General features: G+C 32.7%; 7 protein-coding genes across 9 annotated transcripts; 2 read left to right on the plus strand and 5 right to left on the minus strand.

Annotated features, from left to right (window-relative positions):
* Nucleotides 1-1,446: 1,446 nt before the first annotated feature.
* LOC8284137 (small polypeptide DEVIL 13) lies at nt 1,447-2,334 on the plus strand. Its single transcript, XM_015720013.3, has one exon. The coding sequence runs from the start codon at nt 1,616-1,618 to the stop codon at nt 1,925-1,927; it is 312 nt and encodes a 103-aa protein (XP_015575499.1). The 5' UTR covers nt 1,447-1,615; the 3' UTR covers nt 1,928-2,334.
* A 20,001-nt stretch (nt 2,335-22,335) lies between these two features.
* On the plus strand, nt 22,336-25,171 carry LOC8284136. The gene is made up of 3 exons (XM_002520496.4): nt 22,336-22,511; nt 23,055-23,203; nt 24,809-25,171. The coding sequence occupies exons 1-3, from the start codon at nt 22,397-22,399 to the stop codon at nt 24,887-24,889; spliced, it is 345 nt and encodes a 114-aa protein (XP_002520542.1). The 5' UTR covers nt 22,336-22,396; the 3' UTR covers nt 24,890-25,171.
* Nucleotides 25,172-25,668: 497 nt separating this feature from the next.
* LOC8284135 (laccase-2) lies at nt 25,669-28,695 on the minus strand. The gene is made up of 6 exons (XM_002520495.4): nt 28,514-28,695; nt 28,256-28,407; nt 27,771-28,015; nt 27,499-27,627; nt 26,434-27,396; nt 25,669-26,115 (listed from the first exon to the last, which is right to left on the minus strand). The coding sequence occupies exons 1-6, from the start codon at nt 28,631-28,633 to the stop codon at nt 25,985-25,987; spliced, it is 1,740 nt and encodes a 579-aa protein (XP_002520541.2). The 5' UTR covers nt 28,634-28,695; the 3' UTR covers nt 25,669-25,984.
* Nucleotides 28,696-29,842: 1,147 nt separating this feature from the next.
* On the minus strand, nt 29,843-31,530 carry LOC8284134 (zinc transporter 1). Its single transcript, XM_002520494.4, has 2 exons — nt 30,794-31,530; nt 29,843-30,324 (listed from the first exon to the last, which is right to left on the minus strand). The coding sequence occupies exons 1-2, from the start codon at nt 31,407-31,409 to the stop codon at nt 29,933-29,935; spliced, it is 1,008 nt and encodes a 335-aa protein (XP_002520540.1). The 5' UTR covers nt 31,410-31,530; the 3' UTR covers nt 29,843-29,932.
* Nucleotides 31,531-37,111: 5,581 nt separating this feature from the next.
* LOC125370687 lies at nt 37,112-41,025 on the minus strand. The gene is made up of 2 exons (XM_048377154.1): nt 37,603-41,025; nt 37,112-37,291 (listed from the first exon to the last, which is right to left on the minus strand). Exons 1-2 carry the CDS (start codon nt 38,846-38,848, stop codon nt 37,272-37,274), a joined length of 1,266 nt encoding a protein of 421 aa, XP_048233111.1. The 5' UTR covers nt 38,849-41,025; the 3' UTR covers nt 37,112-37,271.
* Nucleotides 41,026-41,178: 153 nt separating this feature from the next.
* LOC8284133 (E3 ubiquitin-protein ligase SDIR1) lies at nt 41,179-46,194 on the minus strand. Of its 3 annotated transcripts, none has more exons than XM_015720026.3 (9): nt 45,841-46,194; nt 43,883-43,969; nt 43,724-43,778; nt 43,584-43,639; nt 43,280-43,496; nt 43,059-43,173; nt 42,917-42,965; nt 41,780-41,905; nt 41,179-41,440 (listed from the first exon to the last, which is right to left on the minus strand). In XM_015720026.3, exons 2-9 carry the CDS (start codon nt 43,958-43,960, stop codon nt 41,315-41,317), a joined length of 822 nt encoding a protein of 273 aa, XP_015575512.2. In that variant the 5' UTR covers nt 43,961-43,969; nt 45,841-46,194; the 3' UTR covers nt 41,179-41,314. The 3 variants fall into 3 exon arrangements, with proteins under 3 accessions (XP_015575512.2, XP_015575514.2, XP_015575513.2); XM_015720028.3 differs by having other exon boundaries at nt 43,584-43,636; nt 45,841-46,189; XM_015720027.3 differs by lacking the exon at nt 45,841-46,194 and adding an exon at nt 44,127-44,329.
* Nucleotides 46,195-55,120: 8,926 nt separating this feature from the next.
* LOC8284132 (E3 ubiquitin-protein ligase RDUF1) lies at nt 55,121-56,859 on the minus strand. The gene has a single exon (XM_015720007.3). It carries the CDS (start codon nt 56,784-56,786, stop codon nt 55,551-55,553), a length of 1,236 nt encoding a protein of 411 aa, XP_015575493.2. The 5' UTR covers nt 56,787-56,859; the 3' UTR covers nt 55,121-55,550.
* Between the last annotated feature and the right edge of the window lie 15,230 nt (nt 56,860-72,089).

The following is a 72,089-nucleotide window of genomic DNA, read 5'->3' on the forward strand; positions in this document are numbered from 1 at the left end:
TGAAAATCGAGAAAAGAATCCCAGGTGCTGAATATGAAAGAAGATTCTGCTTCCAATGCCATAGAAAATTGAAGCATTAGATGTAATCATATTACATACATACATACATGATATCATTTATAATATGTGGGCCTTAACTAATCATTCATAAATAGAGCCCTTAATTTCATTTGATTAATCTCAAAAAAGAAATTTCTAAAAGATCTTTTTACCGTCATTTACTAATACTGATAAAAATTTATTACATAAGTAACATATTTACTAATTTAAGTGTACTAAGTGAGTGATCGACGGACCACAAATTTATATATGTGCTCGCTCTTTAAAGATGATTTTCTTTGGATAACAACATGCTTTGTACGAACACAAATTGTAGCCTCTCATATTTGTTAACAAGGTTTCAATGTCACAATGAAAACTGTAATGCATTTTCTTTTTCCTTTTTCTTGCGAATATCTTCATGTCAATGTCGAAGATTGCTTTGATTTGGACTAGTGAATACAATACATTTCCTTCTCTTTTTTCTTTTTTCTTTTTCTCCTTTGCGAAATCTCTAAATGTGGAACTAGAAGGTTGGTTTGGTTTCGACAAGAAGGGTAATAAATTTGAGCCATGAAAACAGCCTGCATGTGACTTCAAGTTTGGTAAGGGAAGCACTAAGCAGAATATATATATAATGGAGCCCAATTGAAGGAATGCAGCTAGAGCTCCTAATTTTCGCCAAAAAGGGTAAATATTTCAATAATCAAAACTGACCCTCTCTTTGGTGAAACAATGGGTACAAATCACCTTAACAAATAGAAAAGAAAAGAAGCAGCTAGCAACTGTCTTCACTCTATTGACTACTGCCTTCTCTATGTGTTTCTGTGAGAGTATATATATATATATAAAGAAGCCACCATAATGGAGCACCGTACGACAGCAGTGTCTCCAATATTAATGATGGATGGATCTCCAAGAGTGAGGAAGAGGAGATGTGATGGAGAATTAGAGCTAGGGAATTATCTAGTAAGGACACCCCATCTGTGAGTCCTCTCAGAACTACCCATTTAAAATTATGCAATGAGGATACTAGAATACTAATAATAATAATGATATTACAAATACCATGCAAGTAGCAAGAAATTAAAATGAAATTATGGGTCTTTGTGATAACTGTTCAAAAGTATTTCTTTTTATAAATATTTGTATTGAGTGTTTACAATTCAAAATGAATATTTATTTATTTATAAATATCACTTATAAAGTCTCAACAACTGATACCAACTGAATCAAATGGGATTTTGATTGTTTTATATTTGTTATAATTAGAATATGTCAATTTCATTTTGAAGTTATTTAAATTGTCCCATCAACATTTTCAAAAATGAATTATTTTTTTCCAACAACAATGTTCAATAGACTATATACTTCCATAACCTAACTCCCTATATATAACAACAAAGGCTCACTATAGCCCACAGTCCATTCTCAAATCACATATCCCTTTCACCTTCTTTCCCAATAGCCACTCCACCCTGTCTTCTTTCCCTTATACACTAAGAAGCATCATATCTTTTGGCATTAGTAAAGAAATAATAGCTTCCATTGTTTTTTCTTTGAGGGTTCTAGTTACATGGATGAGAAGTGGAAACCATCAAAGAAAGAAGGTTCGTCATCATTTGTTAGGAGTTTTTCAACCAAGAGTTCATCTTCAAAATCACCTCTTTTGAGAAGCTCTTCCCTTAAAATCTCTTCTTCTCCAAGCAGCAGCAGCAGCAGCAGTAATAATAACAATAAATGTCCTCTTCCAAGGAGTTACTCCCAAAAGAGCTCATCCATTTCAAGAAAGTGCAGTAGCTTAGCAAAAGAACAAAAGGCAAGATTCTATATCATGAGGAGATGTGTTGCCATGCTTGTTTGCTGGCACAAACATGGAGATTCTTGAAAGAAAGGCAGTCACCAAGATTCTTATACATACATGGACAGAGAGAGATGGAAAATTCAAGATTTTACAAATATGTATCTTCTTGGCTGCTTTTCCTTTCCTTTTCTTTTCCTGGAGATGGGGTTTTGAAGTCATAAAATTTTCTACCATCCAAACAAGAAAAGAAAATGGGAACATAGAGAGGTTTTTTTTTTTCTTTTTTTTTTTCCTCTTGTTTTCTTTAGAAGCAGTTTGTAATTACAATATGAAGAGAGCTACAATTGTAAGAAAATGATCATAAATCAAATATATAATCTAATTATCAAGTCTCAAAACTAGCTACATTTTTTGTTTCAATTTCTTGCCCTAGTGATGTTGATTGTACCCTTTTCTTTCTTCTCCTTGAGATTTTTGTTCATAATAATTGGATCTCAATACTATTTCTTAGAATTGCTTAATGGGTACTACACTTATCTCTTTTCTCTTTTTTATTACTTGTGTTTTCTTATGTGTGTTGTCTTGATGGAAGAGAGATTCCTTTCAGTTGTTGGTGCTGCCAGAATATGGTATGGTAGGAGTACACATTATTAGCAAATTGGATCTGCATTGGGAATGCGGACTCATGTTTCCAATTTTTCTACCTTTGAGTTGGTAGCAAAATACGTCATTCTTTGTCCAACACTAAAGAGATATATAATATTATACCAGAGTCATTTTGTCACCATGAATATATGCATCTAGAATTGATTTACAGTAAATGTTGAGTAATATTTTTACGGATGACAAAATATAATAAAGTATTATCTCAACAATTTTATGTAGCGGTATAAATCTTAGTTAAACTAAAAGAAATCGTTACTATTTCATCTTCACGCCCTTGAATCATATCAACTTATTTGATTTGAGGAAAGCCTATACATTTTAACCCCTAAACTATTACTGTTTTTCTTACTGAGACCTTCAATCAAAGATGTGTACCATGTAAATTGTTGTTATTCAACCCTTATTTAATAGTCTTGAGAAAAATCTAATATATTCTCATTTGATTCAAACCTTAAATTGAATATTGAAAAGAAATATCAAAATCTAACTATTCTTATTTTCATAGATAAAAGAATAGTGAAGATGAAGAAAAGATCAAAATTATAGACAGAGGGGTGTAGACTGAAGTGCTTAAATCTAACATTTTTCCATTCTCTATTTGTTTAACTTTGTTAAAATAGATTTAGAATTTAGAACAATATATAATTTTAATATTATTAAATGAATTCATCATAATTTTTCCTAAACAATTTATTACTTTAAGCATCCTTCTAATTTCATCAAGCATTTTTTAAGCAATAATTATATTTTGAGTATATATACTTAAAATACACAACAATTTAATAGTTCAAATTTAACGATATTTTTATTATAAAATAAAGAGTAAATAGCACCAATTCATAGAGTTTTCGAGCTCGACAATGTAAATTTTTAATTGAGGGCTGAATAGTATAAAAAGAGCAAAGTTTTTGATATTAGATAGTGCTTCCATTGAAAATGATATACTCTCAATAAAATGCTTGCATTACAAAAAGTTTTAATAGCAACATTCTACATAGTTTAAGGGTTCAATAGATATTTTCACTTGAATTGGTCAAATCACATAATAATAAAATTCAGGGAACAAATTATGGGTTTTGCCTTGATTTTATATGTCCCCGTATCAAAATACATCATATCTTCAAACCCATGCCTCAATTATACAATCTAGCCAACTTCCTAAAGAAGGTTCAAGATTCAAATTCTAACTAAAAGAAAAAAGAAAGAGTTTCAATCCAAATGATTAACATGAATTAGTTATTATAATATGATCTCATTTTAAATTGAATTAAAACTATTACCGGTAAATTTTTCATAACTAACTTATAACTAACCAATATATACTGAGCAGAGTAAACCGGAGTTGATTAGGTTCGTATCCAATTAGGACTACAAGTCTCATGAAAGACTAGTACTAATTGAGCCCTAATTGAAATGTTTGAACAGGATATATAAACATTCCATAACAATAACATAATAAAGAGGACCAATCTTAAAGGAATTATAAGTTCTCCATAAGGATCCTTCTAATTTTGATAGGACAAAAACGAGCATAAAACCTATATAAAGATATAAATGCAAGACTATTAGGTACATAACTCAATCATAATATAAAACGAATTTAAAGAGCTAGAAAATAGAGAGATCTTTATTGGATAACCAATTTCAACCATTGATTTTAAATTGACAGTCAAGATTATATAAATATGATAACTTAAATACGAAAAAAAATCTTAATCCATTTCTCTTAAAAATAAAAATTCAATTTGTTTGAGACAAGGTGATCGCAATAAAGATTACAAATTGATCTCCGAATATTTGTGATATTTTTCACTAAAAATGTATTAGATTTCAATACTTTTTCGATCTAAATTGAATAGTCACTTTACTATTTGTTATGTGAAATCTAACGAGTTTAATTATTATTATTTTTAGTATTTATATAGAGATAAAAAAAACTAGTCGTTTATAAATATGCGAGTTGGGGTTAATTGGTAAAGGAAGGATTATGATTTGGGAAAAAAACAAAAAAATGCCTAATCATGCAATGCAAGGGAATAAATAAAGAAATGAAGAAATGAAGGATAGAGAAGCAGCAAACAATTCCACAAAAGGGATTAAAAGACTACACCTGAATCTTGTAGCTGCTATTATCAAAGCTTCCACACAAAGAAGAATCAAAGTGGTTGACAAGAAGTTAAACAGACAGTAATAAAGTGAAAACTGACAATAGACATTACACACACACACGTAGTGACACTGAATCCCCCAGCTGCTTCTGCCTGATAAAGAAACTTCCCATCAGACTAAGGAAAAAGCTGGTCTATACTAATTTGCTTTTATTCTTTTCTTTTTTTTTTTTAACCTAGAAGTGAAATGGTTTTCAATAAATTTTATACCCATTTCCATTAATTTATTTCATAGCTCTTATTTTATATTTATTATAAAATTTGATAAATTCTTTTCACCCAATATTAATAAATGATGATGAGAAAATTATAAATAAAAAGTATCGATCAAATGATTTTCTAGCTATTATATTTTTCATGTTCAATTTATGTATTTGAAAATTATTATTTGAATACCGTCTCCACGAACCCAGTTTTATCTTTGATTAATTTGGAGTTTCCTATTTTTTTATAACAGAAAAAATTTATTAATAATAATTAAATAAAAATGGAGGAAAATATGAAATTGAGTAGCTATGTCCCAAAACAGTAGGTCACCCAAAGATTCTAATCACTCAATCCCATACTAATACACCCTTTAATTGCTATTTAGTTTATTAATTTTGGCAAATTTTGAGGTTTTTTTTCTTTTCTGAAATTTGTAGATTAAATTCATGCTATACATACCATATGACATCATTATATGGACGGTAATTTTTGTGTATACATTCTCTATATTATTATTATTATTATTATTATTTTCTGTCAGAGTGGCCATGTGAAGTCTGGAAGTGGGAACTATATATGGGAATCAATTTGCTCTTCGTGGGGTATCTCAGACTGTATTCCTGGAAAATAATACAAGCAGTAGCCAAGAAAAGGTTGATTGTACTGCCATTTTCAATATCAATTAATTACATTCTCAAAAAATATAAATATATTTTTTTTTTAAATTATTGTTTTGTGATTTTTGTAGGTTCTGAATTTCTTCAAGTTTTAGGCATTTGAGCCTCTGAACTTGTATTTGGTGACATTAAGCTTTTAATTTATTATTTTTTCCTTTTTTTGAAATTGAAAATATTTTAATATATAAGTTCAGTATGACGTTGAAAATGTCATTCAAATTCTAAGAGCTCATTAGTAGTAAAAATATATATAGCTCAATAAGTTAAATAAAATATTAAATTCGAGCTTTTTATTTTTAATTTATAATAATAAAATAAAATATAAAACTTAATTATAATTTAATATATTTTCATATTTAAAATTGTATTACATCTTATTTCATACAATTTAAATTCAAATTATATTTTATAATATTTTAATTTAAAAATTCAATAATAATATTGAAACATTAAAATTAATAATTTCATATTCATAAGTATAAATTATAAAACACATTTCATAGATTATAAATATAAATACATTAGTAAAAACTATAAACATCAATCATAAATTATGTGTTCGATGGTTAAAAATAATAAGTTCATAAATTATAAACTATATGTTCATTATACATATATTTAAGGTTTATATATTGCAGTCCAAATTTTTTAAAAAATACTATAGATTCATAGATTAAAACAAGATTTTCATAAATTATAAACTTTAGTTTCATTAAACGTCACCTGAAATTCATAAATTAAAAAAAAAATAGATCTATATATTAATCGATCAATTTACAGTTCATAAATTATGAATCTAGATTTTATATTTGATGAATGTATAAGAAATATTTAATGATGATATTGCTTACAACTATAGTTAACACTAAATTTTCGGTAAATCTGCAGCGTACTACTAATATACATATAATTTATACTTAGTAAATCTACAATTTATCACATATGAACATACATGATAGTGAAATTTCAATGTCATAAAAAAGTATAATATTTTATTAAAAAAATATAAAACTATTCTCAAAAAGCATTTAAAAACTTATTCGTAAAAAATTAAAATCTATATATAAAAATTATAGTGAAAAAACTTATGCAAAATAAGAGAAAAAATAGTTCTTGATTTTTTCTATTGATATTTAATGATATTAAAATTATTGTTAGAATTATTAAACAAATACAAAGATTCAACCATTAATGTAATTGTTTTAAAAAGACTTAATATTATTTTAATTATCTCTTGAATACTGAAAAATAAAATAAAATAAATATAATTTAATTGTGAGCATTACAAATAAATAAATAAAAAGTCATTTTACTTTGATTACAGTTAGTGTGTTTGTTTCTTTTTCAAAGTTAAATTTCTTTTAAGAGTTAAATGGACACAAATGTAAATTTTTATTAAGCTTATGGGCTTTGAACCCAGAAAAATGATGCCTTATATTAGGATATAATTTGCCGTATTAGTCAATTTTGTGATGATTTCTTTAATTATAAAAATGATTTTTAGTGATGAAAGAGTTGACAAAAGCATGTACTATAATCCAAATACATTCTTTTATACTTGCTTATCTTTAAGAATCTAAAACAGCATCAACCTTATACTTTCTTTTCTTTTCTTTTCTTTTCTTTTGAGAAGTTAGAAACTTTTAGATTTTAAGCTTAGGATTCATCTTCTCTTTTCAGATTATCTAAGTTTCATTTTATAATGCAAAGCATTCTCTGAAGAGCTTTAACACAGCTGTATACCTGAAGTTCGAACTCGAAATCTTAATCAACCTAGAAGAGACTCTTATCATATGTTATCTATGTGCTCTTGGATTTCAACTATTTTCTTTCACATAGAATGCTATTTTATATATATATATAAATAATCTATACTCAAAATTTTAATGAGGGTTATAATATTAATAATCTAAGAAGGGAGATTTATAAATGAAAGACAGTTATACTTATGGAAGCCACAATCGTTACTCTTGATGGTTAAATCTTTTAAAAGTTGAAATTAAGTCTTGATATCAAATGTAATTATATAAGTGTACCAAGAATTGATGAGGACTGAATTGATATTTTTTTTGAAGGTTTAATAAGAATTTAAAAGTCAATTAAAGAATTTAAAAAGAAAGATAAAAAAGATCAAGACAAATCATATATCGACTTTATAGATGTCTTTTAACGAGTCTGATTGTTTAGATGCTAAATTGAATTTTTTCTTTCTCTTAACCATTCCCATAGAGGGAGAACTCAATACCTTAATAATTAAGGACTATAAAATTTCTATCAAAGAAGAACTCAACATCCCATACCGAAAGACCATAAAACTCGTCAAAAATTTTACTAATATTTATTTATTAAAACTAATTAATATAAAATAAGAAGAAAAATGAATCACCGACGATCTAAAAGTTATGGTAGACCAAAAATGATGGACCAAAAGATGAAACGTTGATGAAAAATAAAAAAAATAAAAAAAAAAGGGAGGCGGCTAGAGTTTTTTTATTTTTATATTTAGATTTTTAGTTCTTTATCTTTTGGTTTATTTTTCTTTCTTTTATACCTTTCTTTATCTTTCTTACCATTTTGTTTTTCTTATACTTTTTTTAGTTTTTATTCTTAGTTTCAAGATCTGTTAACAAGAGTAGATAATATTGAGAAAAAGATGATTATAACTGATATTTGTATAGACATCTAAGTTATTTGATGAATATCCTGAATATTATATATAAAATATTTTTTATCACAATCCGATCTGTGGGCCCGTGATCGGCACTAGGGAATGGGTAGGCATAAGGCCACTAAATCCCGTAATAAGCTTGACACTCACTAACTTAAGTAAATCTCATATAATATTACTGATGTCACAATTCCTTAACCATTAAATTCTACATATTTAATTTGGTCTGCCAGAAGAATTGAGTTCTACTGCAGAGCATCTAAGATTTTACAAGTTAGACATACTAAATCAATTACATTACCCGATGATGAAGGAGTCGGGTTCCTAGTTAAGATAAGATTCACGGGAGGGGCTAACAATCACAGATCTGAAAAACAGTAAAATTGAGACTGTCAGTCTCGAGAGTGAGTTAAAATCATATATCCAAAAACAATTACAAACACTTCAATAACACATTCATTTAATTTAAATAAATATTAAGTCATGCAAAAATAAACGTGTCATGCCATGCTTAAATAAAAAAATTCACAAACTACGGTGAGTACCTCAGCAGAACCCTAATCCCAACACTAAACATCTCGACTCTCTCTCATTCTAACAAAAGTGGTGCCTAGAGAGCGAGGCTCGACTAGGGTCCTTAAATCCAGTTCAGACACTTAATTATCACTAACATTCTTAGCCTTTCGACTCTCTTACTCCAATAAGACTGGCGCCCAGAGAGGAATGCTCGACCAGGGACCTTTACTCCGGCAAACACACTCTACTAAGCGCAGAGAGCGATGCTCGACCAGGGCAAGTCCTAAACTTACCTTTTCAAATTTACTATTTTACCATTTTTCTATCACATAGTGCACTCATCAAAATAGTATGTTCTACTGCCGTCCCATCCCGAGTCATCAGACAATAATAAATTCAGTGATGAAGAATATGATATATATGAATAGTAATAAAAGAGCATGATATATATATGAATAGTAATTAAATGAATAATTTAAACTTAAAATCAATTAATCACAATAGCTATTTAAAATTTGGGTATGACACGTGCGTAACAGATATATGACTTTAACTCACAGCTTTGATGATCTTCTAGCTCTGCTCCAATGCCTCAGGTGGAACGAGCCGAACTGACAGATTATTTAATCATGGAAAACTATTAATCAACAACGTTCAAACATTTGACAATTAACCCTAGGTCTAGATTCCTAGGACTAACTGTCTAAAAATCTCGACTTGGGTAAATTCTACCAAAAATTCGGTAGAATCTTTCCTACAAACGAACATTTACCCCCCAGCGTAAAAGGGTCCGGGACACCGCCAGAAAACACTTCAAATATTCAACTATTAATTTTAATGGGAGTCAGGTCCCCAAGACTTCATTATATTTTCCAACTCCGCCACACATCACAAAACACAACCTAAAGCAAGCAGTCCAAAAAATAATTATTTTAACTCACAATATTTTCTAATGCTCAACACAATTCAATAAACATATAACTTTACCAAAGAATTCTAAAATTAACGGGTCAGAGAATTACCGAGACGCTTGATCGCTCAGTCGACTCGCCTCCAGCTACTGGAGTCCGATCGACGATCCGAATGCACCACCGGACTTGAAACGACATGTTGATGACAATCACCGCTTTCGATCTTCCGATCCGACCCCCGATCATCCGGAGAGGTTTACGGACAATCGGCCGTCGATTTTCAAACGGAGTCTGATCGCCACGAAATTAGTGCCATAGGAAAGCTTGAGCTGAGGGGAGTACGAATATGTCCTTTGATCAGCCAAAGCTCGCCAGAAAAGCCCAAAAACATCGGTTGCCACCACTTTATCTTTCTACCGCAACTACCAACTTCGACCACCACTTGCGACACCCCCACCGCCAAACCGAAGCCCAAATTAAGGGGAGTCGATTACCACCAAGATCAGCGACTATCAATGCTGGAAATGCATGCACGGCGGCAAGGAAGTTACGGCTGCCTTCCTTGCTTCCACGCTATCGGCCAACTCAGTCGGTGACCATGCCGAGCCACTTTCCTTCCTCCTTTCCCTCTCTTCTTTCCCGATGTCGTCTTCTTCTCTCCTCTTCTCTTCCTGTCTTTTCTTTTCTTTTTCCTTCCGTATCAATAATTGGTCCCCGAACTTTTCTTCCTTACCATTTAGTCTCTCAAATTTTTAATTACTAACAATTTCATCCTGCAGAAATTCCAATTAACTCCTAAACTTTTCTTTAGCTTTTCAATTAAGCCCCTAATTATTTAATTTGGGTCAAATTAGAATTATTAAAAATATACAATTACATATTCACCCTTACTTTTAAATATAAAATTATCAAAAAGCCCTTGCCAACATATTTAATTACAAAAATACCAAACATATAAATTTTCATTAAAATCCCATATTACTAAAAACACACAATTAATTTAATTAATCAATTTGCTAAATATTTTCCAACTAAAATTTAACACCAGTAGCTAATTAAAATGTCATTTTTCTTAATAATTCTTTTATAAAATATCATTTACAAATTCTTCTATAACTTTCAAATATAGAATTTAATTTATACAATATTCATTTGAGGAAAAATTTGAATAACCAAAAATATAATTTATTTCTCAAAGAATTTACTTAATTAATTTCTTAAAAATCAAACTAATTGGATATAGAAAATAATTCCCTTATTTGTCTAGCATTAAAATTTAAAATTGCATTTAAATCATTCCAATTAAACTAAATAAAAATAAGGTAAAATTCGTCCTCAAATTTTAAAAGAAAAAGGGGGGTTCACACTAAGACTGAAACTAAAGAGAATATGAACCTCTCATCTCCAGCTTGGCTTCTCGGGTACTTCTCTCGGCAGAAATAATTTCAACCACAAGACCCATCGATAAAACCGTTGAGCAAAACTGGAGAACCTGAAAATCCGCGATCCTGACTTACTGCTCCTCGAAAATCAAATCTTCACTTACTTCCATACACTGAGGTTGCAACACAGTAAAAGATCGAAGATACACTTCCTTAACACAGACCTACGAAAATATTGGATTGACCTATGAGAAAGTTTGGCGGCAAGTCCAACTTGCATGCCACCTCACCGATCCTGCCGATAATTCCAAGGGTTCCACACAAGAAGGACTAACTTGCCTTCCTTACCAAACCACATCACTTCTTGCACATAAGACGCCTTAGGATTACATACTCTCTAATATAAATCTCCACGTGCTCCCACTTTGGGTTCGCACAACTCCTATGCTCCCTGAAGTCTGTTTTCAGCCGTTCGCGAGAAAAGAATCTTCTCTAAAAGATCTGGACTAATTATGGTCTTGCCAAAAATCTATTCACCAAATTTCTTCCTAATGATGTGTCCCTTGCACGTACAAAAAATCCTTAACATTCATATCTCATCATCCACGTCACATTATCCATCTGGCTGCGATAACCGATACAAAACCATAACATCCTGACACAAAAATTCCTCTTAGACTGAAATCCAGAAGTCTCCTCTGTAATCCAACATAGGGCCTAATGCGCCACCGATTCATTCTCACATCAACTCAGCTTGTCATTTAGAGAATTCTAAGCTAACACAATTTACTTTGAAAGATTTACTTATTTATTTGCTTTATAACCATCACTGATAAAAATTTATTATATTCTAAGAAAAATACTTTATAAAATCGTAAAATCTCTAGTGATTTCTTTATATAAAATTCTACAATATCGCGCACCAGGATAATGATGTCCCCTATCACCAAAGGTTGCAATGCACGATAATGTTTTATAATATACTTGTTCTAAAATATTAACTAAACATTTTGAATAGTGGCCACCAGGATATAGATACCAAATGTGAAAGTCGAAACTAAAAAAATAGTAAGCATATTATATATAAGAATATATATTTAAAGAAATTAATATCTTTCATTTCATTCAATGAATAATGGTATTATATCTTTTGCTACTGAAGAAAACTTTCAGAATAATAAATTGAAATTTTGATTAAAAGTTATCTAACTAAGATATAGTTGAGATATATATTTTATACCCAATATATAATAAAATAAGTGTAATATATAATATTTTTTAAGAGTTTATCTTTTTATTTTTATAAAATATACCAAATATATAAGCAATGTCACTAGACTATTTGTGACTTTTTTTTAAAAAGTACAAATATTTAAAGTGTACTATAAATATAAGCAACAAATGCTAAAATAAGTATTATATACAATTTGATAAGAGCCTACTTTTTAATTTTTTATATTTACAATATATATATAAATATATATAAAACGTATTTCATATTTGATCGAATAGATGCCATTTGCTTTTATCCTTTTTTATTATATTATGTTGTAAGTGTATAAAACATTTAAAAACTTCATAGAAATATAGAACAATAAAATAATTATCATAATGATAATTTTTTAATTCTAATAATATAGTATTATAAACAAACCTTAACTAAATCAATCAATAAAATTTGGTATTATATCTATTATTATTAAAAAAATAATTTTTGAAATTAAAATATGTTAATTTAACAAATAGAAATATCTATTAGTATATATATCTAATATATACCTAACATATACCATTTAATGTACATTTATAAAAAAATTCTTACTGTGATGAATTTTCAATTTCTTTAAAGAAAATTAAGTTATATACAAAATGAATTATATTCTTAACAAATTCAACATGATAAAATTCAATTTGTAATTTAGTATTAATGATTCATAATATTTTTTCAAAAAAATTTTAATTTCTATTAACATATACCATATGTATATAAAATATATTGTTTTCTACATTTTTGCAGAGAACATATACCAGTTTTTCAGGTCTCATCTTATTTTTAAATTTCAGATCTGATATTAGAAAATCAACTTAAATACCTTTAAAACTAGCTATGAACTCCTCCAATAGTATCGGCTTATCAAGTTTTACTTGGCACACCAAATAAATAAAAAGTCTATTGAATTAGATTTTTCTTTTTGTTTATAATCGAATTTTTTGAAAGAAATTAAGAAGCATTTATTTATTTTCAATTTTTTTTTTTACAGATATGATTGATTTTAGTTTGAGAATTGATTGGGAAAGTAATTTGTCGAGATTTTTTATGCTCCTATTTCTTTGGAGTTTGAATCAATTATTTTGGGATTAATGTTTAAAAATGAACACACATGGCACTTAGTTAAAAGGAGGGTTGGCTTAAAGCATAGGCTACTAAGATTTATGACTAGGGCCTCATATAAATAGGGGGCTCTCAAAAAATTAGGGGTTTTATTTTTAATACATATATTATAATTATTAATTATGTAAGATTCTAATTTTATTAAAATTTTATATGATTTTAATTTATTGAGTAATTATTAGCATTAATAATTTGCTTTAAACTGAAAGAAAATAAACCTTGGCTATTTTATGCATCTAAGTTAAAATTGCTTAATAATGATAGTTCGAAGACAAGTTAACATTACATGCTTTCTTACGAAAATTGTTTATATTTATTTTTTAAAATCAAGAATTATAAAAAAGTTATTAATAAGAAATAAAATACCAGTTGAGATATTAAATTTTATTAAAAATAAATAAATTTTTTCTTAAATGCATGAATAATTTATAAAATACTATTAATCGTTCTCATCACGGTAAGTTCAGTGGGAAGAAGTTTTACAAATTAAAATTAATAAATTTTATTTGCAATATCACAAAAAAGACTAAATAATTTAACTATATTATCAACTGAAAAAATTTATTTCCTAAATTTGAATACAAAAATTTAATTAGTAATTTTATATCTCAAAAAAAAAGCAAAATCAATATTAAATAATTTTCATAATGTATTTATATTATAAGGTCACAAACTAAATATTGTCTAAGCCAACAAAAAGTGTTGAGTCGGTCTTGGCTGAAGGTATAACAAATCTATATATATATTAATTTCTGGAACTTAAAATTTTTTAACAGATATGCTTAATTTTTGATATATAAAATTTTTATTTAACATGTGTACTTATTTTTGACATATGGAATCAAACTTATAGTGTAGATTTATAGTTTTTTTTCCTATTAATTGATTGACTAATAAGTAATATTCCTAATTGAATACTGACTCTAATTTTAAAAAATAGCATATTAATTATATTTTTATATATATTAACTAATAAATAATTTCATAATCAGATAATAATATTATTTTATTTAAAAAAATTATTTTAATATTATATTAACTAATTGGTGCCTTTCCAAAGTTTGTTATCATACTATAGAAGTACCAGTCATGGACCTCTTATACTTCTTCAATATTACTACAAATGTAGGAACATATCCATAGAAATATCTCACTTGGTTCAAAACCCCATACCAATGGAAAAAGGATCTCCTCAAACTGTGGAAAGGCACCATAGAAACCATAATTCACTTTCAATTTGTAGATGGTAAAGAATATAGATGGCATAATATCCAAAAGCCTTGAAGTCATTATCTGTGAACAATTTGTTTTCTTCAAATACCTCTGAGATGGCTGATATAACAGAAATTCTTATGAACACCTCTACTACTGAACCCAACCCAGAAGTAGTGGAGCCTGAAGATGGCACAGAGGATGCATAGTCATAATTTGTTCTTACTAGAGCTTCATACTCCAACTATATTCCTCTCTAACCGCCATGATCGGATGCGTCAGTCTGTAGGATAAGATGTCCTGTAGACGGAATGGAGGATTGTGAGCCAATTCCTTTTGAATGTGGACTTTTAGGTTCGAGATGCGAGGAAGAGAAAATTTGTTGGTTGTGGCTTTGACAGTCTGGATAAGAAATCTGGGATGAGGTTTCTTGTTCCTTTTATATGCTGAACTTCAAATCCTGAAGCCTTGAAGTCATTATCTGTGAATAATTTAAATCCCAAATGCCCATTCATATTTTCAACACCCTCTACCCTTGTGGAAAAATCCCACAAATCTCATAACCAAATAGATCAACAATACCAATTAAAGCCGAGAGCTGCTCATTCTAATGATTCTCATACTGTAAACTCAAGGCAAGATAAATCCTCAAGCTAAGACCGTATAGAGGCACCTTTGCCATAAGAGGTCTTTGTGCTCTTTTGGACTCTTATAGCCAAGTTAGTCCTTTTGAATCATAGAAGAACAGATCGTGCAAGCAAATAGCTCATAACCAATGGATTGAGAAGAAGAGATGAAGAATTTAGAAAGCCATGAGAAGAATATTATATTGATAGATGAAAGAAAAACTTGCCTTACAATACTCAAGACTTCTCTTTATATAGAGGAGCCGTAACACAATAAGACAGAAATGATAAGGTGGGAATCTTATCTTTTACACATGTCTTCCTTAGAAGAAAAGATGAGATTTCCCACTTACAAAAAGATAAGTCCTATCATCTCCCTAAAAAGATAGAAAATAATACACTTACATATCACATGCATAAAAGTAGAAAATAATACACCTAATAGGACGAAAAAGATAAGATTGGAATCTCATCTTTTTACATCTTAACATGTTGAATTATGGAGGAGAGATATGGTCTTTATTGCAAGCAAAAGGATGAGTCATCACGGACTACTATCATCGTCCATGGGTTGAGAATCTTGCATAATGGCATCTTTTTATTCAGTGGTCAGACTTGGATCATCTAGTGGAGTCGGCAGTATAGGAAAAATGGATTATTCAATAATGGAGTGTTCAGTCCATAGATGTCCATTGTAAGTGCAGACAAGTGGTGTAGAAACATTGGTCCTTCCTAAATCATTTCTTAGTTATAGAATGAGCTTTAAATCCCTTGTTATTGGCGGAGGAGCAAGATATAAGGGCATTTCAATTGTTCTCCAATAATGACAGATGTTTTGGGTGGCATATATATCTTCTGAGAGCTTAAAGTAAGGCCTGTGAAGAATATAGATGGCATGATATCCTGAAGCCTTGAAGTCATTATCTGTGAACAATTTATTTTCATGAATGATTTTGAGGAGATTCTTTTTCCATTGGTATGGGGTTTTGAACCAAGTGAGATATTTCCATAGATATGTTCCTGCATTTGTATCAATATTAAAGAAGTATAGGAGGTCCATGATTGGTACTTCTATAGCATGATAACAAACTGTGGAAAGGCACCATAGAAACCATAATTCACTTTCAATTTGTGGATGGATAGGAGAAAGGTGATAGATTAAGCACCAAGGGTAATCTAGATAAAAGAAATTGGGTTGGATGGGTAGTGAGAAAGTCTGTTGGATGGTTGCCAAATAATGAAACATCATATTTTTGACAAAATTGTTGACCTGTTTGGTTGTGAGATTTGTGGGAAGGTCTGGTGGTGAGGGAGGTTGCAGAGGATTTTTTGAGGATGAAGAGGCCATGAGGATTATCGGAAGATTAACTGTTGAGGTGAGGAGGACACTAGGTTGGTGTTTTGGTTGTGGCTTTGACAGTCTGGATAAGAAATCTGGGATGAGGTTTCTTGTTCCTTTTATATGCTGAACTTCAAAATCGTACCTGCTAAACCACGATTTTAATCTTAATAATTGAGGTTCTGGTAAGGTCTTTTGGTTGGACTCAAGGATTTTTGGAAATGAAGAGTTATCCATTCGGACCAAGAAGTGTTGACCAATCAGGAAAAACTCAAACTTTTTTATCGCGTATTTGACTGCCAGAATCTCTTTATATCTTGAATGGTAATGCCTTTCAGATGGAGAAAATTGTCCTAATGCTTAACCACACAGTTGTTCCTTGTTATTGAGATTTTCAAGAAGAATTGCCCCCCATGCATGATCGGATGCGTTAGTCTGTAGGATAAGATGTCCTGTAGAGGGAATGGTAAGGGGTGGAGGATTGTGAGCCAATTCCTTCAGTCTCTTGACAGCTGTTGTCTGTTCTGTTCCCCAAGGGGAAGGGTCCTTTTTGAGCATCTTGGAGAGATGACATGTGTAACTGGATAGGTGTGGTATGGCTTTCCTGACATAGTTGAGTATCCCAAGAAATTGCTGAATTTGCTTTACAGAGAGATTCTCGTCTGAAAATTAATCAAGCTCTTTTATCAAGTGTGGACCATACGTATACTGACCATCTTTAAAATGCATGCTAAGGAACTCTATCTCTTGCTGGCCAATAATATCCTTTTTCTCTGATAGTATGATTCTGTACTTTTGGATGATAGCAAGGAATTATTTCAGGAGTTGATGATGTTCCTCACCTGTCTCTGAAAATAAGAGAATATCATCAATGTAGATAAGGGAGGAGTAGAGGATAGACCCAAAGATTTCTATCATTGTTTTTTGGAACTGAGAAGGGGCTGTTTTGAGCCCAAAAGGCATGACTGTCCATTGATATTGGGCGTTTGGGATACAAAAAGCTGTTTTGTATCTTTCTGAGGGATGGATACCCAATTGCCAAAATCCAGCATTGAGATCGAATTTTGAATAGAATTGGGCCTTTTGAATGTGGACTTTTAGGTTCGAGATGAGAGGAAGAGGAAATTTATTGTCTTGCAAAAAATGATTCAGAGGCTTGTAATCAATGACGAGTATCTTTTTCCCCCTTAGCTTTTCAGATCTTTTTTCCATATAAAAGGCTTGACAGGCCCATTGTGAGATTGTGGGCTCGATGAGGCCTTGTTGTAGCAGAGTCAAGCATTCCAATCTGGCAAGGGCTAGATATGTAGGAGACATTCCTAGATGGATGGCTTTTGTTGGGTTGATATTTTCATTGAGCTTGAAAGGAAGGCTGATATAGAACTGGGGATTTTTCCACAAGGATAGAGGGTGTTGAAAATGTGAATGGGATTCTGGACAAAAAGAAAGGAATTTTTCTTTGTATTGTAGGAATGGTGGTTCTGTGTCTGCTATAGTGAACAAATTAGATGTATCTGTGTATGGACGAAATTGCCTCTTGAACTTTATTCCATTGGGAAGAATTTGAAGCCTTTGAGTTTGATGATAAACATCAAAACCTATTAAGAGGTCTTTATTTGGGAGATCTGAGCCAATGACGTGCGTCCATACCACACAATTAGGAAAGAACTGTATCCCGATTTTTTATTTTGTGATCAAGGTAGTCTTGAAAGTTTGGCTATTTGCTGCTCTAAAAAACTGAATATGAGATTTCCAGTATTCAGATGGGAGGACTTCATGATTCATCATGCTTATTTGAGCTCCAGTGTCAAAGAAAGCTATAACTGGAACATGTTTTGTATACCTTGAAAGTAAGACTTGTATAGGAACATAAGGAACTGGAGGAATCTTAGTAGCAAGTTGAGATAACTCAGGAACTGGAGATGGAGAAAAAGGGTATTGTATCACATTTGTCAGAATGTCCTTCTCTTCTTTTGAGGAGAGACTGATCATCAGAATTGGAATTTCATTATCATCAGAATCTGAAGAGGACTCTTCTGAAGATTCAATAGAGTCTGAATATTCTTCTTCTATTTCAAAGAGACTTTCTGGAGTGAGATCGTCTTGTTCTGATAAGAGAGAATCTATATCTTTTTCAAATGAACTTGGTAGAGACATGGACATGCTAACTTGCTGGACCATCCTTGCTGACTTTTCCGGATTTTGAGGGCAATCCTTAGCATAATGCCCTTTCTTTCGGCAGATGTAGCATCTGTCTGATTTGTGGCCTTGATTCTTCTTTTTTTGGAAGTACTTGAATCTTTTTGTATGTGGCCTTTCCCTCTGAATTCTTTGCTTCTGCTGCGAGGGTATTTTTAGAAATGGTGTTTGATTTTCTTCTTGTGACTGGAGCAGACACAATTAGAGGCCTTGCATTTAATCTTGAGGTGGCTTTTGTTACAGGCCTTTTGAACAATCAAATCTCGTTGAGACAATCTTCTGAACAATTCTTGCTGGTCACATAATCTCTTGATAGAGGAGAGAGTGAACTGCCAGATCTCTCCAAGAGTAATGGAGGTAACTGGCTTCTTTGTTGCGGCGATCATGTTGTTGACTTCTGGTTATATCTCATCTGGTAATGAGGTGATGAAAGTATATTTCAATGTATCATCGCCGTCATGCCCTCCAATGACATAATATAATTTGGACATGGCAGAATAATGTCTTTCCAGATCCTTGATCTTCAACGAACAACATTTTCGATCAAAGTATTCTTATTTTTGTTGTCGTATAATGAGATCATAACTTCCAAGGAACTGATTATGGAGGACAGTGACCGCAGCTGATGGAGTTGGCAAAGTCACAAATTGGAGTCTGGTATACTCAGGTTGTGACTGGAACCAATCCCTTAAACTGCCTGTGAATCTCGTGACAAATTCAGCAAGAACCTTTTTAAGTGTGGCACCATCAAAAGTCATTTGAAGATCAATCCATGCCAAAAATTCAGAAAGTTTATCTCTCCATTTTGATGGAGGTAAATCATCAAAGGTGAACCAAGGTCCCGTGCCAGATGTCGATTTTGATCTTGGGTATGAAGCTCCAGTAGGAACAAAATATGACTGTGCATCCTCTGTGCCATCTTCAGGCTCCACTACTTCTGGGTTGGGTTCAGTAGTAGAGGTGTTCATAATAATTTCTGTTATATCAGCCATCTCAGAGGTATTTGAAGAAGAATCAGAATCATAAGGGCTGATTAGTGATTGGTCTGGCAATTTATTTTCTTTAGAGACTGGAGGATGAGATATTTTCTTTTGTTGGGTTATGGAGCCTTTTGGGTATAGATGTGAGAAGGTACCAAAGGGTTGGTAAAGAGTTCCTTTTTGTTCTGGCTGTGGGAGGAAAGGAAATGCATAATAGTATGAGGGAGCAATTGCAGAAGATGTAGAGGCTGCTGATGTAAAGGAAGGGATTGTAGAAGACTGATCTTTTCTAAGGTCATGTTCAATTTGATCAATCTGCCTTTTGAGCCTTGTAATTTCTTTTTCCTTCTGGATGAAAGCTGGTGTAATCGGTTGAGAAACTCGAAGCTCTCTATCCAAGGCTTGATATTTGGCGGTTAGAGAGGAATATAGTTGGAGTACTTCTTGAGAGAAGGTATCCAACTTCTGGTCCAACTTGTGAGCCAAAGAGAGAGCCTGATCTAATTTTCCATCTATCTTCTTTAAATAAGAATTCTGAACTATGGACTTAGAAGTCTGCCAATTTAGTACTTCTTCTAGTGAAATGAGAGGCTCTATGGATCCTGATGGAGTAATCCTTGAGGGGAGGATCTCCGATCTTTTATTTTCGGACTTCCCTAGGGGAGGGAAATCTTCAAGCTAGAACATGAAACAACTTTGGATTGTCTAGGGTGGTTGAACTGCTGGTAAATCAAAGTAAGTTTCCTGTCTGCAAATAGTGGAAGGCTTCTGCCTAAAAACAATTCCCTTTTGAGCCAAAAGTACCTTCATCTCATAAAAAATGATGTCAAGGACAATATTTCATTCTTTTATAAGAAGTTCTAAGGCTTCCTTATACATAGGAAGAGGAGATTTATCATGTTTTTCTTTTTATTTTTTGTGGATGCCAATCCAAGGACCGTCTGGATCTCGGTTATTTAGCCTTGGTTCCGTGACTGAACACGGAGTTTCTGGAGACATGACTCTTGGAGTTTTCTTAGAGTGTTGAAAACATGGTTCAGCAAAATCGAGATCATCTCTGCAGGTGCATCCTGATTTACACATTCCTGGGTCAACATCCTAGATGAAGTGTCCCTTAATCCTAGTAGTATAGATATGATGTCCAGAGGACTGAAAAGAATGAATAGGGATCTTTTCTCTAGGTCTGGACACAGGCTGAATCATCGAAGCCTGGAAAATAGAAGGAGCAGAAGAGGATTCTTCCGTTTTTGTGAAAATTGTTTTCACAGTACCATCTTTTTATATGACAAAAAGAGGATCAGTAGCCTGAACAGGCTTGGCTTGAGATGCCTGGAGTTTCTCATAATTTGTCACCCATTCAGTGGGAATTAACTTCTGCAGATCTTCTCTTTCCAGCTGCCTTGGGGCCTGGACTATTGTAGGGATTTGGCCGGAGTCAGCCATGATAAACAAAGCATCAGAGGAGGCTTGGAATCCTGGGATTTGTAAATTAAAGGCATGGTCCTGCAGTTTGTAGACAATCTGGTGGTGCAGGGTCGCAGAAAGAGCATCAGTTGCTTGGTTTGCTCCAGTGATCTGGACTTGGACTTTGAGTGCAATTGACAAATAATGATCATGAAGAGATAAATTAAAATTTGGGAAGAAAGTCAGAACAACACTTCCAGTGTTAAGTGTTGTGACAATAGTCCCGATTACTGCATGCTCGTATCTGAGATACCTGGTGTCCAAAAGTGACATACGGGCCGTAACTGGTAAACCCATCCTGCCATTATACGAGAGAACTAGCTTGACAGCTCCAAGATGGAGATGTGTGTATCCTTGTTTCTTCCATTAATCTATAAAGGAAGTGGGAATCTCAAGAGTAACATACTGCTCTTGAGTGATAGAAGTAAGGGAACATTGTGAAAGAGAGGAAGATTGAACATACTCCTTAACGGATAAGTGTTGTTTGTGGATGATTTGGTTGAAGGTTTTTCGGACAAAGTTCTGTTTCTTGAAAATGTTATATGGGTTGATAATGGGTACAAGAGTATTTTCTATTTGGACCCTAAACCCTAAATCCTAAACCCTAAACCCTAAACCCTAAAAGTAACATCTTATATTATTATTTAAATATTATATTCAATAATAAATTAATACTTTAATTATATGATAAATTTTTAATTCTAAGAAATAATAATATCAATTATATTAATAGTATTAATTTATATAAATATTAAAATTTATTAATAAAAATTTTTAAAATAATTTTTATATAATAAAATATTGAAATTAAAAAAATAAAAAATATATAAAAATAATTAATTCATTATTATTTTTAAAATATTAAAAATTAAATATTTTATTAAATTATATATATAAATTTAATTTTATAGTTAAAATAAAAATAACAATCGGAATAAACGAATATTTGTTATTGTAGTTGCGTAAACTTCGTCGAAATATGTTATGGGTTTTGGGTCGTATATGGATTTTAAACGGGCCGGAAACCCGCAGGAGAATCATGCATGGGTCTGGAACCCATTGGCTCAGTCTCTAAAATTAAGCACAGAAGTTATATTGAGCAGTTTCTGTTTTTATATTTGATCATAATCAGAGAGATATTCAAAGATGGCGTGGAGAGTAGTAGTTAAAAACGCAAGCAAAGTTTCAAGCTTTACACCACAACAACCCAATTTAATTCGTGGCTTCTCCAGATTCTTCTCTAAAACCCCACCTTACATTGGTATATAGCTTCTTCACTCTTTCAGTTGATTCCTGATTCTGTTCGGTGGGAAATGGAAATAAATTGTTGGGTTTTGTAAAATGATGTTTAAGTTTGATTGCTTTTGGAACTTGAAAACTGAGGAAACATATAATAAATCATGCATAAATAATACTAATGATATATTTCCCATGGTGACCGGGTTCATGTCTTAGCCCAATGAAAAACAAAGCAAGAAAGACTTAACTGTCGTTAAGCAAGATAGCCTACAGAAAAGTCAGATAATAGATCACTTCTGTAATTTTGTATCCCAAAAAAATTGGGTTGCTTTTTATTTCAAGTGAGATTTTAGCAGCCAAATGAAGAAAATATTTCTTTTTTGTAATTGTACTGAATCTTGAATTCTACGTATTTTTTTTTTTAATTTTCAATGTTGTGAAACATGCCTTCTTTAACTGAATGTTTTGCTCTTTTCTATGTGCTATCAAGTATAATTATTTGCTCTTGTCTAATCAATTAGAACCTACAAATGTTCTGAGAGAGTTTTGATTATGATTATTGCAGCAAAAGTCGGAATTCCGGAGTTCTTAACTGGAATAGGTAAAGGAGTGGAAGCACATGCAGCCAAGCTTGAATCTGAAATTGGTGACTTTCATAAACTTCTTGTTACACGGACCTTGAAGCTCAGGAAGCTAGGCATTCCTTGCCAACATGTAATTTTCTCAATTTTATGCACTCTTAGTATGTCTATATGAAAGAGCATCTATATGTATATTCCATTTTGGCTATGGTTTATCAATTTCTTTTATATTGATATGAACTTCTCAATATTTCGGTTGTCATGATAAATTCAATGGAAAAGGCTTTACATTTTCTTTGGCTTAATCCTTTTAAGGATGTTAATCTTTCTCTACAATTTATATCATTCACATAGTTCACAACTCTTATGTAGCTGGAGGCAGCAGCTAAACTGATATTTTGTGACCTCAGTTGATCATGTTATCCACTGCATTATTAAATTGGATTTTTGTTGTTGAAATATCTCCTCCATCAGCTACATTATGAAACATGTGATAGTTGTTTTTTCCTAATATTGAACTAAAATGTTTAACATCGTGAACGATAAGATTGATTACTCATCTTTTCTTTCCCTAATTACATCCTCTGCTGGCAGAGTGACATAGAATCTTTAAATATGAGAAATTCCGGACCTTTAGGAAGAGTTTATGTTACAGTATTCCAATATTTTACTAATTAATTTGCAATTTAGCTATTATAGGTGATTCTTAGAATCATTAAGTTTTCCTTAATTGTTTTTCTTAATATTTTGCTAGTCAATTTCCTATTTAGTTATTATAGGTAAATCTTAGGATCTTCCTTATATAAGTTTTCCATAATTGTTGTTCGTAATTATGACGAGTAGGGTTTAAGGGTTAGAGACTAGCCTACCCTCTCTTGTAACTATTTAAACATCATTTTCTTATGGAATAAGACAAGTAGAAATTTGTTCAAGGTTGTGAACTCCTAAAGCTCAGAGATCGTAGGGTTCTTTCTAATGAGCCCTTAACTATAATTCAACATAGGTCGAAAAGGAAGAAATTCCAGCAAATACTCTGCACCTTCTTTGGATTCTGTGGTGAATCATAGACCCATAACCCGAACCCAAATCAGTAAATCATACTTTTTCTGGTGGTTCATTATGAGATTGAGATCTTGTTGCTTGCCTCTACTTTGTGCTTCTCTTGCTTCCCTTTGTTTCCAAATGGAAGAGCTTGTATCAAATTATCGTGTAGTCATTTTGTGACCTGTATCCTCAAAATGCATCGAGGTTGTACATATATTTCGATAAATCTTTTGGCATCATGTCCATGAAAAGCCTCATTCAATTCTAGTCAAGTTGCAAAGCCCCTTATAAGTGACATGGTATTGAGACATACAAAATGATCTAGTGTTGTACAGAGCTTAACATCTACATTATGCAGTTGGTTTCAAGCGGCGGAGCACAAATTTAGGTTCAAGTTCTGTACCATGGCCCAAATTGATTATAGCATGTGTGATTTCCTGTTTCTTGTAGCAATTAATACTTCCATTAATTTTTCTGGAAAGCTATAGTGGAATAAGGTGCGGTAGCCTTGCCCAATTTCAGACCTTCAAATGAAATGGTGGCTACATTTATTTGCACTCATAAGGAAGATTAGAACTATGTTAAAAATGCTTTATTAAAGTTTTCTTCAGAACATTGTAATAGTGTAAAATATTTTGTTCAATCAAAGCATATGGATCGCTATTAATTGTAACTTCTGATTTTGGTTTTGCAGAGAAAGTTGATATTGAACTATGCCCACAAGTATAGGGTGGGGCTGTGGAGGCCTAGAGCTGGCCTTATGAAAGCGAAATAAGGTAAGACAAAATGTTCTTGTTTTCTGGAAAACAGTACGGAATCAGTTTGCTTCATGAGCCCATGGTTTTAGAGTGTTTGATCTCATGATAAGTGTAGTCCTTTATTAGTTTGTCAAAATTATAGGAAATTTAAAGGCCTATGTTTTGTAGGACACTTTTTCAAATTAGATTAAGGAGCATGTTGAGCAAACTCATGTTACGTGCGTGCCTAATGATTTGATTATGTTGAGATTATGATGATTGACAAAATAATTAAATTGGGATGCACTATTTTCTTTTCACTTTCGTGGTGATTAATATTAGAAAAAATAAAGACAACTGAAATCTGTTGGATCATCCTTTTTCTAATGATGTTTAACCATTAAGCATTTGTTCTAAATTAGTTACCTATTGATTCCCAATACATAGTATTCAACGACTTATCAACTAATTACGGAATTGGTGCAATGGCTATTCATGTTGAAGTCTTTCTCAAAGTTTAGCTTCCTTTTTCCTTGCTGTCTCATTGTTCTATATCATCCTAAGTTTCTGCTTTCTGTCTCTATATCACCAAACATAGTACAGATTTTGACAATTGAGAGATGCGAGCATGACTGTCTAATAAACACACACAAACTAAACAATTTTTTATTAACTAAAATAATTTAAAATTTTAAAAAATGAAATTGTAACTAAAACAAAGAACTTATTCAGTTTGTTATTAGGCTTGAAGACAAGAATGTCTACGCAAGAGAAAGATATAACCTCAACTAATAATTTCTATTTATGTGCTCCAACAAAGAGTAAAAAGTAAAATTCATAAATTTGAAAAAATGCACACTAAATCATCAACTGTTGAAGTTACATGAAGGATTTCAATTCAACAGCTGATCATTTCATGCATGAGAAAAGACCACCTAATCATTAAACACGGCATTCTTCTAAGGTCTAATACAGTAAAATTGTAGACAAAGAAATGTGAGCAAAAATACACCAAAGAAAGTAACAAACAGTTGGGGTCCTTGGGCAAGTTAGGAAGAATTCTCCCAAAGGCAAAATCCAATTAAGACAATAATTGAAACTTAATTAAGCAGCGTACATGGCATTATTGATGATCAACATTTGGGAAGATCAGATGGCGGAGGAGGTAGCTTCTCATTAGGAAGCTTTCCATCAAGGACAAGCCATGTCATATCCAAGCCCCAGCTTAGATGAACATCAAAGTGGCAGTGCATAAACCATACTCCTGTGTCACATTACAACCCACTGTTATCATTAAGTACTTTGTCTAAATAAAACACATCTACAGTTATATGTACTACTCTTAATATGCCATAATCTATGTGCCTTATTGTACATCCTTCTTTACTTTTGCTCTTCTACTTATTGTATAAGTATGTTACAGGCAATTAATCTCATTAAGCAGAAATGTGCTAATATTATATATGCCATTTAAATTCAATATGAATTTCTTTTTTGTTAAAAAAAAAAAAATTCCATTTATTAAAATGTGTTAAATCATACTAGCACAAGCATAATATATCTGTATGAAGTTGTTACTCACCTGGATTATCTGTGGAAAACCGTATTGCTACCCACCCACCAGAAGGCACAGCAACAGTGTTCAATTCAACAGGATCAACTAGATTATAATTTTTAGGGTCCTTATTAGGATCAAAGTTTCCAAATCCCTGGCCAACAACAAAGAAATTGAAGCCATGAAGATGAAAAGGGTGGCTTTCAATACCCAAAATGCTTGTACCCTGCAAGACTACCTCGACACTAGCATTAAATGGTAGCACCATAACTTTAGTTCCATTTGAAACAAAAGTATTATTTGGTGGTGGACCAGTGTAGTTAAATGGTTCAGGAGGAACTCCAGGAAAATCAGTTGTATAGACCCCATTTGATTTTCTAAAATAATAGGCTTGAAGAATTGCTGTTGAAGGTAAAACAAAGGAATTATTGTTGACAGAAGCTGAAAATTTTGTGCCATTAGGTCCTTGACATGTCTGATTTTCTGGGCATGGATTGGCTCCTAGACCTACTGTGAAGAAAAATTTCTTGTCTACTTTTTGAGGAACATTAATGGGGAATTGATCATTAACCAGTCTGCGAAATCTTCTTGTGTAATTCGCTGCAATAGCTGTTGAATTGATAGGAGGAAGTGATGGTTTAATGAATATAGGTCTTTCACATTTGGATGAAGAATTTAATGAAGTTTCATACTCGAGAATTCCAGCAACAGTTGTATTATCAATTGCACCTTGAGAAGTTGAATATGGTCTAGCTAACATCAAGAATTTTGCATTAGGGGCTATAGGTTTTGTTTCAAGGAGCACGTTTGTAGTTTGTCCTGGAGAAATGAGCAAAAGATCAGTTTTAAAAGGCTTAATATAACCTGCATCAGCTTCAACTACAGTGACACTGTGATTTGCTATGGTGAAAAAGAGGTCGTGATCGATTGTAGCGCTAATAATTCTGAGTAAATATATCTTTCCTGGCTTCACCCTTAGCCTGTATGTATCTGTAATGCGATATAATACAATCATCAGTATTAAAATTAAATTTGGATTGGTACTTCTGCAGGTAAGTACATGTTGACAATATTTTACTAAATTGTACCTACCTTTTGCTGAGCAATTATATAATGGACCTGGAAGTCCATTAATGGTGAAGGCATTAGAGACATTTGGGGGACCTCCAGTCTGTAAAGCCTGGTTAATGATTTCCTCGGGATCAGAATTTTGCCATTCTCCTGTATTTAATATTGTCATTAAAGTTATTAGTCTCAATCTTGATCGTGTTTAGCATAGAGAAGCTAAAGTAGTGCGAGAAGAAGTTACTATATATCAAGAAATCTTTTGTGTTAGCAATATATATAAATGATCTGGATTATACCAAATAAGATGGTGACTTCCTTGTATGGTTTGGGAAATGGATAAGAAGCATTGAGCTGAGGGAGAATGATAATGGGTCCGTAGACAGTAGCTCTAAGTGCAGAGTAGTGAGCATGCCATAAGAGAGTTCCTCTTTGTCCTGTGATGGTGAAGTTGTAAACATAAGTGTTATTTGTTTGAATAGGGCATTGAGCGATATATGCTGGTCCATCTGCCCATCCACTCTGTAGTTGTCTAACTCCATGCCTGTTTTCATCACCAAAAAGAAGAAACAAAGAAAATCAGCAACACTATAATCTTGAGAAAGATTCAATGTCCTCGAGATCGACTCGCATTCGACGATATCAATCGGGTCACCTCCTAATCTTGTCTCCATAAACTTGTTCTTTTTAAGTGTCGAAGGTGATGAAAAAAAAAAAAAAATTATGAAAACATAAACTCTCATAAGGGAAACAATTTATGACAAAAACCTAGTGCTTTTCATACCAATGGATGGTGATATTGTTGGAGACATGATTGACCACCTTCACTAGAACACGATCACCTTCTCTGGCAATCAGGGGAGGTCCTGGAAACTGACCGTTCACTGTCACCATACTCTTAGTGTAACAGAGTCTTGTGTAATTGGCCATTACTATCTGCAGTAGTTTAAGAAAACATTAAATAAAGAAAATATTAGTATAAACTAAGTGCAACTATCCATATGTTTTTTATGAGCTATTAAGAATTATTTGAAATGTGTACATCAAACTTGTAATGCCTAGTAATGCCTGCATTGGCAAACTGAGGAAGGGACAAGAGGCAGCTCATAGCAAGTAGAAGTGACATTAGAAATGCTAGCAACAGAGAAGCTGAAGCACCCATTTGCTAGCTCAGTCTTGCGCACAAACTTTTGTCACTTTTGAATTGTGCTTTTAGTTGAAAAATGAATGAAGAGATTTATAGGAACAGTTGAGTCTTAAACTTGGTTGATTAATATTATTACCTGTTGTTGGACCATGTTCAATTTGGAGTGTAATCAAAGTCAATTAGTTAATTTATCTGTCATTTTGATGCTTAATCCTCTATTTTCCTCATATAGTATTAACCTCAATAGGCTCTATAATAAGTTATGTCTTTACTAAAACAACCCTATTCATGGAAATTCTTGTCATGAAAATTTTCTTTAAAAATAAAGTGGGTCGCGTGTATGATGAAACCTCAGGATATGACAATTCAAGAAAATTACAAGATATTTTGTCCTTATGAATCGTCCTAAAAAGGACATATCTTCCACTGAAAAAGATGCATGGGAATCCACATAGCCATGCCAAAATAAAATTGAACCATATTAATATCTCATGGGCATAAATGGGAAGTAAAAATGCTTCCAAACTTATACCTTATTCAGGTGGAAGAATTCAAAGATCTAGCCGTTGATGTCTAGTGACCAAGACAATCCAAGAGCCCAACCAAACAGAGCCTTAAGAACGCCAAAGTCTAGGAAGATAAGGACATTTGAGCCACACCATTGTTGAAAAGCAAGAAAAGATTAGGTTGTTTAGTGAATTAATTTTCTGTAAGTAACCAAAATAGTCACTCAGGCTTAGTTATGAAGTCACAGTAGGTAGTGGCAAGTTAAGGGAGTAAAACTGGGTCAAGGGTGCATGCATAAGAGATATTAGTTAACCCAAGCTCCAATTTGTAGGTGCACCAACAACTACACTTCTTGCAGTGTACTCCAAATTAAATCTTCCCCCCCTGCATTAGTTCTTTTTTTTTTTGGGTCAATACATTATGAGCTAGTTTCTTGTATTATATTAGGTCTATATCTCTAATTCAATTTAAAAGAAACATACAATTCATGTAGATTAAGAGATTCATGTGTAAGGGTTTGTCGAGATAATTAGTTCTTGATAATTAAAGTTAATTTATGTCTAAAATCATTATTGATCCGGACTTAGTAAAAGCCATAATCAAAGAATAGCAAACGTTGGTTTGCTTTTAAAAGCAGACATCTTAAAGTTATAGGTAATTATCACTTTTATGGTAAGTGCATAGCTACTGGCTCACTGAGCCTCTAATGAATTGGACTGGAGAATAGAAATAATTTCATAAGAAGTTAAGAACTGCAATGAACTAACATTACATGTTTTCAACAAGAGAAATAGAATATATAATTAATTAATCCCAAATCATAACAACTGCTATAATTCCCACCCCAAGAAGCACAGCAAGAAACTTGAAGAATGGAGTATCAAAGTATGAGTGAGTTTGTGGTTTGAATCCTTTAGCTATAAGATGGTTGATTGCAACATAGATAAAAACCCCACATGCAATTCCCATTGAAATAGCATACACCCAGTCAGCATCTTGGCCTTGAGTCGTTGCATCAATGGCAATCCCTATTCCCACTCCAATTGGGCTAGATATTGCAAAGGCAAAAGAGTATGTTACTGTTAATAAAAATGGTCTCTTTGGAATCATTCTCAGAAGTGCAATCCCCATTGCAATGGCTGCAAATATTTTGTGCAAGGATATTGTCCATAGATTCCTCCATGCTTCTGCCTTTGTTGCTGACCATAAATTTATAATATGTCAGAAAACGAAAGGTGCAAAACTCACTAGTCATCACTTTCTCTCAAAACATGAAAATTAAATCACTAGTAGTTAACTTTGAGCTAAACTATGCTGAACCAAAAGCAAAATGCATGGCACATGAAACATGGCAACACATGTATGTGTGATTAATTCTTGACATCAAGAAATTTACTATAGTTTGGTCCTAAATAAATATACCTACTTTTTGAATTAAAGTATAGTTTTACTTTCAATTATATGAGTAGCTACCCTCAGCACCAAATTACCTACATGAAAGCCTCCATGTTTATATTACTTGGGAAGAAAAACAATAATTACACCTAAGCAAGCAAAGCAAATGTTGCTGACTTGCAATATACGTATATGAAAAAAAACTAAAATGTTGCTGACTTGCAATATACGTATATGAAAAAAAACTAACACCCCACGAAAAAGAGCATGTACCTGCAACTCCAACAGCAATACCCTCGAACACAGAATGAAAACACAGAGCAAGAATGAGCAGAATAGTGTCACCAAGAGATGAAGTCCTCAAGAGCACTGGGTTGACATCAGCTTCAACTTGTTTATCGCCCTCTGGAGCCACCCTTCCTTCTTCAATTGGAACCCTGGATTCTCTTTGGCTACCTTTAGTAAGCCGAATCACTATACAATCACCAAACATAGTCAAGAGATATCCAAAAGAGGCTAGCATGAAGGAGAAAGGGTATTCCTTGGATGTAAGACTGCTAAAAGTGTCAGCAGAATCACTCAAGAAATGCATTAGAGATGTCCCAAGAAAAACTCCCCCAGCAAATTGAGTACCCAAAAGAAGGAAACTCTCATTCCATCTATAGAAGTATGGAGAGACACCACCAGCAAAAGTGCTCACAAGAAGAATAATCAAACACCAAATTTTCACCAAAATTAACCCTTTTGCATGCAAATCTGCATCCTCATCCCTGCTGCTATCTTCATCATTACTTCCTCCATGGCCTTTGATTAAAGAAAATTGGAGGAGTAGTAGAGAAATGGAAAGGGTTGACTTGAGTATGTGATCAAAAGAAGATAGAGAAGCCATGACAGTTTTCTTTTCCTTGGGTCAGAAAGGTTTAGATCAGTTACAACTATATAGTTATATAATTATGTGTTGACGTCTGCTTGTATTGAGAGTGATAAGAAAAGCAACTAAATACAAACTGCCGACGGTACCTCCAATATCTGCCATGTTGTAGTACAGTGTTGACTTCCCAAGATTGTAGTAACATTGTACTACACATATTAGTAGGAGTTGATCCATTCCAAGGTTGGCATTGGCTACTGGTATCATAAATATATGGACTTGAATAGTTTAGGAAAAGAGGGATATTTCCTAGTCTCGTGAATCTTGTACAAGTGATCTGAATGGTAAGTCTTAGTACAATGGGATTAATCAAATAAAAAATACTTAATGAGACCGTATGTTGAACCTACCTATCGAAGTTAAAATGAAAAATACAAAATTTGCTCGAGTTAAAAGGAGAAATTCAAAATTTTACCATGTGATTGATAAGTTTTGTTTTGTGATATTCTCAAAGTCTTTTGATGAATTTAGAGCGTTAATTTATATTTAAATTTATTAACGTCGTTAATGTAATAATTGTAGCTTATTCGTTCGGTGTCAATTGCTTGTTTTCCATCACTATTTAACTTCTTAACAATTTAATTTTCATTCAAGATCAATCATATATTAATTATTAATTAATTTATTAAGAAAAAATAATTTTACCATTTATTTATTTATTTTTTTAAATTATGAATAATATGACAAGACAAAAAAAACATTTTTTTTCTACCATATATAATGATTGATTTTATTTAAAATTTAATGACCAAAACTATTAATAATGTTGATCAATTTGATTCCAAATTGCTAATGATGTAATGTACAATATGCTTAACTGCTAAAAGAAAAACTACATAAATGTCATAAATAAAATGATACACAATTAAATTATAAAGTTAAATTTTACACTTCTCCTTGCTAAAAGCCTTAAAAAATTTAATAAAACTATAAAGCAGAGTCTAAAGATTATCCAAACGCTCATGATACAAATGGAATATTTTAAATACTTTGACCAAATAAATTAATTTTTTAAAAAATAAATAAAACAAATAAAAATAGTCGAATTTCACCGGATATAATTTTGATATTTTAATTTTTTTTATATATTCATAATTTTAAATGATGGTGATGATGGATGCAGTTACGAAATTTCATATATCATTACCAACTAATCACAAATAACTATATATACAGCTCATCTTGATAGGCCTACCAAATACTATAATGAAGCCTGAGATTACTTTCTTTGTTGCATAAGAAATATCCCACTTTATGTTAGATTTAATTTTTTATTTATTTCTTATTTGTTATTATTGATAAAATATAGTTTTTTATTTTATCTTTTTTTTTTAGGAGATTGCTATAAGAGACTATCGGTGAAAGAAAAGGAGGAAGGTTTTCCAGCATATGCAGGCCTCCAGACATCTATAAAGATTGACCAGCCAAACAATCAGCAGCAGCATTCCATTCTCTAAAAACATGCATAAAGCTCCCAATCCTGGTTAAGAAGATCTAAGCAGGCACCTATGATATTGGAGAGCTCACTATCACACCCAATACGTCTGGACAACCAACCCAAAGCGAGAGAAGAATCCATTTCCAAACACAGTTTCTTGAACCCTGTCGACCAAGCCAACTTGAGACCATGAAAAGCTGCCCACAGTTCAGCACCAATGGCGTAGCAGTGGCCGATATTAACCATGAAACCACACAACCAGTTGCCTCCTGAATTTCTAAAAACACCCCCACCACCTGCCGTACTAGTTGTCCCCTCGCCGCAACCATCAGTATTTAACTTAATGTAGTCTTCTGAAGGAGGAGTCCAACTAACTAAAATCTCAGGTAATCTATTCTCAGGGAAAAGCCGAGAATCAGGAACTCTCAAGGCTGTCTCAACTTGCCCAAAATAAGAGTTAATCCGGTCAACTTTATGAGCAACATCACACACTCGATTTCTAGAAATGTAGTCTCACGTCCATTTCCAAAGCCACCAAAGAATAACAGCAAATAAATCTCTCCCTAAAGTCAATCCACCCCCTAAAGTCCATGGATTGCTGACACACAAAGTCAGATGGGAAAGAAATGCCTTCCATACCTGAACTGCAAAGTGGCAATCTCGGAACAGATGAGCAAGCGTCTCAGAGGAGGGGCACAGTGCACATTGGCCAGATTCTGATCAACATTGTTGCTCACAAAAATATTAGACTTTGAAAAATTCACTTTTTTGGCCAGAGCACTTGCAAAGTACATCCAGAATTTTAAGAATAACCTGCATTTGCTGAGAAGAAGCTTCAGCCATTAAAACCATATCATCCGCAAAAAAACGGTGAGAAAGGTCAGGCCCTATCCTAGCGACTCTAATTGGCTTCCAAGAACCATCTGAAACTGCCTTATTAATAAGATGTGATAACCTTTCAACACAGAGAACAAACAGATATGGGGATATAGGGCAACCTTGACGAACACCGTGAGGAGGAGCAAAACTATCAAGCTTTAAGCCATTCCAACAAACAGCCATAGAAGCAATTGAAATGCAAGCCATGATGTTACGAACCCAAGATGTGTTAAGACCCACTTCTTCAAGAGTATTTTGAATGAAATTCCAAGAAAGCCGATCATAAGCTTTCTCCAAATCTATCTTAATCAACATCTGCCCTATACCTGATCGCCTGGTGCGCATAGAATGAACAATTTCCTGAAAGATAACAGTATTACCCGTAATTTGACGGCCTGGAACAAAGCTATATTGAGTTATAGCAATGATATCAGCCAAAAAACCTTTCAAACGGTTCACCAAAGTCTTAATAATGACCTTAAATGGAGCCATGTCGAATAATGCATTATGAACATCATCACTAGAAAATGGCTTGTCCTATCAAAGTTTGGGAGAGGAAAAAATATTATTGATTTTCTCTATACATGTTTTCTTACAATGTTTGCTATATACACAAAAAATACAAAAAAATATACTAGCTTTACACGTGTCTAGTTCCTATTGGTGACATACATATTCTATTAGCCCCCCTCAAGTTGGAGCATACAAATTCTGGATGCCCAACTTAGAAATGGAAGCTTGGAACAGAGTTGTAAGAAGAGGCTTTGTAAAGGAATCAGCCAGTTGTTTTGATGAAGGGACTCGTATAAGATGGATGATTCCACGTTGAATTTTCTCTCGGATGAGGTAGCAATCAATTTCTATATGCTTGGTCCTTGCATGATATATAGGATTCTCAGCAATTCTGATGGCAGACAAGTTGTCACAATTCAGATTTGCTGGAGAAAAGGGGAGCTGCAAATCCTGAAGGAGAAAGTGAAGCCATTGTATCTCACATGTCACTGCAGCTATAGCTCTATATTCTGCTTCAATTGAAGAGCGTAAGACTGTTTGTTGTTTCTTTGACTTCCATGAGATCAATGCTGAACTGAGAAAAACACAAAATCCAGTGATAGACTTTCGGGAATCAGGGCATGAAGCCCAATTAGAATCGCTGAAAACTTTAAGTCGGAGATCACCTGTTGTTGGGAAAATGAAGCCCTGTCCTGAAGTCCCTTTCAAATACTGGAGAACTCTATGAGCTGAGGTCAAATGAATATCTGTAGGGGCTTGAAGGAACTGAGATAACTGTTGTCCTGCATATGCTATGTCAGGCCTAGTATGGGTCAGGTACAGCAGCTTGCCAACTAGACTTTTGTATGCTGTAATGTCTTTGAGAACCTGCCCCCCTGTTCTAGATAATTTCTCAGTGGATGCTATCGGTGTCAGTACGAGAAAACCAGTCTCTTGCGAAAGATCTAAAGTGTATTTTCTCTGGCATAGATTACTACCGGTTTTGGACCTGGCAACCTCTAATCCAAGAAAAAATTTTAGTTCTCCAAGATCCTTAATTTGGAAAGTATCATGCAGTAATCTTTTTATCTTTACAATTTATGTCATGTCCGAACTTGCTAAGACAATGTCATCCACATAAATAGCTAAAGCAATGAAATTTGATCCAGTACCTTTGGTAAAGAGAGAGGAGTCTGATGTAGCCTGTTTAAACATCTGAGTATGTAATGCAGCAGTTAGTTTTTCATTCCATTGCATGCTTGCTTGTTTCAATCCATATAAGCTCTTCTTTAGTTTGCAAACCGTATTAGACTGCATAGGTTGAAAACCAGGGGGCAAATCCATGTAGATCTCCTCTTGTAAGTCACCATGCAAAAAGGCGTTGTTGATATCAAGCTGACAAAGGTTCCAGTCCTTTGTAGCAGCTACAACCATAAGAGTTCTGATTGTGGTGATCTTTGCTACAGGACTAAACGTATCGAGAAAGTCAATTCCAGACCTTTGAGTGTATCCCTTAGCCACAAGCCTTGCTTTGTATCGTTCTAATGTTCCATCAGCTTTAAGCTTTGTTTTATACACCTATTTACAATCAATAGTCTGTTTGCCCTTGGGTAAAGGAACTAATTCCCAGGTATTACTTTCTTCTAAAGCAGCTATTTCTTCAGCCATTGCTTGTTTCCAACAAGTATGTGAGATTGCCTGATTATAATTTTTTGGTTCAGGTAATATTGATGTATTACATATATAGGACTGGTACTGAGGTGAGATCTTTTCATAAGATAGAATTTGAGAAATACGATGTGGTGTGGTTCTAGGTTTGGGCAAAGAAACTTCAAAATCATGAAACTTTGATGGTAGGTGAATATTTCTAGTAGGTCTGGAAGAGGGTTGAGGAATAGTACCTGAATCAATTAGAGGAGACTGTATTTCAGCAGTAGATGAATAGAGTGGATCAACTGTCTATGAATCTGCCCTCTTGAAATCTTCAAGTAAACTTTCATTTTGATAAACAGGAATAAGAACATCATTGGATGGTATTGTAGCAAAAAACTCTTTAAATGGGAACTTGTTTTCTGTAAATGTTACATCTCTAGAGACAAAAATGCTTTTATCCTCTAAATTGTATACTCTGTAACCTTTAGTGTTTTTAGGAAAACCAATGAAAACACACTTGATTGCTCTAGGACGCATTTTTGTCATAGGATGAGGTAAAACAGAAGCAAATGCTAAACAACCAAAGACTTTGAGCTGATCATAAGAAGGTTTGACCTTAAAAAGAATCTCAAAAGGAGTAGGCTGGTTTAAAACTGGTGTTGGAGTCCTGTTAATTAAAAAGGTAGCATGCAGGAGAGAATCAGTCCAAAAACAAAGATGGAGATTGGCTTGAATCCTTAAACTCCGTGCAACAGAGAGAATATGCTGGTGTTTTCTCTCAACAATACTATTTTGTTGAGGTGTATAGGTAAAAGAAGTTTGGTGAACAATCCCTTTTGATTTGTAAAAATCGGTCATTTCAAATTCTTTCCCGTTATCGGTTCTAAAGCATTTAATCTTGATTGAGAACTGAGTTTCAACAAGATGGTAAAAATCAATGATTAAATGTCTAGCTTCTGACTTAAGCTTCATAGGATAAATCCACAGGAATCTACTCTTGTCATCAACTACGGTTAAAAAATATGAATGACCATATATGCTTTTAACAGGAAAGGGTCCCCAAATGTCTAAATGAACAAGATAAAAAATTGAAGTAGAAAAAGAATTGCTAACAAGAAAAGTGGGCCTTTTTTGTTTAGCCAAATTACAAACTTCACATTCAAAGCAATTATCATTAATCACAACATTATGAAACTGATCAAGAGATTTCATTACTTGTTTAGAAAGGTGGCCTAGTCTGTTATGCCACAGAGTAAAAGCAACGACATTACAACTAATAGGAAATGAATTTAAAAACTTCTCACTATCTTCTTGTTGTAAAAGCTGATACAATCCATTCACTTGCTTAGCTATACCAGTCATTCCAAAGTTTCATGTCCTGAATATAACAAAAGTTGGAAGAAAAAATGAGAGAATAAATGTTGTTTTTGGTTAACTGCAAAGTGGAGATGAGATTAAAAGCAAAATTTAGTATGTAGAAAACCTTATGAAGAATCAAAGAGGGTGATAATTCTACAGTGCCTATACGTGTAACCTGAACTAATTCATTATTAGGCAACTTCACATATTTGTCAAAAACTTTGTAATGCCTTTTGAAAAAACTGAGAGAATTAGTAATGTGATCGGTAGTTCCTGAATCTACAATCCATTTCCTATTGTGGAATTTCTTATAACAATATAGGACAATACCTTTTTTAGCAATAGGATCGAAGACAGAGGATAAGGCATTGATCTGGGAGTTGGCTGCATTATGAGAATCAACTGCCTTTTCTTGAATTATTGGCATCAGACTATTATACCGATCCCTTGTAAAAGTAATAGGACCATCATCACCAGATTTGTGAGAAGAGTTATGATTGTCATAATTCATATGATATGCCAACTGTTCAGTAGTTGAAAAATTATGATTGTCAAAAGGAAAAGATGCAATCTGGTTTGTAGAATTCTGAAAATTCTTGCTTGTTCCCTTGTATCCCGATTGGAATCCATTCTTTCTGTAACACTTGTCAAGAGGATGCCCATACATTCCACAGAAAGTGCAGGTAGGCTTCTTGGCCCCATTGTTTGGAAAAGTTCCAGAATTGCCAAAAAATCTTTTTTGACTGTTACCAAGGTTGAGTTGTTGGTTTTCCATCTTCGGTCTAAAACCATTCATATTCTTCAAGTGTTGATTATGTTCAAGGTTAAAACCAATCGCTCTACTTCGAGTGTTCATATTGAATTTCCCGACAAGCAGTATGTTTGAATCACAAGAAACTGTAGCAGCACTCAAAGACCTTTCATGTTGAATCACAATAGCAAATATTTCATTCACAGGGGGCATTAGTTTCATCATAAGAATCTGAGACCTTTGGACAGAAAAGTTCTCATTTAACCCTTTAAGCAACTTTAGGATAAAATCTTGTTTCCTATACTTATTAGCAGAACACTCACAAGCATGTAGAGGTCTCAAATTACATATCTCATCCCATAAGATCTTCAAGTGGGTGTGATAAGTAGTAACAGAAAGGTTACCTTGTTGCAGAGAGAAGAATTCCTGCTGAAGATCAGAAATCCTTATAAGGTCCCCTTGTGAAAAACGATCATATAAGTCTGCCCAAAGATCATATGCATAGTCCAGCCACATTACACTTTGCCCAATTTCTGTATTAAGGGACCTCTGTAACCAGGAAAGCACAAGATTGTTGCATTTCAAGCAAGCGTTGTAAGAAGGATCTTCTTCCCTATGAACCTTAATTGAACCATTAACAAATTGAAATTTGTTCTTTGAAATCAAAGACATCTTCATAGATTGTGCCCAACTATGATAGTTATTGCCAATTAATTGATATGAAGTTAACATGGGAATTGGATTTTCATTTGGGTGGATGTAATATTCACTATTCTGATCATCAATTTTAAAGGTTTGTATAGAATTAAAATCTTCAGTAACCATTGAAAAGATCACTGCCCACTTAAAAAGGTTAGAATAAACCCCTGTAACAAACGCTTCTTCCAGAACTCAAAAGGCTTCAGGAAGCCAACCCCAAAAGAAAACTACCGTAATAGCTATAGTTGCATCATTTACCAAGACATATGCATCTCTTTCTGTTGCAGTGGCTAATCACATACTAACTGTCGTAGCTGTTGATGCGGCCTAATAGTGAAAGAGATCGATAACAGGGTTTTATAGGATCAAGAAGATGACGATCCCAAACGGGTTTATATTTTAAATCTGCAATAACTCGATCTTGACCCATAGCAATATGGGCAAACGAGTTAAGAAACTCAGCACTACCAATCCCGTCACACACACAATGGCTGAAACAAACACCTAACGACGCAGCACGTGCATATAACGCTGCCCAGAATGCAGCATTTGATAATACGACTACAACTGCAATCCTCCCCCAACTACCAGTAGAATCCAAACAAAATCAAAAGTTTCGTCCTGCTCACCAACTGTTCGATAAAATTTCCGACTTACCAACTGTTCTTGCGGCTCACCAGCTGCTCACCAACTGTTCTTCTTGCGCACCAACTCTAAGTCGCACATCAATGTTCTTGAAACAAGACACAAAACGGCAGCCACACTGAGGCATTACCGACGAAATCAACTGTGCGCCCCATCTCTGTTTATTTTCAAAGCGAACCAGGTGAAAGACACCCAAGGAATCAGTCAAGCAGCAGACACACAACAGTCTACACAGTAGTCGAACAACAGACGCACGCAGCAGATGCACAACACAGCAAACGCACAGTCGACGTGTTTTCAGCAGACCCAGTAGTCGACTGCACGCAGCAAGAAGAAGAACAACACAGTCAATCAAAGCAGACCCAGCAGCAAGAAGACGCACGCAGCAGACTTAGCAGCAAGAAGAAGAACAGCAAGAACCAGCAGACCCAGCAGCAAGAGGAAGAACAATTTATTTTCCAGGACGCAGCAGCTCTGATACCATGTCAAAGTTTGGGAGAGGAAAAAATATTATTGATTTTCTCTAAACATGTTTTCTTACAATGTTTGCCATATACACAAAAAACACAAAAAAATATACTAGCTTTACAGGTGTTTAGTTCCAATTGATGACATACATATTCTATTATGTCCAGAAGATCATGGGCATGCTGAGATAACTGAGGGAAACAACCATTTGGCAGCAGGTGAAAAGAATCAGATACCTTCCTCAATATAATAAAAGTTGGAGAAAAAAATTATAAGCCATGGATTTAAGCTGCTCTTAGTCCCAGACACATTCCTCATTATCTAGCTTTTATCCAAGAACCCTTGGATAACATTCTTACTACGGCGAACAAGAGTAGATAGATGAAAATACTTAGTATTTCTATCACTAGACATGATCCAATCCCGCCTTGATTTCTGAAACCAGTGAACTTCTTTTTGATGAAGAACCAAATCCAACTCTTGTCGAAGTTTCTTCTCTAGCTTTACAAGCCCTGGATTAGGAGAAGATGCTAAATGGTGTTGGATGGCACGTGCCCAGAGCCATCTTTTCCTCCTGAAAATATTTCCAAGGCTTTCAGAATTCCATTTAGTAAGGTTCTTGGCCAGAATTGTATTGTTCTCAAAAACTGCTTAGAATGATCCCAAGATTGAGAAATCATATTATGAAAGTTAGGATGAGTTAACCAGGCTGCTTCAAGCGGAAAGTGCCCAGGGCCCGAAGCACTAGAGCTAAAAGATGAAGCCAACTTCAAAGGACAGTGATCAGAACAATGTCTCGGCAAATGAAAACCTGAAGCTTGAGGAAAGGCACTCTTCCAATGAGCATTACAAAGAACATGGTCCAATCGAGCACTATTGATATTACAAGAATTAACTCCCGCGACCAAGTAAAAGCCGACCCAACATAACCAAGATCAACTATTTAAAATAGAGTTTGAATATGTTATTGAGAAAATATTATAAGCTTTTTTATTTTATCTTTCTTTATAGAAGTTTTTTTGTTACTAAGTTTAATGGCAAGTATATATATATATCCCACATTAACAGCTTAGGATAGTAGCCCAGCGGGAACGGCTTTCATCAGGTGGCTTCAAATCCTGAGAGAAACGATTTCTTGAGGGCAATTTTCCACAAGAGCGCCCAGAACTGCTGCATCCACAGCGGAGGAGAGCCCATATTGTCACGTCCAGCAGGGAGGAGAGCCCATACCGCTGCCACTTGTCGTCTCCTATCTTAAGTTCGAAATACATCCTATTACAATAATGTCCAGCACCTGCCTCTTAATTAAGGTGCCACTTGTATTTAAAGGCTTTTGAGCTAAATTTAAGCATCTAAATAAACTTTCACATTCTAAATTCAGCAAAATGTTTGCTTATTTACATTCATTTTTTATGCAAAATGACAAGATCATAGAATATTCTAATTTTTCTATACAGAATGCATAATTGAAAGCAGCCACTAGACCATATCTGAACCATCTGAAATGCTCTCTGCGCTTTCCTGCCATCCTGAACCAATCCGAAATTTACACACAGGACATGTGCCTTGTTGCCGCAACCATGGATCAATGCAATTTGTATGAAACTGCAAAATGCAAAAGGGGTGATTCTAGTAATCAAAACAACATATAGCTTCACTGGCATACATGCCAGTATAACAACATTTGCCTCATGAAGTCACTCAACTAAGCAACCATTTGAAAAGAAAAACAATAAGGGTACTCTTCTCAAATTAGAGAAACTGATAACTTCAGTGACGATGCTACATATCTGCAATTCATAAACTTTTAAATCAAGTGTAAAAAATTTGTACAAGCAACTTGACGGAATCCACATTATCACCTTAAGTAATTTAAAGACTTTAGACGACATATAATTAATTGTTGCACAGATAAAGATTGCATGATAGGAGAACAGGATGAACCTGATGCAAACATGGCAAGCTGCGAACAATTTCTCCCTTGTTAACTTGCTCCAAACATATAGAGCATGTTAATTCATCTTCTAAAGCCTTCACAGTCCCCTCTGACTTTCTAGAGTCTTGCGTCATCTGCTCACAAAGCTTAAAGTAAGACACCAATGCTTAACCACAAAAGAGAAAACAGTAATAACTCAAAATCCCTTAATGCCCAGACCATTAGAATTACAGATAGGTGAGGTACGCTAATCTTATGTGTGTGTGTATAAGTATGAAGGTGGATTTTCTTCTTGATCAAATGATAGAGGTGACTACCTTGGCAAAACTGTATGAAAGCTAGATCAATTTATACAATGGCTACGAAGGGCTGGAAATACTGTAAGCTGAAGAGGACTAATACATTGCAGGACAAATATCTATCAAATTCCATATATTTTGCTGCAGTTCATTCAACTTTTCATGATTGAAGTCCACAGACCAAGACTATTTACCACAATTCCGAATGAGTATTGTAGTTTATGTATATTCCTTTCTTTTCTTGTAACTGAATAACAATCTTCAGGAAAAGTCCTCATTTTCCCAGGATATTAAAAGAACCTCTTTAGACATTTAGTCCTGATATTGTACATATCATTTATACTATTATATTTACAGCTGATGGGGAGATTCATAAAAGATCTTGACAATATGCTTTAGCCTAAACCCCACAAGGATTTATCACCTAAAAGAATTAGTTTTTTTGACTAAAATGAGGGGGGACAGAACCTGAAAGCAATTAGCATACCAGAGAAACCTTTAGTAGCTTAACTAGTTATCATTGGCCAGAAGAGGTGACCATAGAATGAGACTAAACAATTATCTATGATACCCTAACATCCCACATAACTTTGATAAATTAGCAAGATTACTGGGATGGGTAGGTCAGTGAAGAGTCTTGGATAGACGATGTGTGGCATGTGACCATGGTTCATCATCACCATGTCCCCAGCATGTGGAAAAATAAAATTAGGTAATACAATGGATGCCTCATTTATGAAGTATCTAATTTTCTTTCCTTTGTTATATTGGCAAATGGATAATTACCACAAATGAAAGACCCATGATCAATATAATTGATTATGGATATAAAGGGAAAAAAGTTACCTCTGTTGGAGCCGAAGAAGATGACGCCTGCTGCTGGGATGTGCAGGCACTGTTGTGAAAAAATCATGAGTCATCTCGCTATATCATTTCAAGGTGAAAAGAAGGAGGGAAAAGAAGCATCAAAGGGATCATCCAAACTTACTTCTCAGATCTAGGAACCTTATACTTGTGAACAGGCAAGGCATTAATCTCCTCCTCACTCATTGAATGCGCCGCAGAAGCATTATCAGAATCCAGAGCTCTGAGGGTTTCATAATCTTCCCCAGCACAATTAAGTAAAATCAAATTTCAGCACATACACATTCAAAATCGAACAAGAGGCCTACTTCCACCTAGCACACAAGCTAGATAAACCACCAATACCTAGGTCATCAAATTCATGGTCAAGAAGAGCAAGCTGAAGTCTAAGTCCTTGTAATCGTCCCCTTGTTGCAAAAGCAACTGATGGTGGCATATGCAAACGCAATTCAGTATGACCTACTAAACCACTAGCAGCTGCTGTATGAGATCGAGGTTGTTGACAAGTAGCAAAGATTCTCAAACTCGTTGCCATCAGAAAAACAATAACAACTATCCAAAGCTACAATCACACATAAAGACATTAAATAAAAACCTTACTCTTAATTAAATGTTATTTTATACAAAACATATTCAGATATATACATACCAGGAAATTTGGTGATATTTGGTGAGAGTTCAAAATCATAAACAGCAAAAGAACTGCTGAATATAAAATTTAAATTAGAATTTAAGGTTTAAAATACTTAGGATAATAAGATTATGATAGAGATCACAAATTAACATTACCTGTGACAAGAAAAGCAAGCGAATTGGAATTAACAGGACGCGCAGTATGAATACGCTGATAAAAGTAATTACAAAAATTATGTTATTAATATTATTGCATAATCCAAATTAACTGTAAAGCATATTATATGAAAATAAAAATGGAAGATTAAGACTTACCAGATTAGGTCGTTCAGTGAAAAAGGTAGGAAATCCAGTTTCAACATCTCCTCTTGAACCTCGAAATCCAAAACTCATGATGGCTGCCTGCAAATTGCTTACAAGAACAATACTAAGAGAAGTCCAGTGGAAGATAATATAAAGTGACTACTTCACTATTCAAGTTCTGAGTGAAATTCCAAATACAAAAAATAAATTATCCAAATGGGGGTTTAAATATATTGGAAATTTTTGGTGGGGTTACCTTTTGGGGAGGATTGGATTATACTTATGAACTTGGATAAGACTTATATGTCCCCTTCCATGCTTGAGCAGACCCTAGGTGAAGATGAGTGGGGGTCCACTGAGATTAATTCTTTTTCTTTTTTTCTTTTTTTGAAAATTTAAAAAAAAAATTGTTTATAAAGATTATTTGAAATTTCATATTTTCTTAATTTTTTAATATTATGAATACTAGTAAGCTTTTTTCTCAAAAAAAAAGAAAACTGTAAGCTTTCTAAAAATTAATCAACCAAAGAAACATTTTATTTATTTATGGGGCATATTTGCTAATGATATCAGCATTATATTTATTGATATTAAATTGAGTTGATATTAAACATATAGTTCAAAGTATCAAAACATAGTACTTAAAAAGGATTATCGAATAAAAAAATTATTAATTATAAGTTTTATTGTTAGTCCCCACTCATTTCAAATCTTGCATCCGCCCATGCTTCCATGTATATATTCCTTAATAAATAGGTGAATTACACATAGCTTGAATGTTTTAAACATGAGGTTCAATGATTGACACATATCATCTAATACCAATGACTCATCTATCAGCCATAAACTATTTTCACACAAACTTAAGCTGGATTTTCAGGTTTTCGGGTAGGAAAAGGATTAGAATCACAATGTAATATCAAAATGACCAGACATTTAAAAAGCATGATAATCAGGGATTGTAATTGACTGTTAAAAGTTTTGAATACTTCTATTAATAGGTCAATTTTATTTTTTTTTATCTTTTAAAAACTGCTCTTGTAAAAACTTATTTTGTTTCTAGAAACATTATTGGTTTATCTGCTTTTGGAGAAAAGCAGTTCTGAAAAATCAAATCTCAAGAAAAGAGAAGAAAAAAAAAAAGGACTTTGTTTTATTTTTTTCTCAAAGCTCAGGTTGTTCTTGACTAATCCCTGTATTTTGCCTCCAACTCTTAAATAACTGACAAGTATACTGAATATTAATAAACAAGTTATTTATCCATATTTATCACTCATTCAACCCCTAGATGCAATACACCAAAGTACACAAAAAAATCCATTTACAAATATATAATTGTTTATAAGAAAGTAAGCCAAACAAACTCGTAATTTTATGTTTATTATCATTTTTTTCTGCAACCATTATCTTGAACACATGTCATTTAAACACCGGGAGTATATACCGCAACGAATACAAAAAAAAAGAGACACATATAAGAGTGTTTTATACTTTAGAATTAAACCATCGATACATGCTTAATTATATAAATCTAATAAATATGTGCCATCATTTATCAGTTTGGTATAGAGATATCTATCAGCCTGGTATATAAGTAAGAAAATATACCCAGACGGAAGAAGAATTTTCCTAGATAATACTGTTTACAAACAGCTAATTAGCATAAATAGCCATCTATATACAACTCGTTTAAACTATAGTACACTTTCTAATGACCAATATCAGAAAACGACCAGTCGTCTGCTACTCTTCTTCAACCGACAACAAACAGATAAATAAATATTGGGTTTATCTTCTATAATCAAAATTAACAAAATAATTAAAGAAACCCAACAAGCAGAAGCTTAAAAGAAACAAAAATCATATCTGAAATACGTTCATTTTGCTTTTTTACTAATATGATCAAAGATGAAATGACATATGATGCAAAAGCTGCATAAGAAATTAAAGAAGAAGAAAAGATCCCTTACCTAAAATGCAGATCAAGAAAGGTATTTATGGAACACAGGGAGGCAAAAGCATCAGAAGAAATGGAGATCAAAGGTGATAATGCTGCAGAGAGAGTGAGAGTAATAATAACTAGCAAGCAGCAGGTGTTTATTATTAATAAGCTTTTCCGAAATGGGGTTTGATCTGTGGATTTCTTTTCCCATAATTTAAGGTGGCTGTTCCAGACACTTCTAGAGGTTGACACATCAACTTAAACTCAAGCCACCCATCGCCACGACTTAAGTCAGCTCCCTCCCTCCCCTATTGATTTTACTGAAATACTTTATCTACTAATTCAACAGGTGTTTTTATTTTTGAACGGATTTATCAGTGTCTCGAGGGGGAAAAATGTAAGTTAGAGAAAGAAAGGGTGTAAAGAGAAATGGAGAAATAAATAGAAAAGAAAAAGGTGAATTTCTTTCTGAATCTCTTATTTCTTGTTTTTGTTTGGAAAATTATAGAAAATGAAGAATAGAAAAGTTTCTTAAATTTAAATTACTGTTTTACTCTTTGTAACCATCTATTTTATGTATAGAAAAAGTTTCAATGAATTATTTTATAATTTAACTTATTTTTATTATAAAATATGTGATTTGGTCGTTGTTATTTTAAGATTATGTGAATATGATTCTTAGCAAATAACAATCAAATTATATAACATTGTTAATAAATGCTGAACTGATAATTAAAAAAATAACGACTATTGCATGCTACGTCATAATTTTTTATGCAATTTAGTTGTTACTTACTAACTTTAATATTCACAGAATATTAAAATGGTAAAAAATAAATCATAAAGTCTAAAATAAAAATACGATAAATTATATAATAATTTATTAAAAGAAATTATATTATATGACATTATTGAAACATAATTGTAAGATTAATTTTTTATGAAACTAATTTATAAAATATTTATAAGAATATTATAAATTTATTTTTAGAATTATTAATTTTCTTTTGTTTACTATTAACTACAATTAATGTGCAAGAAAATCTTTGTAGTATTTATATTCTCTTTTTTTCTGATTTTCTCATTTTCTCAGATGAGGGAACGTTTCCTCCACCCTTTTTTTCACCTCTCTTTCCTTTTTCCACCATTTTTTGAAGAAGATAATTTAAAAATTAAATTAATTTTTTTATAGATTATGAGAATTATTTAAAAAGTACAGTTTATTTCTTAAATTATTAAATTTCGAGTTTCTTATATTATAATAATAATAGATATATTATCATTGGAAAATATTAAAAATTAAAAATATAATGGTTATTATATTATATTCATTTATCACTTACATGATCAAATATGGTGTAATGAAATGATGAATACATTATATTTCATTTTTTTTCTTTGATTTCTAACTTAATTAATTACATTACAGTCCATTACCCTATACTAAATATAGTTTTACTGTTTATATTTTTTTATTTCTATTTTTTTTCCACTCTTCCAAATATGTTTTCTCCACCATTTTTCTCTACACATATCTTTCCTTTTCCTATCCTCTCTCCTCTTTTCCAAATAATGGTTTAGGAAAAACCTATTCATATACTCATTCAAATATATCAATTAGTAGTTTGTCTGTGTATGGCACGATTGTTGCTAATATAGAAGGCAGTAGCAACAGTCAAATGAAAAATCCAACGCCAAATGCTACAAGTAGGAGAAAGTGAGACTATTGTTAATCTTTGATCATCGAACCAAGAAGCTCTAAAGTTCGAGTTTAGATTTTACTTGATTGAGACACTGCTTCCTGAAGAATTTATAGTGTTATTAACATAAAAAAATTTAATTAATAAACCAAAACATTATAGGTGTTTTAATGTCTTTTAAAAAAATGAGTCTGACCAGTATATTTTTACAAATCTCGAAAGATACTAATTAACTCAATAACTTTTTCAATATTTTCAAAGTCCTCAAAATCATATAAAATTCTTATCATTGATAGACTGTTTCTTCCTTGACTCGTATAACTTTTAACTAAAGGATATTATTAGTCTATTTTTCTAAACAACCCCATGTCAGTTCCACTAGTATCACATTTAATCTTGAATAGTTTGTCAAAAGCCTAGCAAAGCGAAGCCTCCAGTTGTTCATAATTCTTTTTTATTTGAGCAAATTCTACTCTTGTTTTTCACTCTATTGAAATTCCATCTTCTTTGAACACTCAGTAATAAGTGCAACACTACAAATTGACTGCAAAAGATTGTCAGCCCCATAAAAGCTTCACACATCACTCATTTTCTTAAGGTTAGGCCCCTCTGTAAAAGCTTTCACCTTCTTCTTGTGTATTTTAATCTTCTTTTTGCTCACTATAAACCTTAAGAATAATAAACTTTGCTCATAAAGTATTTTTTTTCAAATCAACATAAAGCATAGTCTCTTTGAACGTATATAATATTTTGATAATATACTCACATGGTTATCAACAGATTTGTTATATATAAAGTATCATCAAGCTGGACCACAATGAATTTGCCAATAAAATATCTAAATATTTGATTCATTAGCTCCATTAATGTGTTTGGTGCATTAGTTAGTTTAAATAGCATATGATTAACCACTCCTATAGATCATCTATTCTCTTGAAAGTAGTCTTCCACTCATCTTTTAGACGAATTCTGATTTGATGATCTATATCCAATTCTAGGATCAATCTTGGTAAAGTTCACAACCCTATTAATTTGATCAGTCATATCATCAAGTATAGAAATTAAGAATATGCACTTGCGGTAAAAAATAATCATCTTGTCAACATACATCCTCTAAATTCTATCTTTCTTCAACGTCAATAATGCTAGCATTCATGATTAACTCATGCTATCCTTAATATGCCTTTACTCAACATTCTTTACCTTATCCAACAATATTTTATTGTCCTTAAAACTCATCTTGTAATATGGTAAATTAGGTAGGCTAGCACCAAAAACAAATCAATATGATGATGCATTCACATCACTACTGAGATTTACCATATCAATAACATTATGATGAGTACTTACCAATATAAAAGGATGCCTTGCAATATTCAGTAATTCGAATTCCTTCAACGGTGTAAGGATTAAGATCTACCTCAAGAGTTAATTATAATTTTTAAGGATTAAGATCTACCTTAAGAGTTAATTGTGGTTTTTATATCCCGTTGCTACAAATACTATTATCGATATTAAGACTACATAAATTATCTTTCACCATATACCTTGTGCAAAGAGAGTGTGTTATTGAGAATCATCTCCACTCTTTTAAGATATTATTACTACACATATTTTTTTTCGGAATCATAATAATCTCTTTCATTCTCACTATGAGGACCATAATATACCTCATCCTTAATTGAGTCTCTCATTTCCTTCTTAACTATATTGATTGCTTTCCTCCTTAGACAATACTTAATCTATGTCTTATCTCATTACATCTAGAGCCCCTCAGTAATTGTTATATCCTATGCTATGTTTATGCGACCTTCTCTTAGTCTAGTCTTTCTCAACCATTTTCACCAAATAGATGCTCCCCACCTTAATTGGAAAGCCACTAACTTACTTTCAACTTAAACTTATCATCCTGTCACGACCCCACCGGTGGGCCCGTGACCGGCACTAGGAAATGGGTAGGCGTAAGGCCACCGAAACCAGTAGTAAGCCTGACACTCACTGACTTAAACAAATTTCATCTCAAATTTATATTATTAAAGCCACAAATTATCTTAATAGCTACATTCTACATAAATACTTCGGTCTGCCAGAAAAATTAGGCGAGACCCGAAACTCATAAAAATTTACAACTGATACATCTACTAATTACTACTGCAGAGAATCTAAGATTTACCAATTTACATACCAAATCAAATACATCACCCGATGATGAAGGAGTCAGGTCACGAATCTGAAAAACAGTAAAAATGAGACTGTCAGTCTCGAGAGTGAGTTAAAATCAAATAATCTGGGGACTATTGTATTCTTCTCAGAAAATATAGATTATTCAAATTAGTATATCAAACCATGCACGTAAATACAAATCACATTATAATCAAATACCATAATAAATAAATAAATAAAAATATATATTTACTTTTACGGGACGAGTGGCTCAGTAGAACCCTAACCCCAATTCTAGTAGCCTTTCGGCTCTCTTAATCCAACAGTCCGGGCGCCCCAGAGAGCAAGCTCGATCAGGGTCCTTACCTCCGAACACTTGAATTCCAAATAAGCCGGCACCAGAGCGTTGCTCGATCGGGACCTTAACTCCTAATCAATCGAACTCTGCAGAGCAATGCTCGATCGGGCAAACAAATCCATAATAACCTTATTACACTGTCTTTGATCATTACCGGTGCGCACGCGGTCCTGATGCAACCCACCAGGTGGCATGTTCTACGAAAGCCACATCTCCCAAAACGCAATCATCCATTTAATAAATATCATTGTATAATGAAATTATTCAACCATATCAAAATAACGATTAACAATTAAGAGTAAGACATCAGGCAACTCATGTGGAAAACTGAATATATTTGGTATTATTATAACATTACTATAATAATACTTATATTATTTTCAATAATTAATAATCCAGTAAAATTATTTACGTTGCGATACTAATAACCATATTAAGCATAAAGTTTCAAAATAGCATATTAAAATCAGACTTAGCAATAGTGCAATGATTAAATGACTTTAACTCACAGAATTGGGCGACCTCCTAGCTCTGCTCCGGTGCCTCAGTTGGAGCGAGCCGAACAAACGGACAATCTAGTCATGGAAAACAATTTATCAAAACGCTGAAACAATCGATCATTAATCCTAGGTCTAGACTCCTAGGACTGACTGTCTAAGAATCTCGACTCTAGAGAATTCTACCGAAAATCCAGCAGAACCTCCCCTACAACACGAACATTACCCCCCCATAAAAACGGGTCCAGGACCTGCCAGAAAAATACTGCAAATATCCAACAATTCAAACAACGGGAGTCGGGTCCCCAAACTTCACTATTTCCCGACTCCGCCACACAGTACAAAAATACGACTATGGCAGGCAAACTGACAATTATTTATGACTCACAAATATCATTAAATACTCAATACAATCAATAGACACACAAATTAAATCAAAGAATTTCCAAGATCAACGGCCAGAGAAAATTACCGAGACGCTCGGTCGACTCGCCTCCTGCCGCCGGAGTCCGATCGACAATCCGGACACACCATCGGACTCACAACGACGCGCTGACGATGATCTCCACTTCCAATTTTCTGATCTGACACCCGATCGTCCAGAGAGATTTGCGGACGATCTCGGCCGTCGATTTACAAACGGAGCCCGATTGCCTCGAAACCAGTGCCATCGCGAAGCTTGAGCTGAGGAGAGTCGAGATATGTCCTCCGATCGTCCATCCTCATGGGAGCTCGGAAAAGTCGAAAAACCTCGGCTGCCTCCATTTTCTCTCTCCACCGGATCTTCCGTTTCCGGCTACCACTGTCGACACCGCTGCCGCCAAAACAAAGCTAAGAGCGAGAGGAGTCGATCGGCACCGAGATCGGCCGGAAAGGCCGCCGAACGACGCCGAACTGTTGCCTCACTCTTTCGCGATTCGCCACCTCATGGTGCCGGCCACCGATGCGCTTGCCCGGCCACTGGATGGACGACCCGGCCCCTCCTCCTTCTTCTTCACGCGCGACGCCCACTCTCTCTCCCTCTCTCTTCTTCCCCGATTTTCTTTCCTTTCAATATCGATATTAGGCCCCCGAACTTTTCCTTATTACCATTTGGTCCCTCAACTTCCTTAATTACTTACAATTTCATCCTACAGAATTTCAATTTAACCCCTAAACTTTCCTTTAGCTTTATTCCAAAATAAATTTCCAACTTAAAATTTAATACTACTAATCAATTATAATACCAATTTTCTCCAAAATTCTTTTATAAACATCCTTTACAATTTCTACTATAATTTTTCCAATATATAATTTTATTTATATATATATATATACACATTTGGGAAAATTTTGAATAACCAAATAAAATATAATTTATTCCTCAAATAATTTATTTAATTAACTCCTTAAAAAAAAATCAAACTAATTGGATATGGAAAATAACTCATTTATTTATCTAACATGAACATTCAAAATTTGTATTTAAATCATTACAATTAAACCGAATAAAAATAAAGCTAAAATTAACTTAAATAAAAACTCATTATTAAATATATAAAAATTCAGGGTATTACACATCCCCTCTATAACTTTGCTACTGGTTCCTTCTAAATGATTTACCACCACCAAGACGAACTGCTAGAATTTATAAGTCGGACATCTTCATTGTTAATCTCACCATAATTTCAAGCCGGCTTTCTAGGACTATTAAGGGAAAATTATTAATTGATCTATCATTGGCAAGTCGACCATTTTGTAATCCTATTCCTATTTACATCACCCAGCAATAAAGCCCTTAACTAATCAACAATCATTTTAAATTTTATGGTTGTCTGTTGAATTTTTATTATTTTTCGAATAGCTTTCAATCTATGATCTTCGTCACAAGATTAGTTGCCACCACAACTTCAAAATTAGCCATATGATTGGCTGAATTTTCTTTCTGAATCCAATTGACATATTGCATAGCATTCCCCAAGCGCTATTAAATAAAATGGGGGTCTTTCCTTCACCTATCGTATGTATTGATGTAGTTTAGTCCCGAACCAAATAAGTATTATAAAAAAATAAATTCAATCTAGAAACTAAAATATCAAATTAATGAAAAGTGCAACAGTTATATCGTTATTAGAATTAATAAAAGAAGGTTAATTCGAGGATGTTGTAGTTTATGAAGGTGTTTGGTTCAGAAGTTTGATACAGCTAATAGTTATTTTTCACTGAACATCTATATTAAAGCGTTTGATACAGACTTAAGAAACAACAGTTGATAGCTGATTTAGTATCAATCAGCTGCTGATTGTATCAGCTCTATTTTAGAGTTTTTTCTTATCAGTTGATAACTAATTTTATTTATTTGGACACTATCCTTATTAAAACTTATTAATAATAACTTACTTTAAATTGATCTCATATAATTAGATTTTTATATTTTAAAATAAATAATATTATTTTAAAATTATTTTTAATAGTTAAATAATTATAGTATTTTAAATTATGGTATTTAAAATTAAAAATTTCTATTAGTAGAATTTAAACTTAAATTTCTACTTTTAAAATAATTTTTATAAATATTTTTAATAATAAATATAGTTTATCTAAAGAAAATTAACTATAAATTATTTTTATTAATTTGTATCATTAAATATAATATAATAAAATAAAATATATTTAACGATAAATTATACTCATACTAGTAATAATTGCTAATAAAATTCTACCAAACAGTTTAATTTATCAACCATCTATCAGCCACCAGCTACTAGTTGTATTGATCAGCTAAACCAAACAAGCCCTGTAATAACACAACTCTTTTATGATGTCTTTGCATACTTATTCAACGAAAATATAAAATTTAGACCAAATTTATATTAAAAATTTAATATATAATTTTTTTTATAAATTTAACATATTAAAATGTTTAAATATAAATTACTAAAAAAAATTCATAAACTTGATCTAAATTCTATAAATTTTCATTCAACAAACACATAAAAATATATATTTTTTAAAATAGCAATAAATTACGAAATCCCGTATTATAAAAATCTCTAATGAGGAATGGAAATCATTTTCCATTAAAAACCGTACGCCCATAACACATGGTTTGATAACAATAAAAGAAAATGAAAGATCTAAAAGCAACCCATAATTATAACACATGTAAGGGAACCAAAAAAATAAAATGAAAAGAAGCTCACTTGAGAAGAGACCCAATTAATGGGCTATACTCTCCAGCTCTCAAACAGCATTTTTCATGTTTCTTTCGGTATAAGTTTTGTTTTGAAGTAGGGATAGCTGACTGGATTGTGATTACTGCATCTTGTCTAGTTTGGTAGATTGAAAAGGACAAGAATCTCAATTGGGTTCTTCTTTTATTTATTTAAATAAAGATGCTTAAGGATATGGTGCAAATCCCAGCTGGGCCATAAATATACTTTCAACCAGCCAGACATTTGTAAGCTGGAGCTGGAATTCAGGGAGAAATTGCTAAATTTAGTTCATTCTTCTGTCACTATATAATTTTCTAATCACTTGTTTGACTTTTATCAAAAACAAAAACAAAAACAAAAAGAATCAGTGTAATATGAAGTATGAATCCAATCCAAGTGACTTTAGCAGGAAATTATCTGGGACAGGCAGCTGAGTTTTCTATCGAGATAACTTGGAAATTGCCAAATGGGTAGTTAAAGAATCAGGATGATTATGTTTGCTTTCTTCACTTATCAGGAAGAGATACTGACATTGTAGCAAAACTTGCAAAGCAAAGAGACATGATATTACCGTTGCCTGCCTGCAAAGGTTAAAGTCCAAAATCTCTATTAACCTAAAAAGTGGTCCAAACATATGTTCTCTTTATAGCATTTACAAAGGTGTTCAGAAATTATCCGTTGTAAGTTAATAGGTACACAGTTCTCTTCTTAAATTGCATGGTCCCTAAATCTTCAGGTCAAGACATAATGAAAGATCCGACACAAAATGAAAACAGGCACCGTGCACTCTCTTTTACTAGGCCGTTTTCTTATGCATTATTCAAATGCTTTCCAAGTCATGCAGAGGTCTTAGGGCTGCCATTTTGGTTCTAACCCAAAAAAAAAAAAAAAACATATATGCTGTTGTTTAGTAGAAAGATATGGACAATGGGCATCAATGAGCTATTTCAACTCCACTGCTGGGAGGACTGGCCATGCATACACTTGCATACACAGAATTCACATTCATGGATACATGACCACATACACACCATCTACAAACACTAAAAATTCCCAATAGAAAAAGATAATGCATACACATCTAGGCCACTATGATAAGGAAAGGTAAAAAGCAAAAGGAGGAGCTCTCAGAACTAGGTAGCACATGATGAAAATTAGTGCTTTTTGAGCTAACATGGCCACAATTCCAGGAGCACATCATTTTGTCAAGAAAAGGATCAAACATGCCATTTACAAGCATAAAAATAGCAGCAGAATTTGGCTACTAAATCGGATTAATCCATTCAGCTCAACTCCAATTTACATTCTTTATATCATGTAAAGCCTGCCCATGCCCCTGAATACAGATAAATTTTCCACTAAACCTCCAAACCAGCATAACACAAAAAGAGTGATCTTTAACAAAGTAATCAAAGAATAGATCTCATTAATGAATGACAAGAAAGGGAAATAATTAAAGCTTACAAATAAGAATAGCAACTCTTGGGCAATGCTTTCTTCTCTCTACTACACTTGCACATTTTTCTTTTCCTAATTCGAACAACATTGTCAATCTCCAAATACATAATCTTTTCCATATCTTCAGAGCGCAACAAATTTTTTTTGTTCATTTGCCATACAATACTGAAGGGGAAAACCAATATTCTTCTACTAGTGCCCCTCAATAAATCAAAATTAGAAAAGATTCAGTATTTTTGCAAACCTTAATGGGGAAAAGAAGTAAAATTGAATACAATCAATATAAAAATCTTGGCTGTTTAATTCTATATACAATGATAAAAAAACAAAAAAAGAAAAAAGGAAATAGCTTCTGATACAAATAATAATCACCATCTATCCGTCCCATTCTCAACTTCCAAATCCAAACCTCTCCTTCTTCTGCTTACATATCTACCAAAACCAGAACTTGAATGACTTGAATTGCTTCTACTAATAGAACCCATTTCAGAATCAGGACTAGTCCTCGAAGTAGAAGAAGAATTGGACCCAATTCTCCTTACCAACGAAACCAACCCACGAAAAACCCTTCTTAACCCAAACCCACTACCACCACCACCACTACCGCTACTCTCTCTTCCTCTGCTACTTCTACTAACCCAAGACACCCTCCTGGGAGGAGCATTTCCACCACTAAACCCACCATCCATCTCTGTAAACACTCCCGGAAACTCCCTTTCTCCTCCTCCTCTTCTTCCACCAGTAAACCTCCCCACAGCAAACCCGCCTCCCGGTAATCTCCATATAGTCAAGCCCACAATCTCCTCCGACTCCTCCGTACTATTAATGTTATTATTGCTGTTACTACTATTATCAGAGCTTTCGACATCTGTAGGCATCTCAAACCGACAAACAGGGCAAGAATTTCTCAAAGCTAACCAAGGCAATATACAATCAGAATGATAAATATGCTTACACGGCATCTCACGCGCTTCGCTACCAAGCTCAAACGCCTCTTTACAAACTGCGCAGTGCGCCTCGGCAGCCACATGCGCGTCGGTTACGTCGACAATTGGCATCGACTCCACTACCGCTTTCGACGCCGGTGGATTCCCAACCCTCCCAAATCCGTTCACTTCTATCTGTGCTAACTGCTCTAACAGCCTATCAAACCCAGATCCCATCAAAAACTCCGACATACTTGCGGGTACGGGTCTCAAACCCGACCCGGACCCATCATCGTAGTAAAACTCGTAACTACTATTGTTTCCTCCTTCTTCGCTGTTTTCTTCAGGCGATGCCGTGCTTCCACGCAGGACTATAACTGGATTAAACGGAGAACGATCGCCGTTGTTACGCCGAAATCTGAGAGTCGGGATCCGACCCAGACCGTGTCGGCTTCTTCTACTGCCACTACTATTATTGTTGTTGTTATTCTCAGGTAGCATGTACATGAACCGACGATGAGGGTTGTCAGACTGAGAATTGCTTGTTTCGATCTCTTCGATGAATCCACCGTCACAGTGAGGACACGAGATATCGGGGTTTTCTTCCGAGGGTAGAACGGAGATAAAGCGAGTGCATCTGTAACACCAATACGACGTCGTTGCTGTCGCCGACGACATAGTTTTGAAGCTTCCAGATCCGGTTAAGAGAGAGAGAAGAAAGAAAAAAACAAAAGAAGTTCTGATAATAAAGAAGAGAAATTTGAGTTTATAAATAAGGCAGGCGATGAGGCGGTGGAAAGAGAGAGGGGCTTAGCAACGCGTGGAATTCACGCGTTTGACTGTTTTTGCTTATTAGGATGACATGGACGTATTAAATATAAAAAGTTCCAGAAGGAGGCGCGTAAGGGGGAGGATGGCAGAGGAGCGCAGCAGGGAAAAGTTGACTGGAAACTTTTAAGAAAATCGGCGAGTTTGAAAACGAAAAGAATGGAAGAAATCGGCGATGTTATAAGGCAAGTCGCAGGAAGATTCTTAGAACGAGGTTAAAATGATCTCAACAATTGGAATTTAACTTGAATTCGACTGCTTATATTTAAATCCAAGTCCAAACCTATTAGGCCAAAGATTAATAAATCTCAAAATCCTTATTTGGTTTAGATATTTAACACTTTTTCAAATTATATAGAAAAGTATTAAATAATTATTTTTATCATTTATTTTCTCAGAACTGACTCAAATTATATAAATAATTGTCTCCCTTTAATTACTATCTGTCAGTTTTGGTTTTATTTTATTATATTTGAATTTTAAATATCAAAAATTCTATTTTTAATTTTTTTAGGAAAAAATTATTAAAAAATTAAGATAAATAATATTAAAAAAAATTAGGATAAATAAAAAGTATTTTAGTCAAATTATATACTTTTTTGGTGGGTCAGATTATATATTTAAAATCCATATATAAATTAATTAATATATACAATTTTTATAATTTAATATTATTTTTAGACATATAATCAGCACATGGGGCGGACATAAAACCACCTATATATGATTAGGACAAATATTAGCCATTCCTGCCTCGAATTCGTGCCATTTTGTAGCCACATTTTTAATTATAAGACAAAACCCAAAATTTCAAAATCCATCCCATTCCTTAATTTATTTAACTTTGGGAGTAGCCACGAAAGCAAGCCAATATGTAAATCCATTTATTGTGGATCAAAAATCTTGGAAAGAATATGATGGAAGAGAATGACAAGTAAAAAGATTTATGATATCAACAACTTCATTTCTTAATTAACAGAATGAAAATATTATAGTATATATAAGTCTTAAAGATCTAATATATAAAGGAGAAAGAGTTCATATGACTTTTTACAAACGTAAGAAAAAGAAGTTCTAATCTATACTAAATATAGAGTCCTATTTTAAGTAGAGGTCTAAAAACTTCTCTAATCCTTAATACTCCCTCTCAAGTGAGGAGTGTAAATGTTAATCACTCCTAACTTGGATAGGAAAAGTATGAACTGACTAGGTCTAAGTGGTTTAATAAACATGTCAGCTGGTTGGTCCTTTGTTCCGATGTGAACTGGCATCACTACTCCATTTTGTACCTTTTCTCGTACGACATGACAATCGATCTCGATGTGCTTAGTACGTACATGGAACACCAGATTGGAAGAAATATGGATTGCGACGGCCATAAACAAATTTGGATTATCACATGTGATTTTTAGATCCTTAAGTACATTCCGTAGCCATGTAATCTCGCAGCAAGTAATGGACATAGTGTGTTGTTTCTTGCTCTTCCATGACACTGGTGCATTTCCAAGGAAAATGCAATATCCTAATATTGAGCAACTCGTGTCTTTGCACCTTGCCCAGTCGACATCGCAGTAGGCTGTTAACTCTAACTTTCCTTGCGATGGCAACAGAATGCCTTGGCCAGGGGCCTGCTTGATGTAACGCAACACATAATGTGCTGCATCTAGATGTGGCTGTCTCGGGCTTCCCATATATTGGATAAGAATGTGGACCGAATAAACTAAGTCTGGCCTAGTTATCGTCAAGTAAATTAATCTGCCTACTAACCTTCGATACTAAGCTGGATTTCTAAGTAGTTCTCCAGTTCCTTGCATGAGGGACAAGTTCTGCTCAACAGGTGTTTTGTCTGGCTTAGCTCCAAGGAAACCTGTGTCTTCAAGTTGTTGCTTGACGCTAGTTATGGCCTGTATGTTGTTCCCTGCAAAAATAATATCGTCCACATACATGAGTAAACATGTAAACTGACCATTGTCGTCCCTTGTGAATAGTGAGTAGTTTGACCAGCTTTGTATGAACCCTGCACGTTTGAGGGAAGTAGACAGCTTGATAAACCATTGGCGTGAGGCTTGTTTGAGTCCATACAAGGATTTGTGAAGCTTGCATACTCGTTTCTCCCCTTGCTTTGCAAAGCCTGAAGGTGGTTTCATATAGACATCTTTGAGAAGATCACCATTAAGGAACGCATTATTTATGTCTAGCTGGTGTATATGCCATTGTTGGAGAGCTGCAAGATTAAGTAAAATTCGAACAGTGGTAAGCTTGGCAACAGGAGCGAACGTTTCTCTATAGTTGATCCCCTCAATCTGGTTGTAGCCTTTTGCAACTAAGCGTGCTTTATACCTGTCGATGGTGTCGTCGGGATGTAATTTGGTTTTGTACATCCACTTGCAGCCAATGGGATGCTTGTGAGGAGGTAAGAGTATTAAGCCCCATGTTCCATTATCCTATAGAGCTTGAATCTCTTGATGCATTGCCTTGTGCCAATGTTCATGTTGAGCAGCTTAGAGGTAAGTCCGATGTTCTTTGTGCATGCTAAAGTTGACAGTGAATGCTTTATGTCTGGGAGAAAGGTTTTGATAGGATATGACATTAGAGATAGAATGTGGGGTATATGAAGATCTTCGTGAAGGGAGTTTTACCTCGATTTGATAGTCTTGAAGTCGTGAAGGAGGTTTTGTGGCTCTTTTTGGAAGGCTAGGGACTAGTGTTGCTTGCGGTGTTACGTCATGCTATTGTGATGGTTCAGTAGTTTGCAAAGTAGGCAATGTAGTACGAGGTGAATTTGGTGTATGATCATTTGGTGTGGAGATGTTTAGCAAAGACTGCGCTATTGCAAGTGCATGTGCAGGTTGTGAGATGTTGATGCTAGGTTGTTCTAGACTAATGAAGACATCTTCTTTGTGCAAAGGGAAGATGTTGGAGAACCTTGGAAATTGGTTTACATAACTTTCTCGGATTGTTGGTGTAGAGAATGGAAAATTCGTTTCAAAGAATATCACATCTCTGGAGATCAGAGTTTCTTGTGTATCAAGGTTGAACACTTTGTAGCCCTTTTGTCCATGTGGATAGCCGAGAAAGATACCTTCAATAGCTCTAAGATCGAACTTGGATGGTTTTTTAGGATGTATAGAAGCAAAACATTTACATCTGAAGACCTTTAGGTGAGAATATGTTGGTTCATTTCCAAATAGTTTTTGGAAAGGTGTGTCTCCTTGAAGGAGTGGTGAGGGTGTACAATTGATGAGGTATGCCGCAGTCAGTATTGCCTCTCCCCATAAAGGATTTAGTAGGTGAGCTTGAAACAGTAAAGCTCTTGCCATGTTGAGAAGATGTCGATGTTTGCGCTCCACAACTGAGTTTTGTTGAGGTGTGTTTATGCAGCTTGTCTAATGTTCTATGCCTTTACTGGAGTAGAGTTGATATAACTTAAATTCATGGCCATTGTCACTTCTTACGGTTCGAACCTTATGTCCAAATTGTGTCTCGGCAAGGGTAATGAAGTTGGTAAGGAGCTGCTGTATTTCTGACTTGTGTTTCATAAGGTAGATCGAAACATATCATGAGTGATCATCTATAATTGTGAGAAAGTACTTTGCACCAGAAAATGTGGGAATTTGGTAGCCTCCCCATATGTCAACATGAATCAAATCAAAACATGTATCTCTAAAGGAAGGTTTTATTGAATATGGTTGTCTGGTTAACTTGGCCAATGGACATATATCACATGTACTAACTGCTGGTTCTATATTCTTAAGGAAATGGAAGAGGGGCATGACTTTGTTTGCTGGATGTTTGAATCTGCGATGCCATAAGGGAACTGATGCCTTTTGTATCACGTTGCACTTCACAAGTTTTCCATGAGGAGTGCTGAGGTAATATAGGCCTTCACATTCAGTTCCCATCCCAATCGTCTTCCCTGATTGTAGGTCCTATATGAAACAAAGTTGTCTGATAAATATGGTGGTGAAGAATGAATCGTATGCTAGTTTGCTGATGGAGACCAGATTCATATGAATTAATGGAAGGCACAGGACGTTGTGTAGTATGAGCGTAGGAGAGAACACCATAGTGCCTATATGTGTAACAGTATAGATCTTGCTATCAGGCAATCGCATAACCCGTGTAGTGATAGGTGAGACTGTGGTTAGGAGTTTGGGGTCACACACAATATGGTCGCTAGCACCACTATCAAGTATCCAAGTTGAGTTTGGTTATGTACTTGTAAACTCCTCATATGTAACGGCATGGTAGTAGATGAAGGCTGGTGTGTGTTCATGTTGCAAAGCAATGTGTTATAATCTTTTGTGCATGGGGACATTTTCTTGAATTTTCTGAGGAGGTCTATCATTTGTCCACATTCATCTTGTGAAAGAGGAAATTGATTTGTATCTGTAGTGGAATTGCTATGGTTAATCTGTCCCTCCTTGGTCTTAAGTGCAGCTTTCCACTTTCTGCAGTATTTCCATGTGTGCCTTTCACCATTACAGTAGGTGCATTTAAGGTGTGCTCGACATTGTTGGGTTAAATGGTTATTCATCCCGCATTTATCACACTTCCTTTCTCCAGCTCTAGTTTTATTATCATTTGAATGTTTATACCATGTTGGTGGTTTCTTGATCATGTAAGCTGCCGATGTTTCTGCAGCAGGTTGAGGAATAGAGCCAACATCTTGTTTTTCTTGGCATAAAGCCATTGAGTAAGCTTTGTTGATCCCGGGCAAAGGATCCATGCTAATGACCATGCTACGTACACTTGCAAATTGTTCTCCTAATCCCATTAGGAATTGCATAGTTTTCTAAGATTCTAGGTAGGTCTTGATCTGGGAGGTAGCTTCACAATGACATGGTAGGAATGCATTAAGTGCATCTTTCTCATCCCAAAGAGTTTCCAGTTTGATAAAGAAAGCAGTCACATATTCAGACTTTTGTGTGCATGCATGGATAGAACTTTCGATATTAAATAATTATACTGAATTAGTTTGAGAAAACCTTTCGAGTAGATCGAGCCACATATCCCTTGTTGTTCGGCAGTGAATAACGTTGCCTGAGATGTCCTTGGAAAGAGCACCAAGAAGCCATGTTTTGACGAGAGTGTTGCACCTTTCCCATTGATGATAGTCTACTGAATTTGGTTCTAGAACAGATAAGGTACCATCGATAAAACCAGTTTTATTTTTTTATGGTGAGAGCCATCTTCATAGATTGAGACCATGTGATGTAGTTATCTTTTGCCAAAGGTTGTTGAACAAGCGATATGCCTAGTTGATCATTGTGATTGAGATGCAGGGGGTGGTTTGGATGCTCCCATGCTTCAGGATTCCTTTGTGCGATAATGGGTGTTGAGATAGATTGAATCTCAGTCTTCATGGTTGATTCTGTCGACATAGGGTGTTTGGTGTTTGATGATTCCGGATCGGAATGCTCTGATACCATAAATAGATTTATGATATGAAGAATTTGATTTCTTAATTAATAGAATAAAAACATTATGGTATATATACAAGTTCTAAAGGTCTAATATATAAAGGAGAAAGAGTCCATATGACTCTCTACAAACGTAAAAAAAAAAAAAAAGAAGTTCTATTCTATACTAAATTTGGAGTCCTATTTCAAGCAGAGGTCTAAAAACTTCTATAATCCTTAATAACAAGACATGTGAAATTGTCAAGATTTTGATTTAAAAAGATCTAATCTGAGGCATAGGTCACGAGCATAGCCAAAACCTGGCAAGCCAAACAATTAGTTATTTGGATTTTTCTTTTCTTAGTTGGTGGTGTTGTTAGATTGATGATACTCATATCGGGATAATTATAGCAACGGTCACTTAGCTCGTACTAAGTTTTATTTTAGTTATATAATTTATTTTTATTTGTAGATTGGTCATTTATTTAAATTTTGACAATTTATTCATTACAAAAAAATTATAAATTTTTTAAATTTTCAATGTTATGAAACGAAATTCATAATTTTGAAGCCTTGAGGTGAAGTATTAAATTTTAACTTTCAAAAAGTTAATTTTAATTTTAATTTTAACTTTCATAATTTATTTTTCTTTTTATTATTATTATTATTACTTTAAAAATAATATCTTAGTAAAAATAAATAAATAATTAAATAATATGATATAATTAAATAAGAGAATGCATACATTATTGTAATAATAAATAAATAGAGAGTAGAATAGGAGAATAAGAGGTCCAAAAAAAAAAGAGCCACGATTTATTAAAGTTGGATTTGATTTTGGATTAGATTAATAGTTTGATTAAATAGTTTAATGACTAAGATAGTGACTTGTCAATTTTTTACAACACGTGTTAGTCTAACATTGGATGCTTAAGATATGTTATTATTTCAATAAATTAAATCATCAATTTTAGATAAGTGACTAATTTGCTCTATAATTTTTAAAATTAAATGACTATAATAAAATTAAAAAGAAGATATATAATCAAAATAAAACTTAGTGTAAATGATATAATTATCTGTAATTCTATTTGTGGGCGGTTGCTATTCAAACTTTTCTCAACTCTAGTAAGCTCCTTCTCACCAAAGGCCAAAATTTTGATTTTTCCATTTTAGATTTTTGTTCGTCTTAGTTGGATCATCTCTTACAGTGACAAAATACTTCCTCAAGAGTTTTAACACAGTTGCATATTTAAGGTTCGAACTCGAGACATTGGTTAGAAAAGACGTTACTATCTCATCTACACGCTCTTAAATGGATCAACGTCTTTAGTTTATGCTATTTGTGCTTTCTATCAGTCTATCCTTTATTATGGTGGGTATGATGTTGATAAGCCTAGCTCATAATCCCTTGATCCTTGCGACCGTGATGTTAATAACTACTACCGTGATGATGGTGATGGTGATGTCGGTAGAGGAGTCTAGGACCATAGAGATGGTTCAAGGGCATTTTGGTTATTTTAACTACTTGCGAGTATGTGCTCGATGCTTGATTTGAGCTTTCACCCTGTTATTTCGAGTTCTAAATTGACTCATACTTGACAAAAACACAAAGGTATATATTAGCTCACCTATTATGTTCTATCCACTTTCATCAACTGTGTAAGAACGACAAATTCAGATATAATAAATTTAATTTTTTAAAAATTAATCATCAACAGACAAATATACTAAATTATTAGTTGTAAATGGGTGAAAAGATTAACATTTAAAAATAATATATGATTTGTGATTTGGGTTTTATTTTTTTTTGCAATCCCATTCATTAATTATGTGTTTCAATTTCTATTTGATTGCCTTTATTTTCTTTTCTAAGTGTCCAGAATTGTCGTATCAAAGCCATATATTACAACAAGAAGCATTACTCTTGGGAACCTAAATACTCTTACATGTAAGTTGATATATTTATTTATTTATTAAAAAATAACATATCATTTACTATATAATATAAATATTTATTTTTTTATAATCTTTATAAAAATAAAAATACATATAATATAGAAAATATGATTCGAATTTAAAATTTCTCATTAATGAGAGGAAACGTTTAACGATTTGAGCTAGATTTTGAATATTAAATTTAGTTATTTAAAAATTTAAATTTATAAATTAATATGTTAGAATAAAAACTCGCATATATCAATCAAATGTGAATATTATTCTTGAAAATTAACCCTTCATTTAATAGAATATAATAATGTTCCAATCTTCATGGATAAAATACTTTAATTTGTGATGAAGAAATGTCCATAATTGGTGTGTCTTAAAGTCTGGTTTTCACTGAGAATTTAATTAAATAATGTTCCATAAAAAATTCATTATTATGGGCCTTAATGGAACGAAATTGGGAAACAAAAAAATAGAAAACATATTACTTTTGAGCATACGTAAATACTCCACAATAATATTAAATAAGAATTCTTTTATAAATGTCACAAAAATATAAAATAATTATAAAAATATCTATAAATATTTATGACCAAAAAATATCTAAAAATAAAATTTTATTTACTTTTATTTAAAAAATAAAATATTTTTCTAGATGAAAGGGTATATGTTGAGTATTATACTTTGAATAAAAAATGTATATGTTTTGTATACTTTTGATAGATAATGAAATTAAAACACATTATTTTTTGTGAAATATTATTGTATTTTATTTGATTTTATGATATTAATGATGAATAAATAAATAAATAAATAAATAAATTCAAAAGGTATTTTTCTAATTTAAAAATTTAAAGACGTGTTGAAAATATCATGTCCGAAAAATTAGATAAATTGCTACAAGATAAAAAAAAACTAAATGTTCAATATATATAAAAAAAAGTATATGTCTGGTATACTTTTGATGTAAATAGCAGCAAAAGATATATATTTAATTAAAAACAGTATACATTAAGTATCTCAATTTTTTCCAAATGAAATAAAATATAAATACAAAAAAATTAAATAACAAATGGTATATATTTATTAAATAATAGTATATTTTGAGTATCTGGAACTTTTTAACATGAAACAAAATTCAACTTGAATGTTCAACATCATGTATCTATTTATATATATATATATATATATATTCTAAACTTTAATTTTTTTTAATATGTGTGCTTAATCTTTAATACATAGAATTTTAATTTGATATGTGTACTATATTTGATATATAGGATTTAAGCTTATGTGTAATTTTATAGTTTTTTCTATTAATTTATTAATTAATAAAGTTACGTTCATAATTAAATATTAACTCTAATCCTAAAAGATAGCATAATAATTATATTTTAATATTATATTAACTAATAAAGAGTTCTCTAATCAAATAATGATACTAATTCTATCCTAAAAATAGCATATTAATTATATTTTAGTATTATATTAACTATTAAATTAATTTTTAATTAGATAATAATTCTAATTTTAAAAAATAATATTGTAAATTATATTTTTAATATTATTTTTAATAATAGATTAATCTTTTAATTATATAATAAATTTTTAATCCTAAAAATAGTAATATTAATTATTGTATTCACTTATATAATACTAAAATTAATTAATAAATATTTTAAAATAATTTTTAAATAATCACACTAATAAAATAATAATAGCATTCATGCAATGCACGAATAAATGACTAGTGTTTACTAAATTATGATGTATATTAAGTATTTCTAAAATATTTGAAACTAATATGTAAAAGTTAGAGACCTTTCTTTTTCCCTGTTATCTATGCCATTTTCTTCCTGCTAAAGGGAGAAGAAAGAGAGTCTAATTTTTATAACTGTATATATATTTATATGAAAAATGAATAAAGATTATGAATGAGTTTTTGTATGTGTATGTGGATTTCAATAATCTCTCCTTAATTTGTAAATTTATAATTTATTTGGATGATATTTACTAAAATCAATCTTTCTCTATCGTGATTTTCTATTGGTAAAATCCCTCCTTCTCTATCGTAAATTTGTAATTTATTCTTATAATACTCACTGAAATCACTCCTTCTTTATCATGATTTCCTATTAATATATTTTCATATTCAACTGAACATGATATATCGTGTTTACAATTTATAATGTTGTTTTGGATTTAAACGGTTAAATTTTTTATTAATAATTTAAATTTAGAAATTTTAAAAATTAATAATTTTTATTGGACAATAAATTTCAATGATGACATTAACTTTGAGTCAAGGGTTAAAATTATTTAAAATGATATATTATATCCAATTTGAATATAAAAGAATGTTAATTTTATTATGACATAGAGAGTGTAAGTTCAATAAGATTTTTAATTTTCTGAAATCAGAATTAAAAATTAATAAGTTGTCAATCACTTTATCTTATCATTACGATTAAAAATCAATAATCCGATGGCTAGAAATCTCTAGAAGATGCAAATCTATAATTCAAATTTTAATATTTTTGAATGTGTTATATTTTTAAAAATTTGATATATATTTTTCATCATTTTAATATTTTAAAAAATTATAAAAAACCAAAAGAATTGCTCGAATTCTAATTTTCCACCTTTCCAATGAACAATTATTCAGTGTAAAAAAGAAGAAGTGAACAAAATTAGATATGTTTTCTTTTGTTTCACATTTTAATCTACAAATTAAGTATTACAATTTCCTAAGCTTAGTGGAGACATTGACACTAATTAAATTGGTACCCACATTGCAAAAAGGCTGAAAAGAGAGAGAGACATACACAAAAAGAGCATCTTTTTCTTTTTCTTTTCTTCCTTTGTTTTTTGGGCCTTCACCTCATTCCACCATAACCATTATAGAGATGATAAAAGAAAGAAGTAATTGTTCTTTTTACTATAATTTTGGCTGACAGAAAAAAAGGAGAAAATTTTGTGCCCACTTATTACTGTCTTTTTCTTACTTAGGAGCAATGATTTTTATGCCTATGTATCTTCTCAAGTGCACGCCTTAAAAGTAATAATATGGTTCTCAAACTCCTAAAAGAGTCCCTAAAACTATTAGGGACCCTTCATTTCATGTTCATCTTTTAGGTTGATTCACTTCTATTTTGTGAAAAATCCCATTTGGACACCATTATTGCCTGTAACGAATATGTGAAAGAAAAAAGAATAGGAAAAAGTAATGATTTTTGCACCAAAAGAAATCCATTTAAATGATTGTGCTAATTCTTTCGAGTTTCTTAAAAAGTTTCTATTATTGTTGAAATTCGATGAGTTAAGAAATAATATGTTTTTTTATAGTTTATTATATGCGATAACACAAACATATTAAATAAAAAAACTCGAACTCTAATACTTCCCGGTTTTCACAAATAAAAATTACTATTCAAAATACTTTTTAATTAAAAAAAAAGTCTATTCTCATTTGGTCAAAAGAAATACTTAAAAATATTTGTATTGTTAACCTAATGGCAAGAATTAATGGAAATAAAGCAAAAAGATGAATCTTTAAAAAGTTTATAAAGCGATGCCAAATTCAAGCATTTCCTAGTGCTCAATATTGTCTTGAGTCATGAGAGTTTAGAGATGCCTTTCTAATATTTTAATAAAAAAAAATTATATTCTTTTAAAATTTGAAATGATTTAATAGATAAAATTTAATATTAATTTATTGTCGTGCATGCGATTATATGAAACGGGATAATTATTATTTATATTCATTATAAATGTAATATTTATTTAATATAAATATTAAAATCTTGAATTAAAAATTACTATCTTTATAAGACAAATATTTTTAACACTTAAATTCTTCCTTTGCTTGATCTATGTGGTGGTCATCCAATTAAATTACAAATCAAAATTATGGAAAATAATGGTAGTTGGTTTTTCGATTATTTTCTTTTGCCTCGTGCTAAAGGTGAAAAACATTTGTAGTCTTTAAAATAAATATTATGAACTATAATCATACAAATATTTAAACTTAATAAATTTTGATATTAATATCATATTTTATTTCTTTCTAAATATCATATATATTTTATATAAATAATAAAACAACGTAATGGTAGTCAATGAAATAGTGATGTTTTATTTTTATTTTTTTAAAAGAGTGACATGTTAACACTTCAATTTTCACTATTTTTATCTGTTATTTACTTATATGCAAAAAGTATAATTTGACTTCTAAATTTTAATTTTTTTTATAATTAAATCTCTCATATTTAATATGGTAGAATTGGACTCTATTACTTTATAATTTTATATCATCAAGCCTTTAAGTAATCAGAAGTTTGCATGTATTTTATAAGTACTGATAGAATTGTGTACAAACACTTATCTAATTATAAAATAATAAAATAAAATGGCAAAAGATAAAACATAAGACCTTTGAACTTTAACTTTTTTTATAATTAAGCCTCTCATTTTTTAAATGGTAGAATCGTATACCTTTTTATTCAATCCCACTACTTTATAAAAAAATTTACTTTTGATTTTTTTCATTTGCTATTTCTATTTTTCTTCTTCTTCTGCAATAATCAATTAAACAAACAAACGACAATAAACAAATTTACTAAAAAAAACACTTTCAATTCTAATATCCATAAACCAGAACACTTGAAATAAAAGGAACAAAAGAAATTTTTTTGTTCGACAAATTAAGCTAACCCTTAACCTTTGAACACCGGTCCACTTATATGTATAAGGCTATGTAATAATTGTTTGCATGAAAGACTAAAATAGTTGAAAAAAAAACTACATCTTTCATTAGAAGAAGAAATCTATACAATTGACCATAAGTGCACATAAAAAGAAAAATAAAAAGAGAGAGGGGGAGGAAGAGTTGAAAAGATTGAGAAGCCATTAAGAGATTTTGTAAGAATTAAAGAGAGAATTTTCCACTTTCGATCTTACACCTTTGTCAAAGAAGCAAATTAAATGAGTTAATTACTGAAGCTGGATGATTAGTTAACTAACTGCAATTTATTCTTTAGTTAGTAACTACCTAATAAGGTGGTAGCTTTAGATTGGTTTGATTGTAACAGAAAGGCTTTATATATAAGCCATGTAACTAACTTAGTAAATACACACTTTAGACATTTCTTCAATCCTTTCTTTCTCTCTTTAGTTCATTTACTCTCTCTATTATGGTATCAGAGCATACATATTAGATCCAAGAAAATGGTTACAAAAGTTCTTTTCATCTTTTGTCATCTTCTTTATTCTTTCTCAAGCTTCAATCATGGTAGAAAACACTAACCAAAATGTCAATCCCCTGAAAGATCGAACTTCACCTTACTACCTTCATCACACTAAAAATCATAGTTCAGTCATCATTTCACCAAAGGTCACTTCGATGAATTTTTCATCCTGGACAAGGTCTTTTCTTCTTGTTGTTTCAATTAGAAAACAAACAAGGTTTCTTGGATGGGAGTATACCTAAACTGACACTAGAAAGTTCTCTTTATCTTGCATGGATATATTATAATAACTTAATTGTAGCTTTGTTATTAAGATCAATTTCTGCTCCTATTGCCTCTACTATTTTTTACATGGAGGAAGCTAGTCAGATATGCAACAAATTGAACAAGATGATTCCGGGATTTGTCATTTGTAACACAATTTGTGTACAATAACTTAGGGTTTAAGATTTGTTAATGCCTATTTCACTGATCTTAATGATAGTTGGGAAGAATTGAGGAATTTCAGGCCACTTCCACATTGTTCTTGTGGAAAGGGCAATCACAGTTATCTTGAAGCACATATTGACCTTCAACAAAAGGATTACGTTTTTAAATTCTTGAATGGATTGAACGAATCATTTCAGGCTTTATGTTTAAAGATTGTCATTGTGAAACTATTTTCAAGTCTTGATTAAGCCTATAACATGGTTTTAAGGGAAGAAAGTCAAAGATCCATTCATGCACAGTCTCAAGTTTTGAATGATGCAGCTGAAATGGCAGTCAAGAAAGGAAAATCTAGTTTGTATTGCACTCACTGCAGTAAAACATGGCATTTAAAAGAAAAATGCTACAAGCTTATAGGTTTTCCTGCAAACTTCAAGTTTACCAAAGGTAAAAATGCTGCTGTTGTAAATAAGATTTCATCTACTAATCAACTTATAGTAAAATCACAAGATCTTGATGAATCAATGAGGTTGAGATCCTTTAATCAGTTGAGTTTGTCTAAGGAGCAAACTCACAAGTTGATGAGCTTACTTGATGGCTAGACTAATGCATAAACAACTTCCTCATCTCATATAAAAAAATCAGCTCACCAATACTGCAGGTAATGATTTTTTTGTGTTCTCCATATATAGGCAAATTGATGTTAAGTTTGAAATTTCTACCTCGATAGTTAACACAGGAGCCACATATCATATAATGGTTGATTCTCTTTAATTATTGTCAATCTATTAATGGTTGTGTTGTGAAGTTACCTAACGGATCTATTGCTCAGGTCATACATATTAGGAATGTAACATTTAATCCTTATATAGTACTATATAATGTTCTGCACATCCCCTCTTTTTCATTCAACTTGCTCTCTGTGAGTAAGCTCACATCTTCAAAGTAAGTTTGTCTTATTTTTCTCTCTAATTGGTGCGTGATCTAGGCCCTCTCATTATGGATGACGATTGGACTAGCTAGATTGCATCAAGGACTTTATTACCTTCAAACTTCTTATATACCTAATAAAGTAATTAATGTTGTTGATTCTTCTGTTGCAAATGCAGTTTCATATGAAACTTGCCATCACAAATTAAGTCATGTTCTTCAAAAGATTTTTCAGTCCTTGAGTCACTTGCTTTCTTGTAAGAATGATGAGAATATTCCTTGTATTACTTGTCCAATGGCCAAGATGAGAAGGTTACCATTTCTAGAATTAGTAGATCAAGTTGCAATTTTTTTTACTTAGTCTACATGGATGTTTGGGGACCGTACTTTAATGCTGACTTGGATAAGAATCATTACTTCCTTTCAATAGTTGATGAATTCTCTAAATGTACTTTGGCTCTTCTTCTTAAATGCAAATTAGAAGTTAGTTACTAGATCAAATACTTTTACAATGTTGTTTTTACTCATTTTCATGCATCAATCAAAGTTATAAGGACAGATCAAGGTACTAAGTTCAAATTGAATGATGTTTATCATGATAAAGGAATTATTCATCAGAGGAAGTGTGTTTATACACTCAACATAATAGCATTGTTGAAAGGAAGCACTAACACATTTTGAATGTGGCAAGATCTTTGTTGTTTAATGTTGATTTGCTAATAAGTTCGTGGGAGATGCAATTTTGACTGCTGTCTATTTAATCAATCAAACTCCAACTGTTCTTCTTGATGGTAAAACACCTTTTGAGGTTCTATTTCATAAAGCACCAACTTATCATCATATTAGATCCTTCAAATATTTGTGCTTTGCAAATATATGGTTAATCACAGGACTAAGTTTGATGTTAGAGGGAGGAGGTGTATTTTTCTTGGCTATCCAACAGGCATTAAAGGTTACAGGTTATATAATCTAGACTTTAACATTAGTTTTATATCAACGGATGTTGTCTTCTATGAATACATATTTTCTTTTCACTAAAATAAGACTTTATGTTTCAAATTCTCCTATTTTTTACCTAATGTATCCCTTTTAGATACTCACATTGATTATCCTACACAGCTTCCAGTTACTTCTTCCACTAATATTTCTGTTTCTTCACCTATTTCACGACTAAATTCCAATTCTACTTCTTTACTACTTCT

Source organism: Ricinus communis, chromosome 1, assembly GCF_019578655.1.
Source record: "Ricinus communis isolate WT05 ecotype wild-type chromosome 1, ASM1957865v1, whole genome shotgun sequence".
NCBI lineage: Eukaryota > Viridiplantae > Streptophyta > Magnoliopsida > Malpighiales > Euphorbiaceae > Ricinus > Ricinus communis.

What these genes read in the sequence shown, in the direction of transcription:
- LOC8284137 (XM_015720013.3), top strand. Translation starts at nt 1,616, where the DNA reads ATGGATGAGAAGTGGAAACCATCAAAGAAAGAAGGTTCGTCATCATTT.
- LOC8284136 (XM_002520496.4), top strand. Translation starts at nt 22,397, where the DNA reads ATGGCGTGGAGAGTAGTAGTTAAAAACGCAAGCAAAGTTTCAAGCTTT. An exon ending in TAAAACCCCACCTTACATTG is followed by an intron (nt 22,512 to 23,054) that starts GTATATAGCTTC and finishes TGATTATTGCAG; the next exon opens with CAAAAGTCGGAATTCCGGAG. An exon ending in TAGGCATTCCTTGCCAACAT is followed by an intron (nt 23,204 to 24,808) that starts GTAATTTTCTCA and finishes TTGGTTTTGCAG; the next exon opens with AGAAAGTTGATATTGAACTA.
- LOC8284135 (XM_002520495.4), bottom strand. Translation starts at nt 28,633, where the DNA reads ATGGGTGCTTCAGCTTCTCTGTTGCTAGCATTTCTAATGTCACTTCTA. An exon ending in GGAAGTCACCATCTTATTTG is followed by an intron (nt 27,628 to 27,770) that starts GTATAATCCAGA and finishes TATTAAATACAG; the next exon opens with GAGAATGGCAAAATTCTGAT. An exon ending in ATATAATTGCTCAGCAAAAG is followed by an intron (nt 27,397 to 27,498) that starts GTAGGTACAATT and finishes ATCGCATTACAG; the next exon opens with ATACATACAGGCTAAGGGTG.
- LOC8284134 (XM_002520494.4), bottom strand. Translation starts at nt 31,409, where the DNA reads ATGGCTTCTCTATCTTCTTTTGATCACATACTCAAGTCAACCCTTTCC. An exon ending in TATTGCTGTTGGAGTTGCAG is followed by an intron (nt 30,325 to 30,793) that starts GTACATGCTCTT and finishes ATTTATGGTCAG; the next exon opens with CAACAAAGGCAGAAGCATGG.
- LOC125370687 (XM_048377154.1), bottom strand. Translation starts at nt 38,848, where the DNA reads ATGGTTACTGAAGATTTTAATTCTATACAAACCTTTAAAATTGATGAT. An exon ending in CGATCCTATTGCTAAAAAAG is followed by an intron (nt 37,292 to 37,602) that starts GTATTGTCCTAT and finishes TGTTATATTCAG; the next exon opens with GACATGAAACTTTGGAATGA.
- LOC8284133 (XM_015720026.3), bottom strand. Translation starts at nt 43,960, where the DNA reads ATGAGTTTTGGATTTCGAGGTTCAAGAGGAGATGTTGAAACTGGATTT. An exon ending in AAATATCACCAAATTTCCTG is followed by an intron (nt 43,497 to 43,583) that starts GTATGTATATAT and finishes GTGTGATTGTAG; the next exon opens with CTTTGGATAGTTGTTATTGT. An exon ending in CTTCTTCGGCTCCAACAGAG is followed by an intron (nt 41,906 to 42,916) that starts GTAACTTTTTTC and finishes CTTTGTGAGCAG; the next exon opens with ATGACGCAAGACTCTAGAAA.
- LOC8284132 (XM_015720007.3), bottom strand. Translation starts at nt 56,786, where the DNA reads ATGTCGTCGGCGACAGCAACGACGTCGTATTGGTGTTACAGATGCACT.